General features: G+C 52.0%; 2 protein-coding genes and 1 pseudogene across 3 annotated transcripts; 1 reads left to right on the forward strand and 2 right to left on the reverse strand.

The window, feature by feature from the left end:
• Positions 1 to 2,558: 2,558 nt before the first annotated feature.
• LOC113995315 (class I histocompatibility antigen, F10 alpha chain-like) lies at positions 2,559 to 7,996 on the reverse strand. 2 transcript variants are annotated; one of them, XM_039389220.1, is made up of 8 exons: positions 7,921 to 7,996; positions 6,436 to 6,699; positions 5,891 to 6,166; positions 5,413 to 5,685; positions 4,428 to 4,550; positions 4,294 to 4,329; positions 4,127 to 4,180; positions 2,559 to 3,718 (listed from the first exon to the last, which is right to left on the reverse strand). In XM_039389220.1, exons 1-8 carry the CDS (start codon positions 7,994 to 7,996, stop codon positions 3,672 to 3,674), a joined length of 1,149 nt encoding a protein of 382 aa, XP_039245154.1. In that variant the 3' UTR covers positions 2,559 to 3,671. The 2 variants fall into 2 exon arrangements, with proteins under 2 accessions (XP_039245154.1, XP_027591032.1); XM_027735231.2 differs by having other exon boundaries at positions 2,559 to 4,180.
• A 3,324-nt stretch (positions 7,997 to 11,320) lies between these two features.
• Positions 11,321 to 18,687, reverse strand: LOC113995316 (zinc finger protein 436-like). The gene is made up of 3 exons (XM_039389221.1): positions 18,654 to 18,687; positions 13,704 to 13,787; positions 11,321 to 13,514 (listed from the first exon to the last, which is right to left on the reverse strand). Exons 2-3 carry the CDS (start codon positions 13,753 to 13,755, stop codon positions 12,676 to 12,678), a joined length of 891 nt encoding a protein of 296 aa, XP_039245155.1. The 5' UTR covers positions 13,756 to 13,787; positions 18,654 to 18,687; the 3' UTR covers positions 11,321 to 12,675.
• LOC113995319 lies at positions 18,619 to 31,002 on the forward strand (annotated as a pseudogene).
• The last annotated feature ends 30,090 nt before the right edge of the window (positions 31,003 to 61,092 follow it).

Here is a 61,092-nt window from a genome sequence, read left to right on the forward strand (position 1 = left end):
GGGGGGCTGTTCAGCCTCCTGTCCCTGTCTGCCAGCTCCAGAGGCCCCTTGTCCTGAGGACAACCTGCCTTATTGTTGAAAACTGAGGCCAAGAAGGTGTTAAGTACCTCAGCCTTTTCCTCATCTTTGGTAATTATGTTCCCCCAAACCTCGTGTCCAACAAAGAATGGAGGTTTTCTTTGTCCCTCCTTTTGCTATTGATGTATTTATAAAAACACTTTTATTATCCTTTCCTAATCTTCGTTTGCGAAGCCCAGCCATGATGATGATTTATTATCCTTTACAGAAGTGGCCAGATGGAGTTCAAACTGTGCTTTTGTCTTTCTAATTTCTTTTCTGCAGTTCGTTTCGTTGTTCTTCTGAGTGAACAGAGGGGTTTGATTTTTCTTTTCTCTCGGGTGAGTTATGCTTTACAGTCCTCACCTGCCTTTCAGGAGGTTTTCACAGTTGTTTTCTGGCTCCTTTTCGTATGTTCCACAGCATGATTTTCCCAGCCCTTGTGCCTTGCATGGTTTACCACGTCATGCAAGAGTTCTGCCCACATAGGGACCAGTCTCCTCAGGGCCTGTGGATCTCGCAGAGTTTCATTATGCATTACATCTCTTTTGATTTCATTTCATCACCCCACTAAAAACATTTTCCTTGCATATTTTCCCACTCCTAGCAGTTATCCACAGGCCAACAATCATCTGTGTTAATGTGTGATTGTGCCTCCATAAATATTCTGTTAAGCCTTTTGTGTTTCTCAAAATCATTTGCCATCCTGCTGACTACACCAAATTGTTGTGGGTGGGAGTGGAAGGCTTTGCAACAAAGTTTATTAGAGAAGTTCCTACTGTTGAGTCCCGAGGTGCAGAAAGGACTCCCTGGCTTTCTAAACTCCTGCTCAGACAGGAGCCTGGGGTCAGCTGGATCTAATCTCAGCCTTGGATTACATTAACAAAGGATTTAAGGAAAGACAGACGTGATTGAATCAGCTTTTAATGACAGCAAATCAGATATATTTATATGTATAAAGTTATTTATTATGACAAAGGAACAGACAAGTGAACAGAAGAAAGATCTTAACCAGAATAATTTACTACACAGTATAAACACTAAAAATTTACCAGTAGCATATATGTCATGGTTTGAGATAGCCCCAAAAATCCAATTCCCTAGCTCCATCCCCCCTCCCACATCTCAACCTAATGTGAGAGAGGTTTTTCCAGACAAAACACACCAGACTCCAAAGTGGGGGAAAGGGAAATATATTACAATGACTGTACAAATAAATACTATATCACATTATACACACGATTACAACTATCTCTACCATGACATATAGTATTTACAATGATCAGATCTCTTCTCCCCTCCAAATAAAAGTCCAGGAGGGAAAGAAGGACAGATCCCTTCCAGTCTCTGAACAGCAGCATCTTCTGAGGCAGCAGGTTTCTTCTTCTCATGCATGCAGCAGCTGATAGCTGGATTTCTGCCAGCTCTCATGAGGGAGGTATACAAGCCTCTCTCGGCCCCATCGCCTCACAACCGAGGGGTCTTCCGTGGGCTTCGTAACCCCAGACAAGGTCGTTTCACCACGTCATATCACGAAGACACAGGGGGGTCTTCGTGACGGTCTGGTATCTCTTGCAGGGCCTCTGTGCCCTGTCTCTCAGGCTGCCACCGTGGCAGCAGTGCGAGGGGGGAGCCGAGGTCAACTCCCCCCGCATTCCATCTGGCCGTCCCGGTCCAGCTCCAGGACGCTCTGAGCTTCTCAGCTCCTCTCTCTCTCTGGTGCTGCATGTCCAAAACTGCTCTCCAAAATAGGAGTCCATGTCCCTCTTCTCCAAGAGGGGTCTCAAGGGAGTTTTGGGGATCTGGTATCAGTCTTACCCCCAAGAACTCTGTAGCTCTCAGCTGCTGGCTCTCCTTTCCTCGGCTCTCCTTCCAGGAGTCTTTTCTCTGGTGCTGCATGTTGCTTCTGCTGCTCCTCCAGTTCAGGTCCTTATCTCTGGCTCTCTGCCACCGTTTCTCTGCTCAGTGTCGGCTGCTGCTCTGCGCCCGTGGAGAAAACATCTCCCGGCATAACTACAGGCACCTAGGCCAGCTTTATGCTGTTCCAGGTCCCTGCAGCCCCCCAGCCAGGGGCTGGGAGGGGGCCAGAGGCCCCAAGGGGCTCAGAGCCCCTACCTCGTGGCTCTACAACATGGCCACCTCTCCTACAACCAGGCAAACTACAACTCTTCTTTTCCGGTCTGGTTGTGGTATGTTTACATTTCTGCAGGAGCGCCCATTGGGCAGAACTTCAAAACTTCCAGGGGTTTCCACCCCTTGGGGTCTACCACTTCTCTTAGCCTCTGGGGAAAACAAGGTTCAAACCACTACAATATAATATAGCACAAAATAGTGCCCTGTATCAAAGCAATTCCAGTACAGCAATTGCATCAAATTGTATCAAAGCTGGCAAAAAGAAACAATCATTAGTGGAGGCTGATATAACTCCGTGCAACTCAATGCCACGGCCCGAGGGTAAAAGGAATAGGGACGCGACACTGCACAAGAGGGTTCGGACTCAGTTGAAGGTCAGGGGTGCAATGCCACTTTATTGGGGGAAACAGAGAGTTATATAGGATATGGGTAAGGGGAGGTTCCACAACTGGGGCGGAGCATGGGATTGACAACTCAGGGCAGAATGGGATTGGGGAATAGGAGAAAGATGGGTGGAACTCTGGAGTATCCAGGGGAAAGGACCAATGGGAGCTCACTCTGCACTGCAGCATCCATCAGCCAATCAGTGAGAGATGAGCGGGAAAACCAGGGGAGAACAAGGCAGTAAACAACTTTTGGCGGGAAAAACGTGAGGGCAAGTCCAGGCAAGCCCTGAACAGTATAAACCAAGGGGAATTAACATGGGAGCACATTGAACTTGGTATAAAACTGGTAATAAACTGGGGAATAACAAGTCAGTCCGTGAATTAATAGTCTTCAGGCCCCATACACGTCCCTCCAGGCCTTGAACCGTTCCCAGTCAGATTTGTGATCCTCCTCAACTCAACCCCTCAGTAAACATGAAGAGGCCTCCCTGCTCCATGGGACAAGCTCTACACACTCCAGGAAAGTCTGGAAGAATCTGCCACATGAAAGTTGGACTGAGTTTGACTGCCAGTCCCATTTCTCCAGGCCAGCCAGCAGCTTATCAGTCAAATGCTGCTTCCAAAAGCAGGGTATGTGTTTGCAGTGGGCAAACCAGGCTGGTTTTAGCACAACCCAACACTAAAAGCAGCCCCTTGGCACCAGTGGGAGCTCAGCACAGCCAGCTTGGGTTGTTTGCATTCTCTGACCAGATTTTAGGCTCTATCCAGGAAGAGTGTCCTGCCAGACTCCCCAGCCTCTGTGTCCCCCCCTGTGGTGGTTTGAAACTCCCAAGAATCCAATTTCTAAGTTCAAGCCCCCCTCCCACAATTTGCTCCTGTGAGAGGGTTTAGTGATGGCATGGACTTGATATCTTTCTCACCTCATGTGGAGAGTTTTCAGACAAAACACAACTATTTAGTGTTGGGGGAAGGGGAAAATATTTACAAACGTTTCTTTACATATGTATATAGATTTCCATTAAATTAAATTTCTCTTTTTCTTCAATAAAAGTCCACTCCCGGCACTTCCCGCACGCGGCTCTGTCGGAGCCCATGTCACGACACGTGGAGCCACTGCAACAGGTTCTTTTCCTGAGGGATCCCTTGGGGGGGATGAAAGAGAAACACCCCTGGAGAACCAGAGTGACAACAGGAACAGCTGTTCCTGTTGTCTGCCGGGACAAGAGTGGGGGACAGAGTCACCATGTCCCTGTGCCCATCCCACAGGATGGATCCAGCTGTGGAGCCCATGGAGAGGAGGAACTGCACCAGAATCCTACCCCATCCTGCTCCACCCATCCCATCTGACTCCACTCCATCCATCCCACCCCAATTCTGCTCTGAAATCCCACCCCAATCCCACTCCATCCATCCCAGCTGATCCTGCTTCAGAATTCAGCCCTGATCCCACCCCAGAATTCCACTTGATCCCACTCTGGAATCCTGCCCTGATCTGGAATCCTGTCTCAATCCTGCTCCATCTATCCTGCCCCAATTTCCCTCTGGAATACCACATGGATCCTGCTCCATTCCTGTGAGAGAGCAGTCAGTTCCCATGTCTGTTCCTGTGGAAAGAGAAGATTGACGAGATTCTGGCCTGGATCACACACCTGGACCCATTCCAGGATCCATCACGGGATCCACATGGAGAGGTTCTGGATACGCTGCTGGTACTCACCATTGGCCACAACGTATCTCTTCCTCTCCCTCTTCCCTATGGAAATAAAGTGGGATCAGCACCTGTGGCACAAGATCCCCAAAATGCCACCGGATGGATCTGTGCCTCTTCCCAATCCCTATCCCATGAGTTACCGGATTGGAGCTTCCGGATGCCAAATCTCATGTGGATGAGGCCGATGATGATGATGATGGTGATAGCAGCAATGACGGACACCATGACCACCAATAGGATGAGATTCCAGCCGGATTCCGGCTCTGGAAGGTATGGGATGGTGAGAAGGAGGAGGGTGTCAGAGACTGAAACAGTTAATGATTTATGCATTCCAGGAGTTTGCAGGTTTTGACTTTTGCCCTAAAAACACAAGGAGATACCCCAGGTGGACACTTGAGCCCATCCCCTCAGTGCTAAGCCCTAAAAAGGCAAGGAGATGCCTCAGGTGGGCTAAGCCCTAAAAAGGCAAGGAGTTGCCTCAGAGGGGCTAAAGCCCTAAAAGGCAAGAAGACACCTCAGGTGGCCAATCGGACACATCCCTCCCTCTAGTGCTAAGCCCTAAAAGGTAAACAACCCCTCATGCCAGGGAGGTGCAAAAGCATGCTGAGGGTATATAAACTGACTGGTGACTTTGAGAATTTGGGTTCTCCTTCTCCCCCACCGCCTGCGAATCAAGACCATCGCTCTCAAGCATCACTGGAGACCATCACTCTCAAGCATCGCTGGATCCAGTGGGCAGTGACTATGTCCATTTCTTTTATACTCTCAGCTTCTCTTTTCCCTTACTCTCATCCTGGTTTTCCTCTCCCCTAAACAGTTTCTCCCCCCCCCAAAAAGTTATCTCTGTATTGCACTGTTTTATGACAACACCCAAACTGCTAGCACGCTTGTTGATACAGAATTGTTAAAATAAACCTTGCCAGTATATGTTTTCAGACACCGATTATTCAGTGTCGTTTCACTCTAACCCACCCCAAGGGAATTATTGATAAAAACCTGGGTTACCCCCCTCCCTTTTTCTGGGGCGGGTCGTAACAGGAGGGGAACCCCCATTCCACTGCTCCACATTCCCAAACTCCTCATTCCCAAATTCCCAATTCCCAGATTCCCCGTTCCCAGCCTCACCCCAGGCAAAGATCCCAGGCTCCGGCATTCCGGCGTGCTCCACCCGGCACCGGTACTGCTCCCGCTCCCCCGGCAGCGCCTCGATCCTGGCCCAGCTGTGGAAGGTGCCGTCACTGTTGGGAACGATCCCGCCCCACTCTGTCTCCTGATCCCAGATTTCATCCCCCTTCAGCCAGTTGATCTCGATGACCCCGGGGTAGAATCCGTACGCGCGGCAGGACAATGTCAGGATCCCGTGTTCCACTTTTCCAGACACATGGACATCAGGAGGCTCTGCAATGGGATAATGGTGAGATCTATCCATGGAATTCCCAAGGAAATGGGACAGCAGTAAGATCCGTCCACAGAATTCCCACGGGAACAGGATGAGGGCGAGATGTGTAAACAGAATTCCCATGGGAATTCCTGCATTCTCAAATCCGCCTTCCCAAATCCCATATTCCCCAGTTCCCCATTCCCACGAGAATTCTGCCCCCACCTTTTTTCTCCAGCACCTCCTGCCCATACTGGACATGTTTCTGGAGCACTTCCAGGCAGGTGTGCTCCAGGAAATTTGTCAACCTGTCCACTGTGATCCCATCAGAGTCCCAGTGCCTCTTGATGATCTGGGCAGCGCCGTCGGCTGCCACGAAGCTCCCGGATCCCAACTCGAAGGAAAGGAAATCCCGCCCGTCATAGCCTTCCCGATAGGATCCACGGACGCTCCCGTCGGACAGGAGCTCACAGCCGCAATCCCGCTGCAGCGTGTGGAGACCTGGAGGGGGAGGAATCGGATCCACAGAGACCCATGGAAGTGTCTCCCAGCCCCACAGGGCCCCATTCCAGCCCTATGGACTCCCGTAGTCTGATGGAAGATCCACACATCCCGTCCCAGTCCCTTGGAGTCCCACAGATCCCCTCCAGCCCCACAGATCCACATCCCAGCCCCACAGATCCCCCCCAGCCCCACAGATCCACATCCCAGCCCCACAGATCCACATCCCAGCCCCACAGATCCCACCTTCCCCAGCTCCCCCCACTCACCCCCGCTCTGGTTGTACCGGCCCTGCAGCATCTTCAGGTGGTCGGGGTCCTTTTGCCGGTACCTCCCATTGATCCGGGTCTCGGTGTCCCAATATCCCGGCTCGGCTCCGGCCGCCATCCACAGAGTCTGCGGCTCCAGCCGGCCCCGCTCGCTGTCGTAGCGCACGAAGGGGGTCCCGTCCACGGACGCCACGGCCACGTACCGGGGCAGCCCCGGGCCCGGCTCTGACACCACCACGCGCAGGTAACGCAGGGAGTGCACAACTGGGGGGACACAGAGAGCTGGGGGGGCTGGGGGGGCTCATGGGGAACTGGGAGAGCCGGGAGAGCCAGAAAGGGGGCTTGGGGGTCCCAGGGTCAAGGAAAGAGGGATGCAGGGATGGGGAGAGGTGGGATAGGGAGTTCCAGGGGGTCCCTGTGCCCAGGAAAGGGGGGTCCAAGGGGCCCCAAGTGCTGGGAAAAAAGGGGTCATGGGGTGGGGAAACCTGGGATGGCGAAGAATGGGGGGTCACAGGGGTCCCCTTTGTTCTGGAAAAGAGGGGCCTGGGGCTGTAAAAGGCAGAAATGGGGCTCCAGGGGGTCCCAGAGTCAAGGAAAAGGAGGTGTTTGGAGTCTGGGAGAGGCTGGATGGCCAGGAAGCGGATGCAGGGGGGTACTGGTAAAGGATAAGGGGGAGTAGGGGGGTCCCATTGCACAGGAATAGAGGTTCAGGGGGGTCTTGCTGCCACACAAGGGGGTGTAGAAGGGTCCCTGCACCCAGGAAAGGGGGTGTAGGGGGGTCCCTGCGCCTGGGGAAGGGGGTGTAGGGGGGGTCCCAGTGCCCAATAAGGGCATGGAGAGGGTCCCAGTCCCAATTAAGGGGGTTCAGGGGGATCTGGGTGCTGAATAATGAGGTGCAGGAGAGTCCCCATGCCCAGGAATGGAGGTTTGGAGGGTCCCAGTGTCAAGGAAAGGGGGTGAGGGCACCAGAAGAGGCAGGATGGAGGTTCAGGGGTCCTGTGCCCAGGAAAGGGGGGTACAGTGGTCCCCAGTGTTGAGGAAAGTGGGGAAAGGCAGGAATGAGGGGTCCAGGGGGTCCCAGTATTGAGGAAAGGGGGGTCATGGAATGGGGAGACCCAGGATGGCCGAGAATGGGGATCCCAGGGCTCCTCAGTGTAGAAGAAAGGGGGGTTTGGGGGCTGGGGAAGGCAGGAATGGGGTCAGGGGGTCTTAGGGTCAAGGAAAAGGGGGGTATGGGAGAGGTGGGATGGCCGGGAAAAGGGGTGCAGGGGGGTTCCGGTGCCGGATGAGGGGATACAGGGGGGTCCCTGTGTACAGGAACGGGGGTTTCAGGTGGTCCCGGTGCTGGATAAGGGGATTCAAGGGGGACCCAGTGGCCAGGAATGGGAGTTCAGGGGCGTCCCGGTGCCAGGAATGGGGGTTCAGGGGGGTCCCGTGCCCGGAAGTGGCGGTCCAGGAGCTCCCGGTTCCGAGGGCCCCACTTACCCTCCGTCGCCCCCGCCGGGGTCCTCAGGAGCCCCAAGACCCCCAGGAGCGCCCCCAGCCCCAGTGCCGGAGCCATGTCGCTGCTCCGCTGGCCCCGCCCACAACCCGGGCCCGCCCACAGAGCCGCTTTCGGCCCCGCGATTGGCGCCGCTATTTCCTGATCGCCAATGGCAGCTCGATCTGCTCGGGACGTCACCGGTCGCCAAGCAGATCCCGGTGGGGAAGGTTGTGAGGCGGAAGTGACCGAGGGAGCGCGGGGGGGGGCGGGGACGGGGGAATTCCTGGGAATTCACCTGGATCCCCTTTGGGACCCCTCTGGGCACCCCCTGGGCCTCCCTGCGACCCTCCTCGGCCACGTATTGCGGGACCCCCGGGCCGGGTTGAGCTGAACTCCCGGGCCCTGCGGTTAAACGCGGCCTTAAACCCGCTGGTCTGGGGCCAAAGCGGGGGAAGCGCCGGGATCTGCGGATCCCGCGGGGGGGGGGGGGGGGGGGGCGTCTCCCTGTGCCAGTGCCCTCCCCGCGCAGCCCCCACTGCCCCCCGCAGACCCTCCTCATCCCTCCTGGATACTGCCTTCTAGAGCTTCCCAGGGAAGTTCTTATCTCCCTTTCCTCGGGGTGATCCTAAATGCCAGAGGGGCTGGAGAACCCCTTTCCCAGTCACGCGTTTCCCAGGGAAGTGGGTGCAGGGGTATCCCAGTGTCCAGGAATGGGGGTTCAGAGGGGTCCCAGGGTCAAGGAACGGGGAGGCTGGGGGCTGGGAGAGGTGAGATGGCTGGGAAAGGGGTTGCAGGAGGTCCCAGAGCCAGATAACGGGGTGCAGGGGGGTCCTGGATCTGGGGAAGGAGCTGCAGGGGCGTCTCAGTGACCAGGAATGGGGATTCAAGGGGGTCCCAGGGGTCAGGAAATGGGGGGGCTCCCAAAAGCCCTCCCTGGGAGGAGCAGGAGCTGGGTCAGGAGCTCTGTGGGGAGAGAAAAGAGGGTGACACCAGGATGGGGGGCGGTGTCCGGCGGCAGCTCTGGGTCGGGGGGGGGGTGAGGGGGGGCAGGATCCGGGAAACAGCGGTGGCTGCTGGGAAGGGATCAGGATGGATTGGGACAGGATGGGATGGACTGGGGTGGACTGGGATACCGGGATACACTGGGACCAGGACTAGGACCCAGCAGGACCAGAACTGAGGCAACAGGGATCATACTGGGAGCAACTGGGACTAGACTGAGGCTGACTCGGCTTCTACTGGGATCATACTGGCAGTGCCTAAGAGCATGCTGCAGGTAATTGGGATCATGCTGGGGCAACTGGGATATTCTGGGAGCGAGTGGGATCATGCCAGAGGTGACTGGGAGCAACTAGGACCACTCTGGAGGTGATGGGGGGTGGCTGTGACCAACTGGGATCATGCTGAAAGCTGCTGGGAGCAACTGGGAGAGACCGGGAGTGACTGGGATCATACTGGGATATACTGGGAGCATTCTGGGGATGCCTGGGATATACTGGGAGAGACTGGGAGTGACAGGATTCATACTGGAAGTGACTGGGACCATATATGGAGCATTTGACATCATACTGGAATCATTCTGGGAGGGACTGGAAGCGACTAAAGCCATACTGGGGGTGACTTGGAGTAACTGGGACCATGCTGGCGGTCATTGGGTTCTTACTGGGATGATATTGGGGGTGACTAAAACCATACTACGAGTGGGTGGAACCATACTGGGAGTGAATGGAAGCAACTGGGACCATGCTGGTATCTTACTGGTATCTTCCTGGGAGTGACTGGAATCATACTGGGCGTGACTGAAAGTGACTGATATCAGACAGGGAGTGACTGGGCCCATACTGGGGGTCACTGGGAGCCCCTGGACCCAGCTGGGAGTGACACGGGCCCGCACTGGGCGGAACTGGGCAGCTCTGCCCCAGCTGGCCAGACATCGCCATGACGTCATTGGGAGAGGCCATTATGTGCCGGGTGCAAAAACCCAACGCCTCGCTCCGATTGGCTCTTTCCTACGTCACTCCTCGTCGTCGCACGCTGATTGGTCGAGCGGGACCCGCGGCGGGACCCGGAGCGCGCTGGGCTCGGACCCGGGACCGGGCGGGGGGAGGCGGGCGGAGGGGGCGGGAGGCGCCGCGGGAAGCGGGGTCTGGCGGGCTCGGCCTGCCCGGGCGGGGCGGTGTCGGCGGCCCTGGGGAGCGGGGTCTGGCGGGCTCGGCCCGCCGTGTCCCCCCGTGTCCCCTCCCCAGGGGCCGCTGAGGGAGCGGCTGCCCGCGGGCTCCTCCTTCCCGCTGAGCCTCGGCGGGCTCGGAACGGGTTTGTGCCTCGGCCTTGGCCGCAAACATCGCATTCGTTCCCTGGGCTGCGACAAGCCGATAATGACACACTCGAGAGACACATTGAGTCGTTATTGTTTCAGAGTTGGCTGCCCGGGGCTGTTTCACAAGTCAAGCACAACTCGCAAAGCTTTTTACGATTTCCACATGTTAGCAAACAAAGCAAAACAAGCTTGCAAGCAGCTACGAGACATTAGAGCTGGAGAGAACACTTGCTGGTTTAGACTCAGCTGCTTTCCCTCCTGCAGGTTCTTGGAGAGACGGGGGGTGGCCTCAGGTGGGTCTGAAGGGCCGTCCAGCACCTTGGGGGGTGACCGGGGGTGGGTCTGGGACTGAAAACACCTCCCAGTTGTGCAAGTCCTTGGGATGACACCTTTCCAGGTGTGGTGGTGCATCCCCACCCCCCCAGGCCTCCCTGTGATCTGAGAAATGCTCCTTAGGCCTCAGCCTTGATGAACAGCCCTGGGCTGAGCTGCTCTTGAGCTGCTCAGAAACACTCTGCTGCCAGGAACTGGTGCTGTCTAACCAGCTCCTGCAGTTTAACCAACAGCCTGGGAAACTTCTTATTTTTCTTGCCTGAAGAACAACCCAAGTAGAATCCTATTTTTGTTCTCCAACTTTCAGAGAAAGTCACGGACCTGACTTGGGGCCGGGATGGACAATTCCTGTGGGGGCCCCATAACCAGCGGTGCTGAGTGAGACCCTTTGAGGTCTCTGGGGCCGCAGCAGCTGCAGGGACTCTGCTCCAGCACGGGCTGCCCACGGGCTCACATCCTTCTTTTTGGACATCCCCCTGCTCTGTGGGCTCCTCCTTGGGCTGCAGGGGAATCTCAGCCCTGGTGCCTGGAGCACCTCCTGCCCCTCCTTCTGCACTGCCCTGGGGGTCTGCAGAGCTGTTCCTCTCCCCTGTTCCCACTCTGCTCTTCTCTGCACCCAATTCCATCTGCACAAGGACTTTTTCCTCCTTCAGTACTGTGGGGGTTCGACCTCCACATAAATCCAATCTTCAAGTTCCCCTCACAATTTGCCTCAACACCGAAGAGAAATTTTCAGACAGGCACACAGTATGTGGGAAGGGAATTACATACAATTTATTACTACCCAATAAATACTATACAAACTAAAAAGCAATTATATATAATATTAACACAGCTCCCCTTGAACCCTCCCACATCAGTTCAGAAGTCGTCTTCAGGGTAATAGTGAAAAAGTCTCTCTCTCATTGGGGTATCAGGGAAAGGGGTTCTCTTGCACCCCCACCAGCCCTCAGCTCCTGCTGAGGTCTCATCCTGGGCTGCCAGGGAAACACTCACTTCACCAGGTCTTCATCACAAAAAGGTCCAGGGAGTCAGCTCTGAGTCCTTCCTCCTTGGTTTCGTGAAGGTTTCCTCCTAGGGAGTAAGATGTTCCATTTCTCACTCTCCAGGTTGCAGGCTCTGGGTCTCTGCTCAGTCCTTTTTTACCCCAAATAGTTTTCATCAAAAAGTCCTTGCCCAGAAAAACCTGCTGGTTTGGCTCTCTCACTCTTCCTTAGCTGCTGCAGTTTTCAATTTCAGTAGCCCAGGTCCAAACCCAACGTATGGCACCTCCGAGGCCCTCTGGCCCGTCTCCAATTCCTTCAGCCTGCAGTTCTTCCAGCTTTTCCATATATCCCAGCCACTTCTCCAGGCTCTGGACCCCTCTAGCTCCAATGCCGAGCATGCCTTGAATCCACACCACCGCCTTCCCAGGTGAAGAAAAAGAAAGCTCCCTCGCCTTGGCCACAGGGTACTCAGTCCAGTTCACACTGTCCCAAGCCCTGCAGTCTAGCTGGGGGGGGAAGAGGGAGTCTCCCTCACAACACACACATACTCCTACACACTGCCTCCAGCCCTGGCTGAGCCAGGGCCGTGGGGGCACAGGGGCCCCCCCTGGGTTATGGGGGGCCCCCGTCCACCCCTCCGGCTTCTCTCTCTCACACACACGCTCTCACACACAACTAAAACTGCCAACGATTTCCGGCTGTTGTGAATATCTAATTTCAAAAGAGCAAAAAAGAACAGCTGTGATTGGTCCCTCAGCGGGAAACTCTCCAGGGACCAACCACCCCAGCTCCCAGCCCTGGGGGGAGCAGCTAAAACTAAGACAAATACATTCTCCCCAAGGCGTCACTGTCATCTCTGAGATGGAGCCAGCTGGAATTGGCTCTGCTGGACATGGGGGAAGTTTCTGGCAGCTGCTCACTAAACCCAGCCCTGGAGTCCCCCTGCTACCAAAACCTGGCAAACCCAATGCACTGCCCAGCATGGATCATCTGGAACATGAGTCAACAGATCTGTGCCCAATGTGGGTCACTGTGGAACCAATGTGGGTCCTCCGATGGGTGATGGAGTTGGAGCAGCAGATGAAGCTCTTCCCGCAGTTGAGGTGCTCACAGGGCTTCGCTTACTGGTGGGTCCGTTGGTGTGAGGTCAAGGCAGAGCTCTGGCTGAAGCTCTTCCCACACTCGTCACACTTGTAGGGCCTCTCTCCAGTGTGGATGCGCCGGTGCAGGACAAGGTGGGAGTTGCGGTTGAAGCTCTTCCCACAGTCGGTGCAGAGGAAGGGCCTCTCATCTGTGTGCGTCCGCTGATGCAGGAGGAGATGTGAGCTGGTCTTAAACCTCTTCCCACACTCAGGACACTTGTAGGGCCGTTCCCCACTGTGGATCTTCTGGTGGCGGATAAGGTCGGAGCTCAGGCAGAAGCTCTTCCCACATTCCAAGCACTTGTAGGGCCGTTTCCTGGAGTGCAGGCGCTGGTGGGTGATGAGGTTGGAGCGGTCATTGAAGCTTTTCCCACATTCCCCACACTGGTAGGGTTGTTCTCCGGTGTGAACGATCTGGTGGCGGATCAGGCAGAAGCGCCGGCTGAAGCTGCTCCCACACTCCGAGCACTTGTAGGGCCTTTCCCCAGTGTGGATGCGCTGGTGGCGGATCAGGTGGTATCTCTTGCTAAACCTCTTCCCACATTCCAAGCACTTGAACGGCCTTTTCCCAGCACGGAGCTGCTCATGGACCTCCAGGTCAGAGCTCTCGCTCAAGCTCTCGTCACCTTCCCGGCACAGGGTGGGTCTTTCCTCCTCAGAGCACCCTGGGCTGGCTTTGGAGACCCTCCTCCTGGGGTACCTTCGTGGTTTTTCCTCCCCGCTGCCTTCCTGCGCCGTGGAGCCCTTCAAAACGGCCTCTCCCACCAGGCTCTGCCGGGGGGATTTGTCCTCCGGGCTCTCCGTCCTCAGCTCGGGGCCTGGGGCAGGAGGGAAGAAGGACAGGGAGGGGATTTGCCTCCGGCCCAGAGGGAAGGCCAAGGACATCCCCCCAACTCCGGCCCCGGCAGGACGGCGGCGGCAGCGGGGTTGTCCTGCAGCCGGGGGCGATGCTCGGCTGGGAGATACAGGACAAGACAGGGGCAAAGGGGCACTGACTTCCTCCTCACCTGCCTGGGGGTCCTGGGGCATCTTCCTCTTCCTCGCAGACTCCTCCTCCATCTGGCCAAGCTTTGTGAAGGAGAAATGCTGGTCTGGGGGGGAAAACAAGGGGTGAGTGTGTTGGGTTGGCGGTTCCTCCTGCCCAAGTCCATCTCTAGATGTTACTGGGTGGCTTCTGGCCAAGAAAACCTCCGAAACACCAAGATTCAGCCCAAAAAACCCTCCCAGTAGTCCCCCTCTCTGGTCTCTGTACTTTGGGGTTCTGGGGATTCCCTGGTCAAGGCTGCTGGGCGTCCCACATGTACTGGGAGTACTCCCTCTCAAGACTCCCCCTTCTCCAGGCTCCCCTTTCTCCAGGGTCCCCCCTGTCTGCACTGTTGGGGGTCCAAGGGCTCCCCCCTTTCTGGGCTCCCACTTCAGTGTTTCAGGGGTCCCAAGGGTAGCCCCTCTCCAGGCCCCTGTTTCAGGGTTTAGGCGTCCCCCAGTTCTAGCATCACTTCTCTTTGCTCTCCCCACTCTGAAGGTCCTCTTCCTTCCCCTCCTCCTCCTCCATCCCTTCTCCTCCTCCCCCCAGGACCAGCATCCACCCTTGGCCCCCATTCCCCCCAAACCCATCACATCCCGCGGGAGGAGCAGGGATGGAGCTGGGGCAGGTCAGGATGGGGCAGCACTGGGCTCTTGTCTGCTCCCACCCCCTGGGGGGATCCCAGGAAGGGCAAAAGAACAGCAAAAGAGGGAAAAGGCATGGCTGGAGATAAAAATTCAGGGCTTGTGGCAGCCCTTTGGGTTCATCTCAGGAGCCTGCAGATCTTGGAGGGGGAATGCAGAGATGGATGATGGGGAATCCCGAGGGATTTTGGGGGCAGTGTGAGGGGTTGTGGGAGCCCCTTGTTGGGGGATCAGGCTGGAGACCCCCCGGTGCTCCCGGGACCCTGGGCTGGAGAGTTGTCACCACCTTCTCCTGCCTGGGGGGGCTCTGGGGGGACCTCGGCTCCTGGGGGCTCTTCTGCAGCTGCAGAACCTGGAGGGACCCTCCTCTGGGTGGGTCCTCCAGGTGTTCCAGGAGCTTTGGGCTCATCCTGGGAGCAACTGGGCTACACTGGGATCATCCTGAGATCATCCTGGGAGTGACTGGGCTACACTGGGATCATCCTGAGATCATATTGGGAGTGACTGGGCTACACTAGGATCATCCTGAGATCATATTGGGAGAGACTGGGCTACACTGGGATCATCCTGAGATCGTACTGGGAGAGACTGGGCTACACTGGGATCATACAGGGAGTGTCTGTAACCACACTGAGGGTGACTGGGACCACCCTGGGGGCAACTGGGACTATGCTGGGAGACACTGGGGTCATACTGGGAGTGACTGGGATTATACTAGGAGCACCTGGGTGCAACTGGGATCACAGTGGGAGGAAAAGGGAGACACTGGAACCATGCTGGGAGCAGCTGGGATCATACTGGGATCACACTGCGAGCAGCTGGGCCCGTCCTGGGGAGACTGGGATCACAGTGAGTGGGACTGGGATCATACTGGGAGTGAGTGACAAGGAGCATGCTGGGGGCAACTGGGACCATGTTGGAACCATGCTGGGGGGACTGGAACCACAACTGGGGCAACAGGGACCACACTTTGGGCTACTGGGAGCAACTGACAGAAACTGGGATCATGCTGGAAGCAACTGGGAGTCACTGGGAAGGACTGGGTGCGTGCTGCAGGCAACTGGGATATCTTGGGGCTGTCTGTAACCATACTGGGGATGACTGGGACCATGCTGGGGACAACTGGGAGCAAGAGGCAGTGACTGGGTCTATACTGGGGGTGACTGGGAACCTGCTGGGACAGACTGGGATGATACTGGCAGTGACTGGGACTATGCTAGGGGCAACTAGGACTACACTGAGACAAACAGGGAGCAAATGGGACCATGATGGTGGCAACTGGGATCATACTGAGAGTGACTGGGATCGTACTGGCAGGGGCAAAGAGCATGCTGGGGGCAATTGGGACCTTGGTGGGGGCAACTGGAATATACTGGGAGCAACTGAAACAATGCTCAAGGTGACTGGGTCAAACTGGGAGCGACTGGGACCACACTGAGGGTGACTGGGAGTGGCTGTGAGCATGGCTGGGATCATGCTGGAAGTAACTGGGAGGAACTGGGAGTGACTGGGATATACTGGGGGTGACAGGAACCAGTGCCTGGAATAATACCAGCAGTATCTGGGAGTGACTGACATCATACTGGGGTTGAGTGGGAGCAACTGGGGCCATGTAAATGGCATTATACTGGAAGTGACTGGTTTCACAAGGGGAGCAAATGGAAGCTTGCTGGAGGGAACTGGGATCATACTGGGAATGACTGGAAGGAACTGCCATGATACTGGGTTCATATTGGCAGTGGCCGGAAGGAACTGGGATCATACTGGAGGTGACTGGGACCATACTGGGAGCAACTGGGATTACAGTGGGTGTGAATGGAACCTTACTGGGGGTTACTGGGAGCTTCTTGGTCCATGCTGGCAGCAAGTGGGATCAACTGGAAGATACTGGAACCATGCTGGGGGGACTGGAACCACAGCTGGGGCAGCTGGAATCATACTGGGAGAAACTGGGCTCACACTGGGATCATACTGGGAGTGACTGGCACTATGCTGGGGCCAATTGGGACCATGTTGTGGGCAAGTAGGATATAGCGGGAGCAACTGGGCTCATACTGGGAGTGACTGGGCTCTGGAAAGCGCAGGAGGGAGAGGGCAAACCCCTTCCTGCTGCTCTGCATTCCCAAAATCCTTGTTCCCAGTTCCCACTCTGGCCCTGACCAGCAGATCCACTCAGGGATCCCTTTCCCTGGGGACACTTCCCTGCCCTCTCCCCGCCTTCCTGCCCCTGGAAATCAGCACTTAGGAGCCTCATCCCATTGTTCCCTCCTTCTCTTCCCTATTATTACCAGGATCCCCCTGCACCCCCTTTTCCTGGGCACTGGGACCCCCTGCCTGGCCATTCCCAGTTTTCCAGCCCCCAGACCTCCCTTTCTTTGATTCTGGGACCCCCCCTGCCCTCTCTTTCCTGGTCATCCTGCCTCTCCTAGCCCTTGGATCCCCCTTTTCCTTAGCCCCCATTCCCGGCCACCCCAGGTCACCTCACCCCCAGCCCCCCTTTCCTTCACCCCAGCAGCCCCTGCAGCCCCTTGCCAGCTCTCCCAGTTCCCCCCTTTCCTTGACCTTGGGATAACCCCAACACCCAAATCTTCGTGTCTCCCCAGTTCCCCACTCCCAGTGCTTCCTGCAGGGGGGTCCTGGGGTGTCCCAGGGGGTCCCTGAACCCCCCATTTCTGTGCACTGAGACCCCCCGTGCAGCCCCTTATCTGGGACCGGGACCCCCTGCACCCACTTCCCGGCCACCTCACCTCTCCCAGACTCCACACTCCCTTTTCCTTGACCCTGTGACTCTCTGGACCCCCACTGCTGTGAATCAGGACCCCCCTGCACCCCAATTTCCTGGCCATCCCACCCCTCCCAGACTCCATACTCCCTTTTCCTCGACCCTGGCACCCCCTGGACCCCCATTCCTGCCTCTTCCAGCCCACAACCCTCCCTTTCCTAACACCCAGGACCCTCTGAACCACCTTCTGGGACATCCCAGCTGTCCCCACCCAATGAACCACCTTTCCCTGACACTGGAGGCCCCTGGACCCCCCTTTCCTGGGCACAGGGACCCTCTAGACCCACTCTAGTGCCAGTCCCTACATTCTCACTTTCTCCTTGATTCTGGGACCCCCCTTGAGCCCCCATTCCTGGGCTCAGGAACCCCCCTTAACCCACTTATCCTGCACCAATAACCCCCTGCACCCCCTTTCCCTGCCATCCCGCCTCTCCCAGCCCCCAGGTCTCCCTTTTCCTTGACCCTGGGACCCCCTGGACTCCCGTTCCTGCCTTTCTGAAACCCCAGACCCCTGTGTTTTGAACACTGAGGAACCCCCTGAACCCCTTTTCCTGTCATTCTGTGTCCCCCTACCCTGTGACTCCCCCTTTCCCTGACACCGAGGACCCCTGGACCCCCACTGACATCCCATCCCACCTCTCCAATCTCTGCACCCCCCTTTCCGTGGCCCTGGGACCCCCGGGAACCCCCTTCCCCAGCACTGTGTCCCCCCTGCACCCCCAAGACTCAGCCCAAAATAACCCTCCCAGCACTTCCCCCTCTCTGCTCTCTCCACTTTGGGGGCCCGAGGGTCCCCCCTCTCCCGGATCCCCCTCTCGGGCTACCAGGGCTCCCCCCTCTCCGTGCTCCGGGCTGGCAACCAAGGGCCTGACCCAGCAACACCGACCCCACCGCGGGGGGGACCCGCATCCCCCCACCTACCGCCGGGAACCCACACCGGGACCCCCAAAAACACCTCCCGGGGACCCCCGATAGCCCCCCAAGGCGCATTTGCGGCTCAGCTTTGGGGTCCTGCAACATCCAAACATCCTCTCCCTCAAAACCCCACAAACCCAGAGCCCCCCCAGACATTCGGGGCTCGGCTCTGGAGTCCCGCAGCACTTTCTCTCTCCTCTTGCCCGGCCCTGTTTCCCAGCTCCGGCCCAGCCCCGCGGCAGCACCAACGCGGCATCCAAGCCCCGGGGCCATTCCTGCTTCCCTTCCCGGCCTTTCCCGGGCCCAGCCCGGCTCTCCTGTTCTATCCCACCCCCGCACCGAGCTTTGGGGGGCACGGCGGGGATTGGGGGGCTCTGCTGGGCCACGAAGGGACCCCAAGGGAAGCCCTTTCCCGCCGTCCCACCTCCCCTTATTCCCCCTCTCCCACCCCTTTCCCACCGTCCCCCCAAACCCCGGCTCCTTCCCAGCTCCCTTTGGGGGTGACCCACCGCCCCTCGCGCTCAGTTTGGGGGTCCCATCCCCTCTTTTCCCCCTCTCTTCCCCCCTTTCCCACCGTGTCCCCCCCGCTCACCCGAGAGCTCCGCGGCCGCAGGGACGGAACAGGAAAAGGCGGAGCGGGAGGAACGGGAGGGGATAAAGGAGGAAAAGGAAACGAGAGAGGATCGCCCCGCCCCGTCCCGCACGTTCCTGGGAAGAAGGAGCTCGTCCCAAAAATCTTGGTTGGTTGGTTCGTTGATTTTTGTTCATGGCGGGCAGGGGGGGTGAATGTTTGGATCTTGCAGGACCCCAAAGCTGAGCCCCAAATGCCCCTTGGGGGGATATCGAGGATCCCCGGGAGGTGTTTTTGGGGGTCCCGGTGTGGGTTCCCGGCGCTGGGCGGGGGGATGCGGGTCCCCCCCCGCGGTGGGGGTCGGTGATCCCGGGTCAGGCCCCGCCGCCTCCGCTGTCCCCCGGTACCGGCGGGGGGGGGGCTGGGCCGGGGGGGACGGACGGACACGACCCAGCGGGTTTGGGGACCCCTCGGGAGAGCCGGGGGTGGGGGGGGAGGAACCCTGGAGTGGGGAGAGCGGAGCGGGGCGAGAGCGGAGCTGGGGGACCCCCGGCAGCCTGGAGGGGGAGCACGTGGGGGGGACCCCGGGAGCCTGAAAGTGGAGCCCAAGGAAGGTGGGACCCAGGAGAGGGGGGACCTTGGGAACCCGGTACCTCCAAGCAGAGAGAGAGGGGAGAAGGGACCCCTGGGACCTCCAAACTTCCCTGTATCCCTGAGCAGCACCGTGGAGAGGGGGGAAAGCCCAGGGACCCAAAGTGAGGAGACAGGAGAGGGGGCGATCCTGGGATTCCTGGGACCCCCAGAAGCCCGGAGAGGGTAGTGACTCTGGACAGGGGGTACCCTCAATGTGCATGGGACCACCAGGAGCCTGGACAGGGGGGAACCCCAGAACGCCAAAGTTGAGACACTGGAGAAGGGAAACTCCTGGGAGGGTTTTTTAAGGCAGAGTCTTCATGGGTTTGTGTTTTTATGGGATGAATCTTGGTCTTTTGGAGGTTTTTACAGACACAAGATGCTCGGTGCTTCTAGAGATGGACTTTGGTAGGAGGAACCCCCAACCCAACGCACTCACACCTTGTTTTCCCCCCCAGACCAGCATTTCTCCTTCCCAAACTTTGGCTGGATGGAGGAGAAGGCTACGAGGAAGAGGAAGATGCCCCGGGACCCCCAGGCAGGTGAGGAGGAAGTCAGTGCCCCTTTGCCCCTGTCTTGTCCTGTATCTCCCAGCCGAGCATCGCCCCCGGCTGCAGGACAACCCCGCTGCCGCCGCCGTCCTGCCGGGGCCGGAGTTGGGGGGATGTCCTTGGCCTTCCCTCTGGGCCGGAGGCAAATCCCCTCCCTGTCCTTCTTCCCTCCTGCCCCAGGCCCCGAGCTGAGGACGGAGAGCCCGGAGGACAAATCCCCCCGGCAGAGCCTGGTGGGAGAGGCCGTTTTGAAGGGCTCCACGGCGCAGGAAGGCAGCGGGGAGGGAAAGCCACGGAGATCTCCCAGGAGGAGGGTCTCCAAAGGCAGCCCAGGGAACTCTGAGGAGGAAAGACCCACCCTGCGCCGGGAAGGCGGACGGACCTTCATCCAGAGCCCTGACCTGATGGTCCACGTTCAGTTTCACCCCAGAGAGAAGCCTTACAGGTGCTTGGAGTGTCGGAAGAGCTTCGCCCAGATCTCTCACCTCTTCTACCACCAACAGGTACACACTGAGGAGGGACCGGTGTGATTGAAATTGTGGAAGAGCTTCAAGCAGAGCTCCAAGCTTTGCGCCCACCAATCCCTGCACACTGAGGAACAGCCCTACAAGTGCTTGGAATGTGGAAGAGCTTCAGTTGGAACTCCTGCCTCATCACCCACCAGCATCTGCACACGGGGGAGAAGCCCTACAAGTGTCAGAAATGTGGGGAGAGCTTCAGCTTGGGCTCGCACCTGATCCACCACCAGATGATCCACATGGGGGAACGGCCCTACACGTGTGGGGAATGTGGGAAGAGCTTCAGTGACTGCTTCTACCTCATCACCCACCAGCACCGACCCTATAAGTGCCTGGAGTGTGGGAAGAGCTTCAGCGTCAGGTCCAACCTGATCTGCCACCAGAAGATCCACACCGGGGAACGGCCCTACAAGTGTCTCAAGTGTGGGAAGAGGTTCCAGACCAGCTCCCGTCTCCTCGTCCATCAGCAGATGCACACGGGGGAATGGCCCTGCAAGTGTCCCGAGTGTGGGAAGAGGTTTTGGAGCAGTTCATGTCTTTTCCTGCATGAGCAAGGGCACGCAGGGGAACAGTGCTGATCCCGTTGGGATCTGGTCACCAGTGGTGTCCCCTAGGGATCAGTGTTGGGCCCAGTTCTATTTAATATCTTTATCGATAATTTAGATGAGGGAATTGAGTCCACCATCAGCAAATTTGCAGATGACACTAAGTTGGGGGGGGAATGTTGATCTGCTGGAAGGCAGGAGGGCTCTGCAGAGGGACCTGGACATGCTGGAGAGTTGGGCTGATTCTGACGGGATGAGGTTCAACCAGGCCAAATGCCAGGACCTGCCCTTTGGACACAAGAAGCCCCGGCAGCTCCGGGCTGGGACAGAGTGGCTGGAGAGCAGCCAGGCAGAAAGGGAGCTGGGAGTGTGGATAGACAGGAAGCTGAACAGGAGACAGAGTGTGCCTGGGTGGCGAAGAAGACCAATGGATCCTGGCCTGGCTCAGGAAGAGTGTGGCAGCAGGAGCAGGGAAGTGATTCTTCCCCTGGACTCAGCGCTGGTGAGGCCACCCCTGGAGTGCTGTGTCCAGTTCTGGGCCCTCAGCTCAGGAAGGCCCTGGAGGGGCTGGAGCAGGTGCAGAGAAGAGCAACGAGGCTGGGGAAGGAACTGGAGCACAAGTGCTGTGAGGAGAGGCTGAGGGAGCTGGAGAAGAGGATGCTCAGGGGAGACCTCCTCACTCTCTACAACTCCCTGACAGGAGGGTGTAGCCAGGTGGGCGTCCGTGACATCTCAGGCAGAGATGCCATGAGGTGTAATGGAATCCTTTATTACAGTTCTTTCACAGTTTATATACCCCGTTACAGCAGCAGTAAATTCCTGTTAGTAACTCTTCTCTAGATCTACTTTTTAGTTAAGCATTCACTGCCCATGAGAAAAATACTCCCAAGCACTTTTCCCCACACAAAGACACATCTCACTACGTCCGCTTTTATCTTGCCAAGTTCCCCTTAAGTTTCTCCCAGGGTCCTGTAATCTTGGTTCCCTACATCTCCCTCTTCTTTATTTTCTAAGGCACTTAAGTTAAAGCTGTATGGACTTGTACCACCAAGGCTTGAAATCTTTTTCACCCATGGCCCCAATCCCAAAGTCCAATCCCATCCTTCAAAGGGGTTCCATCTGTTGTTCACCGTCAGTTTCTTTGTTAGGTCCTGTAACTGTTGTAAAGCTTTTGTGAATGGAGGTTGATTTGTCACTCAAGTTCATGCAACACATTCCATCAAATCCTTCCCATTCATGTCCCTGTGCTAAAAGCAAAAAGTCAATAGCAGCTCTATTTTTCAAAGTAACATGTCTTACTGACTGAGCACTGGTCAATAAATCTGCAATAGCCTGACTAGTAGCATTTGTCTGTTTTGCTAACCAACATCCTAATCTATCCAAAACTAAGGGCCATGTTTATATAAACAAAGTGCTCTTGGCAGCTTTCCCGGTAATGTTCCCAAACATTCCCAGACACTGTACCAAAATAAACCGAGATAACCCGAAGTTTCCCAGCCAATGTCCCCGAACTACAGCAAACGTCTCCCCCCCCCCACAATGGGTAAAGGAGACAGAAGGGAAAAGGGAAAAAAAACCCAAAGGACTCAAACTGAACTAAAGCAATATTTATATATTTACACTGAATTGCAGTTACAAAAACCTATACACATAGAAGAAAAGAGAACCCCCAAAAAAATGAAAAACAGATATACCCAAATATACATGGCTAATAGAGAGCCAGCAAGCAAAAAGAATCTTAATACTTCCCTTGAGAAAGCAGAACTGTGCCAACAGACTTCCCCTACGAGTCGGGACGAAGCAACCACCTCCCGAGGTCTGCGAGGCCCCACAGCCCTTCACAGGAGCTCAGCGAAGCTGCCCCTTCTCTCCAACCCAGCCAGAAGACATCTGGCCAGCCAATTTCCTCCCCCTTGTATTAATACCTCTGCTTACGTAAGGAATAGAATGGAATTCTGGGAACACAGGGCACTTCCCTGGTTTCGAGCTGGTTGCCAGGAAGGGATCAGACCCAGCCAGCACAGGTTTAGGAGGGGCAGGTCCTGTCTGATCAACCTGATCTCCTTTTATGACGAAGTGACCCACTTGGTGGATGAGGGGAAGGCTGTGGATGTGTCTACGTGGACTGCAGCACAGCCTTGGACACTGTTTCCTATGGCACACTCCTGGAAAAGCTGCAGCCAAGGCTTGGACAGGGGCACTCTGCTGGGTTAAGGGCCCAGGGAGTGGTGGGGATGGAGCTGCATCCAGTTGGGATCCGGTCACCAGTGGTGTCCCCAGGGATCAGCGCTGGGCCCAGTTCTATTTAATATCTTTATTGATGATTTAGATGAAGGGATTGAGTCCACCATCAGCAAATTTGCAGATGACACCAAGCTGGGGGGTGTGTTGATGTGCTGGAAGGCAGGAGGGCTCTGCAGAGGGACCTGGACAAGCTGGAGAGTTGGGCTGATTCTGACGGGATGAGGTTCAACCAGGCCAAGTGCCGGGTCTTGTCCTTTGGCCACAACAACCCCCGGCAGCCCCCCGGGCTGGGGACAGAGTGGCTGGAGAGCAGCCAGGCAGGAAGGGAGCTGGGAGTGTGGATTGACAGCAGCTGAACATGAGCCAGAGTGTGCCCAGGTGGCCAAGAGGGCCAATGGATCCTGGCCTGGCTCAGGAAGAGTGTGGCAGCAGGAGCAGGGAAGTGATTCTTCCCCTGGACTCAGCGCTGGTGAGGCCACCCCTGGAGTGCTGTGTCCAGCTCTGGGCCCTCAGCTCAGGAAGGACATGGAGGGGCTGGAGCAGGTGCAGAGAAGAGCAACGAGGCTGGGGAAGGGACTGGAGCACAAGTGCTGTGAGGAGAGGCTGAGGGAGCTGGGGGGGCTCAGCCTGGAGAAGAGGAGGCTCAGGGGAGACCTCCTCACTCTCTGCAACTCCCTGACAGGAGGGGGGAGCCAGGTGGGGGTTGGTCTCTTCTCCCAGGCAGCTATTAGTAAGATAAGAGGGCATGGTCTTAAGCTGTGCCAGGGGAGGTTTAGGTTGGATATTAGGAAGAAATTCTTTCCAGAGAGGGTGATCAGACATTGGAATGGGCTGCCCAGGGAAGTGGTGGATTCTCCGTCCCTGGAGGTGTTTAAGATAAGACTGGATGTGGCATCAGTGCCATGGTCTGGGAACCATGGCAGGGTTGGATCAAGGGTTGGACTTGATGATCTCAGAGGTCCCTTCCAACCCAGCTGATTCTATGATTCCATGATTTTATACTAAAACTGCTACACCCACACACAGGGACACATCTCACCATGTCCGCGTTTATCCTGCCAAGTTCCCCTTCTAAGTTTCTCCTAGGGTCATAATCTCAGTTCCCTACACCCACTGTGTGGGCATAGGTTCACCTCAGCCCCTGAGAATGAGGAGGGGGAACCCCAAAAGACGTTTCTAGCCCCCAAAATCGGCGGCAAGCAGCAGGATCATCTCCATAACAGGCTTCTTGTGTCCCTCCTTATGGTGCCCAACTCCAAGTGCTGGAGCCATGTGTTCCCACCCAAATCTCCCAGTACTCCTCTCAGGATTGGGGGCACCCCAAAAACTCCCTCAGTACTAGAGGGTATCCCAAAACTTCCTCAGGAAGGAGTGATACCCCAAAATCCCTTCAGGAAAGAGGTCCCTCCTGGCCTCATCATCCCCAACATTCAGCTCGTTTTGCCACTGGGGACGAGGATCAGCACAAGAAACACAGACACCAACTTTAAAGAATAAGTCTATAAATGTACTATAGTGCAAAACAGCAAAGAATTACAAAAGAAGCCAAGAATTATAAAAAGATAAGCTTAGCAATGCACCTAATCATTGCTACAAAGAGTGTCTATAGTGATTAAGAAAGATACATCAGCAGTTACCCCATTTAATGCATTACCATCAGCTGGGGAGCCCCGGTCACAGTGAAGGGCCAGAGAACCAGCCTGGGAACTGGGAAATCCTACGCAGTGCATCCACTCCCAGGTGGATGCCTTTGTCCTCGCTGTGAGAGGGTCCAGCTTTTATATTGTCAAACAAACAAGTTTACATCATGGCTTAGTGTGGAAAATGTCTGGCTTTCTTCTCTCCTTAGTTTTCACCCAAAGCCTGGCCAGGACTCAGGAAAATCGAGGGAGTCAGTTTGGACCAACTACTGTCCAATAAGGCCAGTTATCTACTTCCATGGCCTTGACCAGTCTCTAAATACAGAAAGATAGATACATTAATAAAAAATACAAATCTTCACTAATTAAGTAGATACCAATATATCTTACTGTCATGTTTAGTATTACGTATTTTACTAAGGATTACATAGAATTTTGGCTAATAAGCAGATACATGACTATATATAACAGTAGGTCGGAAGGTTCATCTAGAGATCAGCTCTGGCTCAGGGCCTGTTGTTCAGGCCTCAGAACTTCAGAGGGATACCCTGAAACCCCCTCAGGAACGGGGTCCCCCCCCGGCCTCTTCATCCCCAACCTGTCTCCTACCAGACCCCATCCCAGCTTTCCCAATCCCCATCTCACACCTCCCAGTTGCCATCCCACCCTCCCAGGGGTTTAGAGGCAGCTGTGGGACCAAGTACTTTTAGGGTGGGATTCAGTCATTTTGAGGTGGGGGTCAAGATATTCTGAGGTGGGATTGAGGCAATTTCAGTGGCATTGAGTCATTTTGTGGCAACAGATCGATCCCTCTCAACTTCTGGGAGCAAAAGGATGGAGAAAACTCCCCCAAACCCTCTCAGAACCACAAAATCCTCCTGAATATTCCCCCAAACCCCAAATCCCTGTAAAGTGGTGGGGGTTTACATGTCTTTATTCAATTTCTTTATGTTTATCCCAATTCCAGGTGTTTCCAACTCACCTTTTTTCCTCTCTCCTCACCCTTTCCCATCATCCCCTTAATCCCCAGCTTCCCCCCAGCTTGGTTTAGGGGTATTTTCCCCTCCTCCTGCTCTGCTCAGTTGCAGGGTTTCAGCCCCCTTCCCGCTCAGTTTAGGAATCCCATCACCCCTTTCCCACCCCCCATCCCTTTTCCATCATCCCCCCGGCCCAGCCTACGCCTGATTTGCAGGTCCCAGATTCTCCCACAAACTCTCCTGTTTTGTTTGGGGGTCCCAGCTGCCCCTATTTCCCCCACTCCCACCATTTTTCCCATTGTCCCCCAATCCTCAGCTCCCCCCACATTCAGCTTGGGGGTCCCACTCCCCTTTTACCCCCTCCCCGCCTCCTTCTCCTTTCTCATTGCCCCCCAATCTTCAGCACCCTCCGCGCTTGGTTTCGGGGGTCCCAGTCTGCTCTCCCACTCACTTTGGGGGGTCCCACCCCTGCTTTTTTCCCCCTCCCCCCTCCTTTCCAACAGCCCTCCCCCACTTCCAGCACACGCTCTGCCCCACACTCCCCTCTCCACTTCACGGGGAATGGGATCGAGAGCTCGTAGTTGTGCCCAAAAGGACCAGGGCTGGAGACTGGAATGGATGTGCCTCACGTTGCTGTGAGCCATGATTTGAGCTGTGTGCGACAGGAATCGCTGTCACAGGAACCACCCGAACCAGCGCAGGAGGAGCCTCACAAGCAGCAGTTTCAGGGCAGCGGGGACCCGACCTGAGCTGCCTTTGGTGCCCAAAACTGCCCACACAGCCCCTCTCCTGCCCCGAGGGACTGTCTCCCGTGCCAAGTACCCCACGCTGGACGGAGCAGACACGGACTCCTCTCCCTGAGCTGGAAGCAGCGGTGGGACCCCCATCCCCCTGTGCCGCGGAGCGGAGGGAGGGAATAGGGGATAAAGTGAAGTCTGTGAAGGAGGGAGGGGTGGGGGAAGGTGTTTTATTAGGATTCGTTTGACTTCTCATCCTCCTGCTCGGATCTGAGCCGTTCCCAATCCCATCAATGTCCCCCAGCCGGGTCTTTGCGCCGGGGCGGCGATCGGGCAATGCCCTGTTCCTGCCCCCCGGCCCGGGCCGCGCCACAAAATGGCGGCGGCAGAGCTCGAGTCCCGTCATGATTGGCTGCTTCTCCCGTCACTTCTCGCCCTCGCGCGCTGATTGGTCGGATCGGGCAGGCACTGCTCCCTCCCTTCGTCTGCCGGGCCGGGGCAGCGGCAGCAGCGCTTGGATGGCGCTGAGGCGGCGGCGGAGCTCGGAGGCGGCCCCGGCGCAGGTGGGACCCGCGCTCGGTCCTGCCGGGGCTCGGGGCTCGCTGCGGGCGGAGGGGGCGGGAGGCGCCGCGGGAAGCGGGGTCTGGCGGGCTCGGCCTGCCCGGGCGGGGCGGTGTCGGCGGCCCTGGGGAGCGGGGTCTGGCGGGCTCGGCCCGCCGTGTCCCCCCGTGTCCCCTCCCCAGGGGCCGCTGAGGGAGCGGCTGCCCGCGGGCTCCTCCTTCCCGCTGAGCCTCGGCGGGCTCGGAACGGGTTTGTGCCTCGGCCTTGGCCGCAAACATCGCATTCGTTCCCTGGGCTGCGACAAGCCGATAATGACACACTCGAGAGACACATTGAGTCGTTATTGTTTCAGAGTTGGCTGCCCGGGGCTGTTTCACAAGTCAAGCACAACTCGCAAAGCTTTTTACGATTTCCACGTTAGCAAACAAAGCAAAACCAGCTTGCAAGCAGCTACGAGACATTAGAGCTGGAGAGAACACTTGCTGGTTTAGACTCAGCTGCTTTCCCTCCTGCAGGTTCTTGGAGAGACGGGGGGTGGCCTCAGGTGGGTCTGAAGGGCCGTCCAGCACCTTGGGGGGGTGACCGGGGGGGCCTGGGACTGAAAACACCTCCCAGCTGTGCAAGTCCTTGGGATGACACCTTTCCAGGTGTGGTGGTGCATCCCCACCCCCCCAGGCCTCCCTGTGATCTGAGAAATGCTCCTTAGGCCTCAGCCTTGATGAACAGCCCTGGGCTGAGCTGCTCTTGAGCTGCTCAGAAACTCTCTGCTGCCAGGAACTGGTGCTGTCTAACCAGCTCCTGCAGTTTAACCAACAGCCTGGGAAACTTCTTATTTTTCTTGCCTGAAGAACAACCCAAGTAGAATCCTATTTTTGTTCTCCAACTTTCAGAGAAAGTCACGGACCTGACTTGGGGCCAGGATGGACAATTCCTGTGGGGGCCCCATAACCAGCACTGCTGAGTGAGACCCTTTGAGGTCTCTGGGGCCGCAGCAGCTGCAGGGACTCTGCTCCAGCACGGGCTGCCCACGGGCTCACATCCTTCTTTTTGGACATCCCCCTGCTCTGTGGGCTCCTCCTTGGGCTGCAGGGGAATCTCAGCCCTGGTGCCTGGAGCACCTCCTGCCCTTCCTTCTGCACTGCCCTGGGGGTCTGCAGAACTGTTCCTCTCCCCTGTTCCCACTCTGCTCTTCTCTGCACCCAATTCCATCTGCACAAAGACTTTTTCCTCCTTCAGTACGTTCTCCCTGAGGTGTCACTGCCATCTCTGATGGGCTCAGCCTTGGCCAGCGGTGGGTCTGTCCTGGAGCCAGCTGGAATTGGCTCTGCTGGACATGGGGGAAGTTTCTGGCAGCTGCTCACAGAACCCAGCCCTGGAATCCCCCTACTACCAAAACCTGACAAACCCAAGGCACTACCAGCATGGATCACCTGGAATGTGGGTCAGCAGGTCTGTGCCCAACATGGTTTGCAGTTGGGTCACTCATATTATGGACACAGAACTCCTAGTGACTTCTAGAGATGGCCTTGGGCAGGAGGAACCCCCAAGCCAATGCACTCACACTTTGTTTTTCCCCCCCCAGCAGGATTTCTCCTTCCCAAAGCTTGGCCGAATGGAGGAGGAGGCTGCGAGGAAGAGGAAGATGCCCCAGGACCCCCAGGCAGGTGAGGAGGAAGTCAGTGCCCCTTTGCCCCTGTCTTGTCCTGTATCTCCCAGCCGAGCATCACCCCCAGCTGCAGGACAACCCCGCTGCCGCCGCCGTCCTGCCGGGGCCGGAGTTGGGGGGATGTCCTTGGCCTTCCCTCTGGGCTGGGGGCAAATCCCCTCCCTGTGTTTCCTTCCTGCCCCAGGCCCCGAGCTGAGGACGGAGAGCCCGGAGGACAAATCCCCCCAGCAGAGCCTGGTGGGAGAGGCCGTTTTGAAGGGCTCCACGGCGCAGGAAGGCAGCGGGGAGGGAAAGCCACGAAGGTACCCCAGGAGGAGGGTCTCCAAAGCCAGCCCAGAGTGCTCTGAGGAGGAAAGACCCACCCTGTGCCGGGAAGGTGGCCGGAACTTGAGCCAGAGCTGCGACCAGGAGGTCCTTGAGCAACCTCCCACCAGGGAGAAGCCCTACAAATGCTTGGAATGTGGGAAGACCTACAACCGGAGCTCCATGCTCCTCACCCACCAGCACACCCACACGGGAGAACAGCCATACACGTGTGGGGAATGTGGGAAGAGCTTCAGTCATAGGTCCAGCCTGATCCGCCACCGGAACATCCACACCCACGAGCATCTCTACACATGCTTGGAATGTGGGCAGATCTTCAGCCGGAGATCCCACCTGATCGGACACCAGATCATCCACACTGGGGAACGGCCCCACAAGTGCTTGGAATGTGGGAAGAGCTTCAGGCGGAGCTCTCACTTGATCGGCCACCAGCGCAGCCACACGGGGGAACGACCCCACAAGTGCTTGGAATGTGGGAAGAGCTTCAGCGACAGCTCCACCCTCCACAACCACCAGCGCATTCACACTGGGGAACGACCCTACAAGTGCTTGGAATGTGGGAAGAGCTTCAGCTGCATCTCCCACTTGAGCTTGCACCAGAAGACTCACACTGGGGAACGGCCCTACAAGTGCTTGGAATGTGGGAAGAGGTTTCTGACCAGCTCACATCTCCTCAGGCATCAGCAAATGCACAGGGAGGAGAGGCCCTTCCGCTGCACCGACTGTAGGAAGAGCTTCAAGGACAACTCCATGCTTGTCACCCACCAACGCATCCACACTGGGGAGAGGCCCTACCAGTGTGAGGAGTGTGGGAAGAGTTTCATCAGCAGCTCCCACCTTGTCAGGCACAGGCGCATCCACAGCGGGGAGAGGCCCTACAAGTGTCACAAGTGTGGGAAGAGCTTCAATCAGAGCTCTAACTTGACCACACACCAACGGACCCACCCGTAAGAGAAGCCCTGTGAGCGCCTTGACTGCGGGAAGAGCTTCATCTGCTGCTCCAACTCCATCACCCATTCATTGGAGGACCCGCATTGGATGATCCACAGTGACCCACACTGGGCACAGACCTGGTGACTCACATTTCAGATGATACACATTGGGAAGACATCTGGCAGGTGGTCTCCATCCTCCTGGTTCCCTGTAGGCATCTGGATGAAGGCAGGGGGAGGAACATTCATCAGAACACAGACTAAGATTGGAAATTCATTGGGAAGACCAATTTTTTTGACTTTAGACCTCTGGCAGGACATCTCCCCTGGAATGTCCAAGCAAACTATGCCACGGCCCGGTGGCGTAAGGAATAGGGACGTAACACTGCATAGAAGGTTCCGACAAGATAGAAGGTTGGGGTGCAATGGCCACTTTATTAAGGGAGGATTGGGACTTATCTAGGGTTTGGCTGAGGGAAGTTCGGTAACCGGGGCAGAGCATGAGACAGACAGCTCAGGGAACAAAGGGAAAGGAGAGAGGAACTTGGGAGGAGTTGGGAGTCAAGGACCAACGGGAGCTCACTCCGCACTGCGGCACTTCTCAACCAGTCAGCGTGGGATGAGCGGGAAAGCAGGGGAGAGCAAGGGAGTAAACAACTTTTGGCAGGAAAAACTGTGGGCAAGTCCAGGCAAGTTCTGGGTAATACATTTCAAGGGGATTAATACAGAGATATATGGGGAAATACATTAAATGGGGTTCAGAACGAGGATATAAACGTGAAAGTCCATAGGCTGTCATCTCTTCAAGCACCATACAGGTCCCTCCATGCCTGGAAGCATTGCCATTCCGATTCTTTTTCCTCCACATCTCCCCCTTTTTTGTTTTCTTGAGGGATTGACAGAAATACAGTCTTTGGTATAAGTCTTTTACATGTAGCTATAACACAGCAAATGGTTAATAATAATGTAAGGGGGGTACTTTTGAATTAGATGATCAATGGAGCATAGAGGCGTGAGAAAGGCATCATATTAGGATGTGAAACCAGCTAGAGTATGGTACAATGGAACTTCATGGCACAAGCTAATTGTAAGGTCCATTGTGCTTTTTAGCAAGTCAGCTTGATATCCCCTATTATCAGAGCTGAGTTCTTCCTTGGTTTTGCTACATATTGCAAGATAGATACATCTACCCTTGAAACACAATGGTAGAGGTCATCCATAGGGGTGAGAAAGATGATGATGGGAGGAAGATGATGTGGGCAGGGGTCGCTGGCCCCTTGCCCTACAAGTAGGGCATGCGCAGACTGTTGCCATTAGGTAATGATTAGGCGGGGTTTGGCTGCCATTCAGGCATCACCTTATACTACGTACTGGCCCTACGTAGTGTAATGTGGAACTGATAAAAATGGGGTGTCGGAGCTGCTGAGTCGAGCGATGCTCATTCTACCACCGAGACTGTGTTGCTCCGCGGGGACGCCCGCTAAGCACGGGCACCGACCAGCTGCTGCAGATCCTGACAGCCCTGGCCTGTCTGTGTGGGTAAGCACAGTTTGATAGGAAGCAACTGAGAGAATAAACTTTCTAATATCCTTTTAGTGTTCCTTTATTTCCCCTTTTATGTTTATAGTATTTTTCCTTTAGTTTCCCTTTTTACTAACCAATATCGTGTTATCCATAATATTGTGTTAAGATCCTTTTTTGGTATCCCTTTTTCACTAGTTAATACTGTATTAAATGCTGTTCATAGTATTTGTTTTAATGCCACCCGATAAGGTAGTTATTTTGTATCCTTTTTTAGTTTTTCATTCCTCTTGCTAAGTTTATTACTATTATTATTATTCTCACTGTAATAAAAGATATTTTGTGTGTTTGAATATTCTGACACTTGTCTTTATTCCGGACATGTATCCAAATGAACCGTTACATAAATTGGCGTAGTCGGCACAATACATGGAGGAATAAACAGTGCTGTCCAGGGAAATTTGTTGGTGGAGTGCTCAGCCAACGTGTCCCTGTGTATTGGTGGGGAGATCTTCCGGTGGAGTGCACAGCCTGGAGAGCCGCGTCCCCGTGTGTGTTGTGTAAAAGGGAGATTCTCAGGTGGAGAGCATAGCCTGGGAAGCCGCGTCCCTGTGTGAGTGGTGAACTCTGTGTAGTGTCTGGGTTCATATCTTCTGCTTGTTTTACTTTGTTTTGAACTGGTTTTTGTTTTCTTGTTGATTAAGTTACTATATGGGTGGCAGTGCTTGTGTTTTATATGCTTTGTTTGTTTTTTGCATATGGGAGGTAGTTCTGAGTAATTAATTGTGAGTATACCACACTTCTTGAGACCTAGAATTAAGATTTGTCCTTTTTGCAACTGTTGTTTATATGTACGACTTTGTTGTATTAATTGTAATAAATATATCCTGGGACCTAGAGGCAGCCAGGAGATAAGGCTAGATCGGACTTTAAATTTTTATTGTATTCGGTGTGGAGCGAATCAGAGCTTAGAAGATACTCAGTGGATTGGGTTTTATTGTTGTTTCACTCATAGATATGTCTTTCTGAGGATTCATTCAGAGTTACTGTAGAGTGTGTATTTTGTGGTTGGTATATAGAGATTTTAGATTTGATGTGTATGTGTAGTTAGGCTTGTTAGTGATGTAAGAGCCATAGTTTGTGGATTGGTGTGTCTCATTGTGTTTAGCTTGAAAACTGAGAATCTTTTGTCATTGTTTTGTTAGTGAGAACACTAGTAGATTAAGATGAAGAAGTGGTTAGGAGGGTCGGCCGCAAATGGCAATGAACCCAAGAAAGCTCCTCCCTGTGAATTAATAGAACTGGGGCAGGAGCCATAGATTACTTTGTAGAATAAGTGGGAAGCATGTACAAAGAATCCTCTTGAGTATTGGGGGCAGCAGACCCCGATGGAGGTATTGCAACACTGGGAGCAGTTTACCCCTACGACTAAATCAAGCAGTCGTCTGGAACCGACTGGACAAATGGGGGGTGCACTGCTTACTGCATACAAGTTAACTGTGGAAAAATGCAAAAAACTGCAGGAGCAGCTGAATGCTGTAAGAGCCACACAGTTGGTACAACGCCAGGCTTTACTTGACCTTCAGGCTGAAAAGAACAGGGTAGAAGATAAATGTGTTACTTTAGCTGAGAAATATGCTGTGAGAACTGTTCGGTGCAGACAAAGGAAAATAAACTAAAGTGATCAGGGGCCACGGGTGCGAGCTATAGTCACTTCCCCTGATTGGGTCCAGAGAAGTGGGATAGTAACATATAGAGTAGTAGTGATGATTCTGATGAGGACAATTTTATAGAAAATTCAGAGGAGTTATCAAAAACTGGAAAAGCTGGTAGCCCATGGCTTGGACAAGTGTATCCTCTCCTGGATTAGGAGCTGGCTGGAGGGTCGGGCCCAGAGAGTGCTGGTGAATGGAGCTGCATCCAGCTGGCGGCCGGTCACCAGTGGTGTTCCCCAGGGGTCTGTGTTGGGTCCAGTCCTGTTTAACATCTTTATTGATGATTTAGATGAGGGGATTGAGTCCATCATCAGCAAATTTGCTGATGACACCAAATTGGGAGGGAGTGTCGACCTGCTGGAAGGCAGGAGGGCTCTGCAGAGGGATCTGGATAGACTGGAGAGATGGGCTGATTCCAATGGGATGAAGTTCAATAAAGCCAAGTGCCGGGTCCTGCACTTTGGCCACAACAACCCCCTGCAGCGCTACAGGCTGGGCACAGAGTGGCTGGAAAGCAGCCAGGCAGAAAGGGACCTGGGGGTACTAATTGACGGGAAGCTCAACATGAGCCAACAGTGTGCCCAGGTGGCCAAGAAGGCCGATGGGATCTTGTCCTGTATCAAAAATAGCGTGGCCAGCAGGAGCAGGGAAGTGATCCTTCCCCTGTACTCTGCGTTGGTGAGGCCACACCTTGAGTATTGTGTTCAGTTCTGGGCCCCTCAGTTCAGAAAGGATATTGAGGGGCTGGAGCGGGTCCAGAGAAGAGCAACGAGGCTGGTGAAGGGACTGGAGCATAAGTCCTATGTGGGAGAGGCTGAGGGAGCTGGGGTTGTTTAGCCTGGAGAAGAGGAGGCTCAGAGGTGACCTCATCACCGTCTATAACTACCTGAAGGGAAGTTCTAGCCAGGTGGGGGTTGGTCTCTTCTCTCAGGCACTCAGCAATAGGACAAGGGGGCACGGGCTTAAGCTCCGCCAGGGGAAATTTAAGTTGGATATCAGGAGAAAATTCGTTACAGAGAGAGTGATCAGGCATTGGAATGGGCTGCCCAGAGAGGTGGTGGATTCACCATGCCTGGAGATTTTTAAACGCAGATTGGACGTGGCACTGAGTGCCATGATCTAGTAAATGGACTGGATTTGGACCAAGGGTTGGACTCGATGATCTCGGAGGTCTTTTCCAACCCAATCGATTCTATGATTCTATGATTCTATGATCAGATGAGTTGGCACACAGAGCAAGGGGCTGACTCTGTGATAATAGATGAAGTTGATGCCACGAGGTTTTTAGGGTTAACTAATGATGTATATGTGCAAAATGCCCTTCGGCGTTTAAGACGAACACCGGGAGTTGATAGAACTTTGGTTTCAGTTATTGCTGAAGGTCTTAGTGACCGTTTTACTAATGATGGATCATGGCAGGATGGAAGTTCATCCTGGGTAACTTTTCATCAAGTAATCAAAATATTAAAGGGGGAAGGGATGAAAGTAGCTATTGAGTTGCAGAGCCCTGAACTTTACATGCAACAACCTTTAATTCCAGTAATGCGAAACAAACTGTTAGAAGGCTGTCCTGTACCCTGGAAACCATACATTATTCCACTGCTAGTGTCTAACTTGGGGGCACCCATAGAAGAGATCATAGAGAGGTTGCAGCAACTTGGTGACCTTCCAGGCCTCCCACCCACAGAACAAAATCTTAACTTGATACAATTATACTGTTGTAATGAGGAGGGGTAATATGACACCTCAAGTAAATATTAAGTTGTTAGTATTTGGAAGGGGGGAGTTGTTTGTGTTTTGCCTCCCACAGGACCCTGCTGGCTTCCAGCATGTTTGATGAAACCTTTTCATGAGCAGCAAGAATTCTGGACAGAGATCAGTGAATGCTGAGCAGCACAAGACCAGCCTGAATATCACATGGAAGAAAAACATATCCTAAATATAATTAATTGTGTCTACTAACTTTTGCTAACTGGTGTAATGACTCAGTTATCGTGTACCTGTCTCTCATGTGTCTTGTCCACATCTGATGTTGTGATGTAATGAACAATGTCCTGGCCAGGGGCTGGGAGGATATAGCTACCATAGCCATGACTACTCTTGCATTAACCTACTCGGTGCAGGTCATGTATCTTGAATAACAAGATGGATTGGTTATTCTTTTCTGCATAGCAGGTCTTGTGTCCTAATGGATCCCTGGATCTACTGCTCCAGAGATAAGAAGGTCTATATTTCTTAGATGAGTTGCACCAACAATCTGTATGCTTTGTTTGGTATTACTGGTAAGCAACAATCAGAATTGGAATATTATTCCTGAACTGTGTGCTGCCAAGTTGTTCTGGCAGCAGTGTTAAAGGTAAAGGCTAAAGCTAAGCCCTGGCTTCAAGAAGTGAAGGACATATGTGATGCTGTGTGCAGAGGGACTGCAATTGTGCTTGGTTTTGTCTCCTGGGATGGGGCAGACATGCCACTAAGGGGGGAAAGAAGACAATGGAAAACTATAAAACTTGTAACATCCTGAAGCCTAATGGTCATCACTGTACAGAATGATCCGTTTCTGTGCTATTCATGTCACACCAGTGATGTTTGTGAAGATCAGGCAGAACGGTGTCGTTTGGGAATTCTAAATCAGACACTGGTTGTTTTGCAGTGCTCATATTTGCATGTGTTTCATCCCGGTAGTGTTACAGCAGGTGACCAGAATTATTTGGAATCAACAAATGACAGAAACCTTCTGGCTTACGAGTCTGTACAAGAATATATGTGATTGTGAAATGACCATGTGTGAGGTGCTGGGCCTCACAGAAGAAAAGCTTATGTTGAAAAGCTGGTTGGCAAGACTGCAAATGAAGGACTGATGTTTGTGGACCTCCCTATGGGCTCTGGCTTGCATCATGTTTACAATTTTCTTATGATGAACTGGTAATATTCTAGTTAAGTGCAGAAATGATTTCACACTCAATGGTATAGTTAAAGTGGATAAAATTCTTTTATAGCATGGAGGCAAGAGATAACCTGTACTATCACTCCATGAGGTGAAGGGGGATTGACTGCAGTCAGGGGTAAACTGGGGCAGGACAGTTTTCCCCCGATGAGGCCTGGAATCTGTACAGAGAGTGCAAGCTTTCTGTGGGAGCGGTTGGTGAGACCAGGATGTTGTCTGGTGTTGCATCAAACTCCAGATATACGTTGTCTGTGATGGCTCCTAACAGGCCTATAAATGTGTGATTGGCAGTCAACCACTTCATACTATAAAAGATGAATCCAGACTATAAAATTCTGAAATGAGAAGTTCTGTTGTACTAGACTTTATATTTTGCAGAAATTCCTGAGATTCATTGCATTGTCTGAGCCCATACGATTGGACACATCTGTTCACCTGTCCAAACTTGGGAACTAGGTCTGCCAGCCGGGAAAAGATTATCTCAAGTACTGTTGACTCCAAGTAAATGACCACTGTAATCCACTTAGATCTCCTCACTGGGGATGGACATGATTATATTATTGTCTGTATTTTTGCTGTTACTCAGTTGTTATGTTGTTTACATTTTTAGAAATGACACTTCATCAATACACTGTTTGAGTCATTCACCAGTGTCATGGTCCAACCATGGACCACGCGGTGGGATGGAATCCAGCAGCCCCCAGGAGCTGGTTTCTCCCCTGAGGGTGCAGAGCAGCAGGGCCTCTTCCAGACCCAACTGTACCTTCCAGAAAGATATCAGCTATACTTTGCTTCTTTGCTGACTTCTGTTTTAGATGTCAATGTGTGGACCACCCTGGCCAACATGACAAAGACGGACGTGATATGTGTGTCCATGGTAACTCCCACGAGTCCTTTTCGCACCTGTCTGGTTGGAGTACCCATTGATAACTACTGGTGGGGAACTCTATATAATGAGACCGTGTTAGTAAACTGCACTTATCCGGGAACTCAACCACCTCTTTGGTGATTAGAAATGGGGATGGCCCTGGTTACGAAAAAGCACTGATAAGCTTGTCAGTAGTTGAATGTATAATAACGTGCATATTGTGTATAATTCCCTGTGTACTAACATGTGTACGTCAAATGATAAACACCAGGCTAAATGCGTTGCAATCTTGGGTAGTTCGTTATCACCCTCTTGCTACCATTGATCACGCGGTGGCATGTAGGGGGGGTACTTTTGAATTAGATGATCAATGGAGCATAGAGGCGTGAGAAAGGCATCATATTAGGATGTGAAACCAGCTAGAGTATGGTACAATGGAACTTCATGGCACAAGCTAATTGTAAGGTCCATTGTGCTTTTTAGCAAGTCAGCTTGATATCCCCTATTATCAGAGCTGAGTTCTTCCTTGGTTTTGCTACATATTGCAAGATAGATACATCTACCCTTGAAACACAATGGTAGAGGTCATCCATAGGGGTGAGAAAGATGATGATGGGAGGAAGATGATGTGGGCAGGGGTCGCTGGCCCCTTGCCCTACAAGCAGGGCATGCGCAGGCTGTTGCCATTAGGTAATGATTAGGCGGGGTTTGGCTGCCATTCAGGCCTCACCTTATACTGGGTACTGGCCCTACGTAGTGTAATGTGGAACTGATAAAAATGGGGTGTCGGGACTGCTGAGTCGAGCGATGCTCATCCTACCACCGAGACTGTGTTGCTCCGCGGGGACGCCCGCTAAGCACGGGCACCGACCAGCTGCTGCAGATCCTGACAGCCCTGGCCTGTCTGTGTGGGTAAGCACAGGTTATTGATAGGAAGCAACTGAGAGAACAAACTTTTTAATACCTTTTTAGTGTTCCCTTAATTCCCCTTTTATGTTTATAGTATTTTTTCCTTTTAATTTCCCTTTTTACTAACCAATATCGTGTTATCCATAATACTGTGTTAAGATCCTTTTTTGGTATCCCCTTTTTCACTAGTTAATACTGTATTAAATGCTGTTCGTAGTATTTGTTTTAATGCCACCCGATAAGGTAGTTATTTTGTATCCTTTTTTAGTTTTTCATTCCTCTTGCTAAGTTTATTACTATTATTATTATTCTCACTGTAATAAAAGATATTTTGTGTGTTTGAGTATTTCTGGCACTTGTCTTTATTCTGGACATGTATCCAAACGAACTGTTGCAAATAACACAAAGAGAGTAAACAAAACTCCAAAACGTATTAAAATAATCTGTTTAACCCAGTTGGGTAAATTGGGTGAGCCTAGTTTGTTGAATAAATCGTCAGTAAATACTTTAGGGGAAAATTTAATGTCATTAATCAGAGCATGCAATGTGTTAATACTTTGGAATACCGATTCAGAATGATCAGAAAAATTCAAACAACACATTCCCTCAACGTCTTGACATCCATGGCCATGCATTAATAATAGGAAATCTGTTGTGGCCCTGTTTTGAAGGGACACCTCTTTTAATTTTTGTGTGTCTCTAACTAAGCCTTCTAGGGCGATGCTGGTCATGTTGGCCTCTTTTGAGAGCCAACATCCCATGTGTATCAAGGTACTGAGGGCGTGTGAAGTACCTATTCCTGCGATTATAAAGGAACTAAAATAATTGCCAGTAGTAGACCAAAGGTCGATATTGGGGTCGCAATCTTCAGGAATTTTTGGGATAGGGAGGACTCCTGCTGGAGGGTACAAGGCTCCAGGGGGAATTAGAGGGATTTTTGATGAGGTTGAAGAACCTTCTTTTGCCCATTTAAGGGGAGACTGGGGGGTAGGATAATTGAGAGAGTCTTTCCCGTAGGTCTCAATGGCCTGGCCATGGGCTAGTCTCCAGTCACTTTTCAGAGGGGGGCGAGTTGTGGTAAGTTTTTAGTGGTAACAACTGGTTTCTTAGGAGTGGTATATAGACTTGGTGGTCGGGGGGTGAGAGGCTTCACCTCCAGCCCTACTGCAGGGTATTTCGCTTTCAGAATATCTTTGAGAATAGGGTTCTGCATTTTTATCAATTCAAAGTCCCGTTTCTGCCGAATCAGGGTAGCGGGTTTTTCATTAATTAATTTAAATTTGAGAGGATGGAACAAGGTAATTTGACCTGTGGTGCAGGGCCCTCCAATGGGGTATGAAGAGACTCCGATCCACGCTGTTTCTCCACATATTAAGAACTTTCCCTAGGCTTAGAGCCCACTGATTCCGTAGTGATTATCTCTGGTACAGTGTTGTTGCACCACAGGGAAGTATCTCTGTATAATTCTTTAAAAGGGGTAACATCATTTTTCTCGATTCGGGAAGTGGACCGGGACACAAATTTGAAGCATTGATTTGTAATTACTGATCCTAGGGTCTCAAATTCGACAGGCTCTTCTTCAGTATATGAGGGAGACTCAAAATAATTTTTAAAATTATCGTTGAGGGGAAGACCAACCAAACACGTTTGGAACAAGTTATTGACATTGTTAACAGAGAGACATGTAACACCCATTATTGGTTTTCCACGCCAGTTTCACCCAGATGTTCTCGGATTGCTGGTATGCCCAAACTGGAACGGCTGGTGTGGGTTCCGGTGCTGTGAGGAATATTCCGATACCAAGGGAGATGACGTATGTGGTCCACATGTTGTTCCTTGAAAGATTTTCACTTGTCTTGCTGGGACCCACCTGGGTCCAGTATCTGCGGAAATGCAGGCATACCCTTTCCCCCAGGTAATCAGGGGAAAGAGGCCTGTCCACTTGTCAGTCAAAGGATCTTTATAAAGTATTTTTGCTTTTTTCGGGCCTTGTGCATTCTCTGTATTAAAATGTCTTTCTACAGGACTTCTGCTTATGGGCATGTCAGATTTCTCCAAAATGTTTAAAAAATTTAGGACGTACATAATTTTCTCCAGTCTTTCCTGAGGAGCCATACCCATACTCCCCCTTTTTTGTTTTCTTAATAAATTTTTTTATATTTTGGTGGGCACGCTCTACAATACCTTGCCCTGTGGAGTTTTGAGGAATCCCTGTGGTATGGGGAATACCCCAATCACTAAAAAACTTTTTGGTTTCTGTAGACGTATAGGAAGGGCCATTATCCGTCTTTATTTGCTTTGGGACCCCCGTTCTCACAGATGCGGATAGGAAATGTTTCTTAACGTCTTTACTCTTTTCACCGGAATGTGCGGTGGCCACGATCATTTTTGAAAATGTGTCAATGGACACATGTACATATTTTAGTCTCCCGAGTTCTAGCACATGCGTAACATCCAATTGCCAAATTTCCCGCAGCTCCAGCCCTCTGGGATTGGTTCCTTCTGAGGTGAGTGGAGCAACCGTTTGACAGTCCGAGCATGCCTTTAAGATTTCTTTCGCTTGATTTAACTTTAAACCGAATTGTTTCTGTAGCGATCGCTCATTCTGGTGTAAAAATTCATGAGAGATTTTTGCCTGTTGATACAAATTTGGTATTGCAGCCATACCTGCCAGTTGATCGGCAATTTGATTCTCCTCCACCACAGGGCCTGGTAGTCCAGTGTGAGACCGGGTATGTGCAATGTAGTATTCGAATCTTCTACTGTGGATCAAGGATAATAATTCATTTAGTACTTCAAACAAACGTCTGTTTGAAACTTCTTTCAGGTAAGAGTTTTCAGTTCTTTTCACAATGCCCACAATATAGGCCGAATCAGACACAATGTTGATTGCTTCATTTTGGAAGATTTTAAAAGCACGCACAACTGCTGAAAGCTCCACAATTTGTGGTGAACCTTGTACCTTGTGGATGTCTTGCTGCGAATGGTCATTCTCCAGCCAAACAATGACCACATTTCTGGACCCATCGGTGAAAAGTCCCCTTATGGGAATGTCTGATTGAACAATCTTTAATTTCAATGGGATTTGTATTAATCTTTGGATAAATTGACACACCGGGAGGTGAAATTTTATCTCTCCCGGGTATCCACCGATGGCAATTTGGAAATCTATGGAGGTTTGCAGCAGTTGTTCGAACTGCTCAGAGGTCAATGGGAGGTAGACACAATCTGGTTCACTTCCACTGACCTCTAAGCTTCTCATGCGCCCTTTGAAAATCATCTTGCTTGCCAATCATCTCTGCTACAGTCACAATAGTCTTTTGAAACTAGTGTGGGAGGAATATCCATTCCCATAAGTAGAAGTCCCTGTCATTAGCCGAGAACTGGCCTAAGATGGCCAGCGGCTGCTGGGTCTCTCTGATGATTACTAAAGAAAAAGTCCTTCCATCTTCCTGTTTGCTTGGTGTCTAGATATTTTTTCCTCAGCTATGGAAAGGGCTTCTTCTGCTTCCAAAGTCAAGGATCTAGGGGAGAACAGATCTGCATCTCCTTTTAATAACTCAAACAGGGGGTGTAAATCACTGGTTGTGACTCCCAGCACAGGACGCATCCAGTGAATTGCTCCCAACAGTTTCTGGAGATCATTTAGGTTTTGAATTTTTTTGTCAATTGCAACTGATTGTGGTCTGATAGATTTTGCATTAATTTGGAGTCCAGGATATCTCCAGGGTGCCTCTCTTCGCACCTTCTCAGGGGATATTTCTAATCCGTGTAAATTCAGAGCCGAAAGTGTGGAATTTAAGGTTTTTTCGACTGCCAGTTCTGTTTTTGCACAGATCAAAACGTCATCTATATAATAGAAGATGATTGATTGCAGAAATTTTCACCTGATTGGAGCTAGAATTTTTGCAACAAACATCTGACAGTGTCGGTGAATTTCTCATCCCCTGAGGGAGTACCTTCCACTGGAACCTGCGGTGGGGTTCACAAGCATTGATTGCCGGGACCGAAAATGCAAATTTGGCTGAATCAACCAGATTAAGAAAAATATGAAAGAAACAGTCCTTAATATCTGTCACCACCAGGGGCCATTCAGCAGGGAGCATGGATGGAGATGGCATTCCCTGCTGGAGGGTTCCCATAGGTTCTAGGACTTCGTTAACTTTGCGCAGGTCCTGGAGAAATCTCCAGAAACCTGAGGATTTTTGTATGACAAACACTGGAGTGTTCCAGGAACTGGTGGAAGGCTCCAGGCGTCCTTTAGCCAATTCCTGATCTACTAATTGATTTAAAATTTGCAACTTTTGTTTGGGCAAGGGCCACTGATTTACCCAAACTGGAATTTCCATTTTCCAGATGAGTCTGGGCAGCTGCATCTGTTCAGTGGCCCCCCAAAAAATTGTCTCAAGACCCAAATGCCATTGTTCCATGGCATCCCGCCCCCACAGTGTTACTGGTATATTAAGAATGTAAAGTCAGAGAGATGCAGGTCTGCCCTCCGGTCCGTATATATTGACAACTTCCTGACTTCGGACTGGCTGCTGGGAGCCACCCACTCCACTGACTCGCGTGTCCGTGGAGTGAGCTGGCCAGTTGGACGGCCAGTCCCGGGAGGTGATGATTGTTACATCTGCCCCCGTGTCCAGCAAGCCCACCACCTTTACCTTTTGGGGATTCCACGGCTCTGAAAAGTAAATGAGACATGTTAGAAAAGGTCTGGAAGATTTCACGGCAGTTGCCCAGTTTGCCTGTGCCAAGCTCTCACTTCTTGCTTCCTCATCTTCCGACATGATGCTTATCAGAGCATCTGTAGATATCATCTTTCCTACTGGGAAGCGATCCTCGAGCTGCACAGACGGAAAGGCAACAGACAAACAAACAGCTATGTTATCACAGGTGAGCCTGGTTAGTAAGGTGGGAATTACTTCCACTCCTTTTTCCATCACCACATAGTGTGAAACAATTAAGTATATTTGTTCTGTATATACTTTGGTGACCGGGCGAACTCTAGCAAGCTGTTCAGAAGATCTGAGTTGAAGCAAGGGAGAGGTGACTGTTAGTATAATCCAGTCCAAGGGTACACACTGTTCTTTGATCTGAATGGGTGGATGCTCCTGAACTACGGGGTAGATGGGCGAGATGGGTCGCGCAGGATGGAGCGCAGCTGAGGGGATGCTTGTATCGTCGCGCCCCCCTGAGCACTTTGCTCCCCATTTCCTGAATGATCACATGCACATGGACGAAGGTCTGGCAGGGAGCTGAAAGTCACCCTCTGACATGCCCTGAAGGGAAAGGGAATTGGGACGCGACACTGCACAAAAGGGTTCTGACACAGTAAAAGGTCAGGGTGCAATGGCCAATTTATTAAGGAGAACAGGGACTTATAGAAGGTTTGGGTAGGGGGAGGTCTGATAACGGAGGTGGAGCATGGGATTGACACCTCAGGGTAGAACAGGATTGGGGAACACAGAAAAGATGGGTGGAATTTAGGAGTATCTAGGCAAGGGGACCAATGAGAGCTCACTCTGCATGGCTGTTCCTATACCCGGAATCGGGAATAATACCCAGAAGTTTTTCATTCTGGACCAGATATGAATTTCGGAATCACAGTCCGCAGGGAACAGCAGAGGTGGTGGTGGTGTGGCAAATATCTGTCTGTGGTGTGGTAAGGATATTTGCTTGGGGTATAGGAGGGTTTGTGGTCTTTGGTTTGGGGGCAGGTGTTTTGGGGTTTTTTGGCTTGGGGAGTCTGAGCGGTGCGCCCATGGCAAAGGATAAGGATCTTTTAGCATGGCTTTTGGGGGTAAACGATTGATCCAGCAATCTAAATTTGGCCGGGTTAAAAAGTGCCAACTTCCCTACTGTGCAGGGACCTCCTTCTGGATAAGCAGGGATGCCCTGCCAACCTCCATCCCCACACAGAAGGAAAAACCCTTTAGGGAGCTTCATGTTTCTTGGCACGTGTTCTGTAGCCACAGTAGTGGCAATTGATTTGTTGCACCACAGCAAGGAAGTTCCCTGGTAAATGGGCTTGCTGGCGGATACATTGTGGGGTGTAAATAATTTTGGTTCCGTGTATCTATGGAAAACAACACAGTAGCTGGTGGGGAGGGAGCCGAGGAGATCAGTCTCCTGAGGTGGATCGGGAGTGAACACCTGGTACCGGATGGCTTGTGACAGTGTAGCTGAGTTCAGTGGGAGGTAGCCTGAGATCCGGCTTTGAAGTACAAACATGTTCCAGACCTCGCCTGGGGTGACAGGGATACCTACTAGGCAGGTTTGGAAGGGATTTCCAGCACTGGACAAGGCTAGGCACAAGGTGTCTGTGCCCATGGCTTTGGCCAACGTTACCCACAGATTTTCAGCAGGCTGTTTCTTCCGGTCTCTGATCGGTGATGAAGTAGCAGTGGTGGTAATCATTTTTATGATGATGGTGGTGACCGCGCAGGTGCGGACGGTCCACATGCTGTATTTGTGTTCCTGAAGATTGGCACTCTTCTTGCCGGGACCCACTTAGGTCCTGTGTCTCCTGAAATACAAGTGTACCCTTTCCCCCATGTGATAAGGGGAAAGGGGCCTGTCCAATTCTCTGTTAATGGATCTTTATACATCACCTTCGCTTTTTTTACATCCTGTGTTGTACCTGAGTTAAAGTGCTTATCAGTTGGACTTCTGTTTGTGTGAGTTTCTGATTCCTCCAACAAATTTAAAAAGTTTAAAACATACATTACTTTTTCCAATCTTTCTTGGGGGGTCATACCTGTACTCCCCCTTTTCTGTTTCTTTAGTAAATTTTTTATATTTTGGTGGGCTCTTTCTACTATACCTTGTCCTGTGGGGTTATGTGGGACCCCAGTGGTATGGTGTACACCCCATTCCTCAAAAAACTTTTTTGTATCTGCAGAGACATAGGAAGGCCCGTTGTCCGTTTTAATTTGTTTCGGGACTCCCATTCTGGCAAATGCTGATAAAAAATGTCTCTTCACATCTCTGCTTTTTTCACCAGAATGTGCGGTGGCCACAATCATCTTCAAAAATGTGTCAATGGACACATGTACATATTTCTATTTTCCGAATTCAGGTATGTGCGTGACATCCGACTGCCAAATCTCTAACAACGTCAATCCTCTAGGATTAGTTCCCTCTGGAACTAACGGGGCAACCATTTGACAGTCAGGGCACGCTTTTAGAATCTCTTTTGCCTGTGCTAATTTCAGGCCAAATTGTTTTTGCAGTGACCGTGCATTTTGGTGAAAAAATTCGTGGGAAATTTTAGCCCGTTGGTACAAATTAGGGGTAACAACCATACCTGCCAGATGATCAGCAGTCTGGTTTCCCTCCTCCACAGGGCCTGATAGAGTAGTGTGAGATCTTGTGTGGACAATGTAATATTCAAAATTTCTGTCATGAATTAGAAACAAGTTTTTTAGCAGACCAAATAGCTTTTCATTTGAAACTTCTTTCAAATACGAGTTTTCAATTCTTTTCACAACGCCCACAACATAAGCTGAATCTGATATAATATTGATCGCTTCATCTTTGAAGATTTCGAAGGCGCGAACAACTGCTGACAACTCCATAATTTGGGGAGAACCTTGGGCTTTATAAATATCTTGTTACCAATTACTGTTTTCTTGCCACACAATTACAGCGTTCCTGGTTCTCCCAGACCCATCGGTAAACAACGTTTTGGCACCTTTTATTGGCATTTCTGATTGCATAATTTTCAGTTTCACCGGGATCAGAATTAACCTCTGTAAAAATTGGCACGCTGGGAGGTGAAATTTAATTTCTCCCGGGTAGCCTCCGATGGCAATCTGGAAATCGATGGAATTCCGCAGCAGTTGTTCCAGCTGCTCAGAAGTCAGTGGGAGGTCTATGCAACTTGGCTCCTCTCCACTGAGTTCCAAACACTTGGTGCATCCCTTGAAACCCAATTTTCCAATCATTTCCGCTAGGGTAACAATTGTTTTTGGGAATTGGTGTGGGAGGAATATCCACTCCCACAAACAGAAGTCTTTAGTGTCCTTTGAGAATTGGCCTAATATGGCCAGTGGCTGTTTGTGCTCTCTGATAATAATTAAAGAGGATGGCAGTCCCTCCATCTTTCTGCCTATTTGTCTCTCTGATATTTTCTTCTCGACCGTGGAAAGGGCTTTTTCTGTGTCAGGAGTTAAAGTTCTGGGGGAGGACAAGTCTGCATCTCCTTTTAGCAATTTGAATAGGGGGTACAAATCACCAGTTGTGATCCCCAATACTGGTCGGATCCAATTGATCGCTCCCAATAGTTTTTGGAGGTCATTTAAATTTCAGACTTCCTTCTCAATCATAACCGATTGAGGTTTGATAGATTTAGAGGTGATTTGGAGTCCGAGGTAGCTCCAGGGTGCTTCCCTCTGCACTTTTTCAGGGGATACTTCCAATCCTCGGGAATTTAGAGCCGAAATCATCAAATTTAGAGTCTTTTCGACTGCCGATTCTGTTTTGGCACAGATCAGTACCTCATCCTTATAATGGAAGATGATTGACTGTGGAAATTTTTGTCTAATGGGTTCTAACACTTTTACCACAAACATCTGGCATAGTGTCGGGGAATTTTTCATCCCCTGGGGAAGCACTCTCCATTGGAACCTGCAATGGGGTTCACAAGCGTTGATTGGCTGGGACTGAGAACGCAAATTTGATCGAATCAGCCAGATTGAGGTAGATATGAAAGAAACAGTCCTTTATATCAATTACCACTAGGGGCCATTCAGCAGGGAGCATGGATGGAGAAGGCATTCCCTGCTGGAGGGCTCCCATTGGTTCTAGGACTTCATTCACTTTGCGCAGGTCCTGGAGAAATCTCCAGGAACCTGAGGATTTTTGTATTACAAACACTGGAGTGTTCCAGGGACTGGTGGAAGGCTCCAAGTGTCCTTTAGCCAATTCTTGATTAACTAGTTCATTTAAAATTTGCAGCTTCATTTTGGGTAGGGGCCACTGATCCACCCAAACAGGGGTTTCAGTTTTCCAGTTAAGTCTGGGCAGCTGCACCTGCTCAGTGACCCCTCCTAAAAATTTGCCTTTGTCCTCAAGCTCAGCTGCCATTGTTCCATGGCGTCCCGTCCCCACAATGTTATTGGAATATTAAGGACATACAGTTGAAGGGATGCAGGCCTGCCCTCTGGCCCACATAATGTCAGTATTTCTAGGCTTCTGACTGGATGCTGCAAACCTCCTACACCACTCACACAAGTGTCAGTGGACTGGGCCAGCTAGCCAAATGGCCAGTCCCGCGCTGCCAGAATAGTCACGTGTCCAATAGCCCTTCCACCTTAATTTTCTGCCGATGTCTCAGTGCTGAAAAATAAATAAGATGTCAAGAGAGGTCGACAGGTTGCCCAGTCGGCCTCCTTCAGTGCCTCACTCCTCTCTTCCTCATCCTTAGACATCACACAAGTCAGGGCATCTGTAGAGATCATCTTGGCGACAGGGAACCGATCTTCTAGCTGCATGGGTGGGAGCACAGCAATATTGTCTTTGGTAAGACCTGTTAGGAGAGTTGGAACTACCATCACGCCCCTTTCCATTGCCGAGAAGTGAGAGACTAAGTACGTTTGTTCTGGGTATACGTTTGCAGATGACCTAACTCTGGCCAACTGTTCGTATGAACTGAGATGGGTTGAGGGGTGAATGACAGGTAGAGTAATCCACTCCAACAGGGTGTATTGCTGCCTAACTGGGACCAGAACCAGTGCGGGCTCCCACACTACGGGGTAACTGGGCGCAGTGTCGGGCGCAGGATGGAGTGCAACTGAGGGGATGCTTGTGTCTTCGCACCCCCCTAAGTGCTCTGCCCCCTGTTTCCCAAGAGCTCACAAGAGCACAGACGAAGGTCTTGTAGCGAACTAAAAGTCACTTTCCTTTTAAGTCCTGGGGATTTCCTTGGGGGAAGAGGCTCGCCATTAATATTGGTTAGGGACCTACAACTGGCGGACCAATGGCGGCCCTTCCCACACCTCCTGCAAAGTCTTTGGGGCATTAGGTTCTGTCATCGACTCCGGGCAATGTTTTTTGAAATGACCTTTTTGACCACAGTTAAAACAGGACTGGGATCCGGTGAGAGAGGCATCTAATAGGCATGCTTTATGGGACCCAGAGCCAATGTTCTTACAGGCCTCTATCATCTCAAGTAGTGAGGGGTTTTTCAACATTTTGAGAGCTTTTTGACAATCCTCATTTGCTTTTTCAATTACCAATTTGTTAAAGAGGATGTCTTGACTTTCCTTTTGTTGTACTTGTCAACTAATAGCCTCTTTTAATCTAGTAATGAAGTCCGCAAAAGGTTCTTTTGGACCTTCGTTAATTGGCGTAAATGAGGGAGTCTGAACATATGCATCTACTACCCTTTTAACTGCTTCCATAGCCAATTCTTTTGATACATCCAAATATTTCAAATCAATTCTGGACTAATCGTCCCTACTTGAGTAATGCCCTTCACCATAAAGCATGTCTATAACCTGTCTCACCTCTATTCCCCTCCGCTCCATCTTTTCATTGACATAAGTAGTGATTAATTTCTTCCTCTCCATCTCAAAGATGGATGATTGTACAGTGGAAAATAGTCCATTTACAACTGCACGAATATCGTATGGGACTAGTCTATATGCTAAAAAGAGTGATTCCAAAAGGCCAACCGTGAAGGGTGCTCCTAGCCCCTACTGAATGATAGCTTTTTTAATGTCCTTCAGCATTGGGTAAGAGATAGGCTTCCACTCCAGGGCCTTGTCCTCCTCTAAATAAATTGGAAAGGCCTTAAGGAAGTCCACGTTGCTGGCTTAAGCAGCCTCTTCCCTGAAAGACTTCCAGATGTTCGGATGATTTGCCTGCCTCTCAGGGGAGTGCTGCTAATAGTCAGTGTCTTGTGACTGGTAGGTGGGGTTGGGCTCAGTGGAATGGGCCCTATGGGTGCGGCCATGTTTTCAGAAACTTGACCTGACCTTTGACCTGGCCCCACCCCTAACTTCCCATCTGTCCCTGGAGGGGGTTCTTTCCAGGGAGGAGGCGGAACTGGGCGTACGTGTGGGCGTGTTGGGGGAGGAGTCCCTGATGTATGCAGGCGGAGGTGGTCTAGGATGTGGTGCTGAGGGAACCTGCCCCCTTCTTTCCCACACTGGCGTTTCCCGTGGCAACTTTTCCCACCTTCGCTCCTCGTGCGTCTCGCCTCCCTCCTTCCCGATGCCATTTTGTCTGTGCCGTGACGCAGTTTCTCTCTCCCCCCCACCGTCTTGTGACCGGTGAAGTTTGTGTGCCAAGGTAGTTGTTGTTTTGTCAGATAGCAGTTTCGTATGTGATTTCTTGGGTTTCGTGGAGACCACCGTCCAGGTTCATCATCTGGTGCTGTAGCACCATCAGAACTAGTCTCCAGGTAATCAGTGCTTCTTTTGCAGTCCGGTCCCCCCTATCATTAGCTCGCCACATATCATAGCCTATCAACTGCCACTGGTCCACAGAGGTGTTTTCTGCAAGTATGTGACCCTTGTGGTCCAGCCACTTGGCAAGCACTTTAGTGTATTTTTTATCCAGGGGGTGACCGTGTTCAATGATAAAGTCTTTGAGTTGTCGGTAGACGAACTTTTGGGAGGTGGACAACGAGAGTCCCATGGTGACTACAACGACTTCAACAATTGTCCGTGATGTTATTAATCCTCCCTTTTGTGGGTTTGGGTGTCGGGGTGGGAAGTGGAATGTCCCCAGCTGCTCACCTTCTCCGGTGCGTTGACTTGTGCGACCCAATGGTCCACAGTTGTCCGTCCAGCTGAAGAGGACTGGCAGGGTGGACACCGCTCCTGGTGTCACCTGAGCCCCAGCAAGCACACAGGAGTTCTCTCAATGTGAGAGACTTTCTACTGTGCCTTGCAGTTGGGGGCCATCTGCCATGGCCCGAGGGAAAAGGGAATAGGGACGTGACACTGCACAAAAGGGTTCTGACACAGTAGAAGATCAGGGTGCAATGACCAAATTATTAAGGAGAACAGGGACTTATAGAAGGTTTAGGTAAGGGGAGGTCTGATAATGGGGGTGGAGCATGGGATTGACACCTCAGGGTAGAACAGGATTGGGGAACACGGAAAAGATGGGTAGAACTTAGGAGTATCTAGGCAAGGGGACCAATGAGAGCTCACTCTGCACTGCGGCACCTGCCAGCCGATCAGTGAGAGATGAGTGGGAAAACTAGGGGAGAGTAAGGGAGTAAACAACTTTTGGTGGGAAAACGTGAGGGCAAGTCCAGACAAACCCTGAACAATATAAACCAAGGGGATTAACATAGGAATAGCTGTAGGGGTGCATTGAACATGCGGATCTCGCGCGGCCGCGGGGTCGCTCCCGCAGATCTCACGTGGGGCCGCCCCGGGGTCCCGCGCGGGGCCGCCTCCGGTCCCCTCCCCCCCAGCGGGAAAGGAGAGAGGGAGCTTCGCCGGCATGGCCTTGTGCCCTCGTGAGAAAGGAGAGAGAGGAGAATTGAAGCCTCGGAGTACACAGAGGTTTGCCGGTCTGGTTTGGGGAGGGGGGGGGGTACCAGGCAGGCTGTGGGGGTCCTCAGACTGGAGGGTGGTCAGGTAAGTAGTGTGTGGGAAGATATGAGGAAACACGGTGGGGGGAGGACAAGATCAGGGTGGATAATAGTTTCCTCTGGGGCTTGGAGATCTTGGTCGGGCTGGGGCCTAGAGAGGTCCTCGAGCCCTAGGTGGGTACGGTGGCCAGAACAGCTTCGCTCGTTTGTTTGTTTTTGGTTCACCCGTGGCTACTGCCCATGTATGATATGTCCTGGATTTATTTGTTACATCCTGTAAGGTTGGTCAGGACAAAGGGCTGTTCCTGGGTGCTTCCCTGGGATTGAATATAGACAGGTGGCAGAAAACTAGGCAGTGTAAGACTTGGCCTAATCGTTTTTAACAGTAAGAATGCAGCCTGTATACCCCTATGTGGTTGCGAGCTACGCTGGCGATGGTACATGCCTTCGGTAGGGTCGCCCATGCCAGACAGGTCAAAACTATAGGGTCGGATACAATAAATCTGTGGGCAGGATGAGCTCATTACCCTTCTGGCAGTCATCCTAGGAGAAGGTCAACTCTAATCCCAAACCCGGGCAGATGGAGCTCACTTAGCCCTGTAAGGCCATCCATCTAAGAGAAGGTCACTCTAATCAAACCTACGTCCTGAGGATCTCACTGCCACCGTCCAAGCTCGCTCGGCCCTGGCAGATGAACCTCAGGATTAAAGGGTGGGTTCAGTTCCGCGCATACTGCATCTCACCTAAAAAATCCATTGCGCAGGCTTGAAGGCTTTACCCACATGCAAAAAGTCCTGTAGCGACGGGCGAGGGTCGAAACGGCAGGTGAAAGGTGCACTGGGAGCCGCAGACTCAACCCTGCATGCAGGCGGTTCAGGATATTGGTCATTTGAGACTGACCGGAGATGACAGTCTCTTGAGGCAGCACCCTGAACGACCAAGCAGCCTTTCCAAGGACAGCACTGCTTGCTCCACTCGGAGAGGGGCCTAGAAAAGGTGGCCTAAACAAAGCTCATCTCCACTTTCACCCGGTTGGTTAACCGCAGACCAACGGGCATCTTCCTCCAATGCGGTCGCACAAAGATCAAAAGACAAAGGCACGCACCTGCCTCCAAAGGTGTACCTAAATTAACTCTAGCATGTTGGAACATCAGAACCATGCTCGATTCTGCAGATAGCGGACGTCCTGAGCGTCGGTCTGCCCTAATTGCTCATGAGCTGGCTCGTCTCAACATCGACATTGCCGCTCTCAGTGAAGTTCGCCTTCATGAAGAAGGCAACCTCAGAGAACATGGTGCCGGTTACACACTCTTTTGGTCAGGCAAGCCCAGAACCAAAAAACACCTCTCAGGAGTCGGCTTCATGATCAAAAACTCCATTGTTCCTAAACTCGAAAATCTGCCGACAGGTCACTCTGACCGCATTATCTCCCTACGCCTTCCACTAAACAACAAGCAACACGTTGTCATCTTTAGTATATATGCCCCAACTCTCCAAGCTGACCCTGCTGAAAAAGATAAATTTTACACTGACCTGCGCCTCCTTACCCAAAAGGTTCCTGCAGACGATAAGATCATTATCCTTGGTGATTTCAACGCCAGAGTAGGCAAGAATTTTGAAGCTTGGAAAGGTGTATTAGGCAAGCATGGTGTTGGAAACTGCAGTGATAATGGTCGACTCCTGCTAGAATTCTGTGCAGAGCAACAACTCACCATCACTAATACTATCTTTCAGCAGAAAGATAGTCTGAAGACAACCTGGATGCACCCCCGTTCTAAGCATTGGCACCTCATCGATTATGTCCTGGTGCGACGGAGAGATGTCCGCGATGTCCACCATACCCGCGTGATGCCCAGCGCAGAATGCCAAACAGACCATCGGCTGGTGCGCTGTAAACTCAATTTCAAGATCAAATTCAAACCAAAAAGGGGCAGCATCCCAAGGAGAAGACTCCAAGTTAACAATCTCCAATCAACCACAGTAAGAGACAGTTTCCAGGCAAACCTTCAAACTAAGCTCGATAACATTCCCACAGTTTCTGCAGATTCCTCTCCTGAAACAATCTGGCACCATATTAAAAACAGCATCCTGCAATCCTCTGAAGAATCCTTAGGGTTCTCCCTCAAGAAGAACAAGGACTGGTTTGACGAAAACAACCAAGAAATCCAAGACTTGTTGAGGAAGAAGAGAACCGCCCACCAAGCACACCTTGCACTGCCATCCTGTCACGCAAGAAAAACAGCCTTTCGTCTTGCATGCAGCAAGCTCCAACAGAAACTCCGTGACATCCAGAACAAATGGTGGATCAATCTAGCTGAAAAAACTCAATTATGCGCAGATACAGGTGATCACAAAGGTTTCTATGAGGCCTTGAAAACAGCATACGGGCCTACATACCAGGTACAAAGCCCTCTACTCAGCGCTGATGGTCAAACACTTCTGACAGATAAAACCTCCATTCTGAATCGATGGTCTGAACACTTTCAGACTCTTTTCAGTACCAACCGCACAGTCCAAGACTCAGCAATTCAGTCCATCACACAACAACCAGTAAAGTATGAACTTTAGGAGAAACCCTCAAGGCCATACAGCAGGTGAAAATCGGCAAGGCAGCTGGGATTGATGGAATTCCACCTGAAATCTGGAAACATGGGGGCCTTGCACTCCACACCAAATTTCATGAGTTCGTGGTGCGCTGTTGGGAACTCGGCAAACTACCATCTGACCTTCGTGATGCTGTCATCATCACCTTGTATAAAAAGAAAGGAATTAAATCTGACTGCTCAAACTATCGTGGTATTACTCTGCTCTCCATTGCTGGCAAAATCCTGGCAAGAATACTCTTGAACAGACTAATACCCACTATAGCAGAAGGAATCCTTCCTGAAAGTCAGTGTGGTTTCAGAGCCAACAGACATGGTATTTGTCCTCAGACAACTGCAAGAGAAGTGTAGGGAACAGAACAAAGGTCTCTATGTAACCTTTGTCGACCTCACCAAGGCTTTTGACACTGTGAGCAGAAAAGGTCTGTGGCAGATTTTGGAACGTTTAGGTTGTCCCCCCAAGTTTCTTAAAATGATCATCTCACTCCATGAGGATCAACACGGCCAAGTCAGATATGGCAACACACTTTCTGAGCCCTTTTTAATTAAGAATGGTGTGAAACAAGGCTGCGTTCTCGCTCCTACCCTATTCACCGTCTTCTTTAGCATGATGCTCCAAAGGGCCACAGCAGACCTCAATGATCAGGACGGTATCTACATTCGATACCGTACTGATGGAAGTCTATTCAATCTAAGGCGACTGAAGGCCCACACCAAGACCTTAAACCATCTTGTCCGGGAGCTACTTTATGCTGATGACGCCGCCCTTGTTGCCCACACAGAAGCAGCCCTGCAGCGTTTAACATCCTGCTTTGTTGAGGCTGCTGAGCTCTTTGGGCTGGAAGTCAGCTTAAAGAAGACAGAGATCCTCCATCAGCCTGCACCTCAGGAAGTCCCCCATCATCCCCACATCACCATTGGCCAATCAGAGCTCAAATCAGTCCAACAGTTTAATTACCTCGGTAGCCTCATCTCCTCAGATGGTAAGATCGACGGAGAGATAGACAACAGATTAGCAAAGGCATATAGTGCTTTTGGAAAACTCCATAAAAGAGTATGGCGTAACAAACACTTGAAGAAAAGTACCAAGATCAGTGTTTACAAAGCCATAGTGTTGTCTACTCTCTTATATGGATCTGAATCATGGGTCATCTACCGCCACCACCTGCGTCTCTTAGAACGCTTCCATCAACGCTGCCTCCGAACAATCCTAAACATCCACTGGTCAGATTATGTGACCAATACATCTGTTCTAGAGCAAGCAGCTATCACAAGTATCGAGGCCATGCTGATGAGAACACAGCTGCGTTGGGCAGGGCACGTCTCCAGGATGAAGGACCACCGCCTTCCCAAGATCTTGCTTTACGGTGAACTTGCCACTGGCTGCCGCATGAGAGGAGCCCCGAAGAAAAGATACAAGGACTCCCTGAAACAACACCTCAGCCTTGGTCATATTGATCTTCATCACTGGTCTACTCTGGCCTCAAATCGGGAGGCCTGGAGACACACCATCTATAACGCAGCTGTCTCCTTTGAGAACACAGGCAGGATCACCCTTGAGGAAAAAAGGCAACGCAGAAAGAACCGTGTATTGCAGAATACACCATCTAAGGAATCTTTCTGCTGTGCCTTTTGTAATCGGATATGTCTGTCACGTATTGGCCTCATAAGCCACCAGCGTGCCTGCAGCAAATGTGGATAGAGCCTTCCCAAATCTTCGTTCGCGAAGCCCAGCCATGAGATGAGAGATGAATGAGCATTGAACATAGTAATAAACTGGGGAATAGTGTGAAAGTCCGTGAATTATTAAGTCGTTCAGGCTCCGTACAATTCCCTCCAGGCCTTGAATCTCTCCCAGTCGCTTTGCTGTTCCTCCTCAATCTTCCTCTTTAGATGGGGTGATTTTCTTGGAGAAGGAGTTCGCCGTTAATGTTTGTAAGGGATCTACAATGAGAGGACCAATGGCGGCCCTTCCCACATCTCCTACAAAGTGTCTTGGGGCATCGGATGCTGTTGTTAGCTTAGGGCAATGTTTTTTCATTGTCCCTTTTGTCCGCAGTTGAAACAAGATTGGGACCCAGTCAAGGTGGCAGCAAGCAAGCGGGCCTTGTGTGACCCTGACCCTACATTCTTGCATGCTTCTATCATTTCAAATAGGGTAGGGTTTTTTAACATTTTTAGAGCCTTCTGGCAGTCTTCATTAGCTTTCTTGTACACTAATTTATTAAATAGGATATCCTGGCTCTCTTTTTTTGAACTTGATGAGTTATCGCCTCTTTTAGCCTTGTTATAAAATCAACAGAAGGTTCTTTCGGGCCCTGATTGATGAGGGTGAACGGTGGTGTTTGGACATAAGCGTCCACCACCCTCTTTAGGGCCTCAACTGCCAGCTCTTCGGTAACATCTAGATACTTTAAGTCTATTCTCTATTGATTGTCCCTGCTCACATAGTTTCCTTCTCCGTATAACATATCTACTGCCTGTCTAACTGGAATCCCTCTTCTCTCCATCTTTTCATTTATGTATGTAGTAATTAGTTTTTTCCACTCATTTTCAAAAACTGAGGACTGCACCGTGGACAGCAAGCCATTGATTACTGCCCTGATGTCATAGGGGATTAATCGGTATGCCAGGAAAAAAGACTCCGGGAGTCCCACGGTGAATGGGGCTCCAAGGCCGCACTGTATGATGGCCTTTTTTATATCCTTTAACATTGGATAGGATATGGGCCTCCATTCAGGGGCACGGACTTCCTCTAAGTAAATGGGGAAAGCCTTCAGGAATTCCACATCATTGGCTTGGGCCGCTTCATCCCTGAAGGCTTTCCAAATGTTCAGATGTTTAGTGTGTCTCTCCAGTGAATGATGTGAGTAATGTGTGTCTATGTCCTGAGTGTAATGAGTGTCATAAGCCTGGGTGGAATAGGCCTCATGGGCGTGGCCATGTTGCCGGAAGTTTGCCCCAGAACTAGGCCTGACCCTGCCCCTTTCTCCCCTTCTACTCCGGAAGGGGGATGGGTCTGGTGAGGAGGCAGAGCTGGAGGGAGAGGGTGTGAGTGAAGGCGTGTCAGAGGGGAAGTCTGTGACGTATGCAGGTGGAGGTGGGGGTGGCCTAGGAGGTGGTGCTGAAGTGACCTGCCTACTCTTTTCCCGCTCTGCTCTTTCCTGCCTTCACCCTTCACGTGCTTTTTCTCCCTCATCCCCGATGCCATTTTGTGAAGGTTGACGAGACGTTGTGCCTTCTCTGTCCCTCCCGCCATTTTGGGACTTTCGGGGTCCATCTTTCGCAGAGGTTCGGGACTTAGCAGATAGTTGTTTGGCATTGGTCTTTCTAGATTTAGTGGTATTTTCATGGAGGTTGTCATTCGTGTTCATCATCTAGTGCTGTAGCACCATCAGAACAAGCCTTCAGGCAATTAAGGCTTCCTTTGCATTTCGTTCCCCATTTCATTTGCTCACCAAATTTCATAACCGATCGTTTGCCAGTCATCTACAGATGTGTCTTCCAAGAGCACACGACCTTTATGATCTAACCAATGGCGAGTGCTTTAGCCGACTTTTTGTCCAGGGGGTGACCGTGCTCAAAGATAAAAACCTTGAGCCTTCTGTATACAAATTTCTGGGAAGTTGATAACCAGAGTCCCATGATGATGTTAACTCGACTTCTGGAAAACTGTCCTCACCATAGCGATTCTTCCCTTTTAGGGGTTGGAGTTGGGGGTAGGAGTAGGGGTGTCCCTGGCTGCTCACCTGTCCGGTGTGAAGACCCGCGCGACCCGACAGTCCGCAGTCTGCTGTCCAGCTGAGGAGGACCGGCGGGGTGGTCACCTGAGCCTCGGTGAGCACAAGGGAGTTCCTTTAATGTAAAGGACCTTCTACCTTGCCTCACGTCCTGGGCGCCATCTGCCACGGCCCGGTGGGGATGGAGATAGGAACATGACACTGCACAGAAGGGTCCGACAAGATAGAAGGTTGGGGTGCAATGGCCACTTTATTAAGGGAGGACTGGGACTTATCTAGGGTTCGGCTGAGGGAAGTTCAGTAACCAATGGGAGCTCACTCCGCACTGCGGCACTTCTCAGCCAGTCAGCGTGGGATGAGCGGGAAAGCAGGGGAGAGCAAGGGAGTAAACAACTTTTGGCAGGAAAAACTGTGGGCAAGTCCAGGCAAGTTCTGGGTAATACATTTCAAGGGGATTAATACAGAGATATATGGGGAAATACATTAAATGGGGTTCAGAACGGGGATAGTGAAAGTCCATAGGCTGTCATCTCTTCAAGCACCATACAGGTCCCTCCATGCCTGGAAGCGTTGCCATCCCGATTCTTGTTCCTCCACAGCAAACAATGCCCTATTTGCAAATGTATCAGTGCTGGGCTAAGAGGGGCTCCTGCTGGGAACCAGTCTGGGCTCAACCCAGAATTAACATCCTGATGGTGAGGCAACCCCTGGAGTCCAAGGACTGTCAGTCCATCACTTTATAGAATAAAGTTCCAGTCCCCTTTCACAGGGGCAGGTTCTTCCAACATAACCCTTCTTGGGGTGTATGTTTGGAGATTCCTCCCTTGGCTGAGGACCCCCCCAAGGTCACTCCTTGAGAGTGAGAGCAGAGATCTCCCCACAAGCGTTGGTCTGGGTGAGTCACATCCATCTCTAATTAATAACTATTGCTTTTTTGCCAGCTTTAGTATAATTGCTTCAACAATTGCTTTAGTGTAGTGCACTGTCCTATCTTATGCTATACTACTGGTAGTTTTAGTATTTGTATTGTGTAGTAAATTATTCTGATTAAAATCTTTTGTCTGATTGTCTGTGATAATGAATAGTTCATTTTATATCGATATATCTGATTTTCCATCATTAAAACCTGCAGGACAAAAGTGGTTCAATCACAGCTCTGTAATTCCTTAAATTCCAACCCTTGGCATAATCCGGGGCTGAGATTGGATCCAGCCGCCCCCAGGCTCCTCTCTGAGCAGGAGTTTAGAAGGTCGGGGAGTCCTTTCTGCACCTCGGGACTCAAGGGCAGGACTTCTTTAATGAACTTTAAGCCTTCCACTCCCCTCCACCACAGGTGCCCCCCCCAACCCCAGCAGCCCGCAACACCCCAGAGGAGGTTGGGAGCTCAAAGAGCCACCCCAGACTCCCCTTTCCCAACCTCCCTGTGCCCAAAGACCCCCATGGGACTGTCCATCCTACCAGCCAACCCCTGCTTTTCCCCTCTTCTGCCTATTCCCCCCCTTTCCCATCATCTCCTGAGTCCCCAGCCCCCCGCCAATCAGTTTGGGGGTCACAGTCCTCACTGTACCTCCTCTCCCACCCCTTACACATCAGCCTCCCAGTCCCCAGCCACCTCCTGATCACTTCTGGGGGGTCCCACCCTCCCCTTTTCCCCACTCTTCTGACCTCTCCCACTCATTTCCCATTGTCCCTCAATCCTTGTGGTCCCCTCTCCCACTCCATTTTTGGGGGGTCCCACTTCCCTCCCACTCAGTGTGGGGGTCCCACTACCCCTTTTATCCCCTTTCCCACCATCTCCCCCTCTTCTTGCCCCCCCCCCGAGCTGAGAGCTCCTCACCCACAGTCAGGGGTCCCAGCACCACCAGTGCCCCTAAAGGTCCCCCCAAATAAGGGTTTGAGGGGGTCCTGGGTGAGCTCTGAATGGGTTTGGGGGGTCTTTGCGGAGCTGTGGGGTGTTTTAGAGGGGGTCTCGACACCTTTCAGGGTGTGCTGGGTGCTGTGTTGGGGTGCAGGTGCCACCCAGAATCCCCCTAGAGCAGGTTGACATGGGGGGGACACAGGGGGCTCCCCATTCCTGATCCATCCTGGGGCCAGTTCTGCCCCCCAAGACGCCCCCACTGCCCCCCACTAACTGGGACTGTTTTTGGAGGAAGATGGAGAACTGGGAAGCTTTATTGGGGTCGCTGGGAGCAGACGGGTGATGTTGGAATAAAAGCAGGGATGGGGGGGACCCGTGACACCCTCAAATTCAGCACAGGGACTGCTGGGGGGGTCCTGGCCAGGTCCAAGCCCACGGGGAGGGGCTGTGGCTGCCGGTGGCTCAGGAGCTCTGTGGGGAGAAAAGGGGGTGCAGGGGGGGCACAGACGCTCTGGGGACCCCCCTCACCTTGGTAGAAGCCAAGCCCCAGCACCAGGACAACAAAGCCCAACATGAAGCCCCCCCCTCAACCCCTACTTAGAAGCAAGTTCTTAGGCTAATTAACCACTGATTCATTAGTCCCTGAGCTGCTTTGTTCCTCTGCCAGGCACAGGCCAGCATGGGCTCTGCAGGCTGCAGGGCTGCTCTGTCCTGCCAGGACTCAACACATTGGTTTTATTTGCCCCCAAAAGGGAAAAAGGCCCCAAATCCCTTTGGCCGAGCACAGGAGGGGACAGATTTCTGACAGAAAACTCCAGCAAATGGTTTTGCCCATCTTGGGAAGCACAAACCAAACCCAACTGAGGTGAGACCCCTGCAGCAGCACTTGTGTGCCATCCCCATCTGAAAACCTCCCTGAGGTGCTCGAGGGTGGCTGGGCAGACTGGGAGCACTGGAAAGGGGCCCCGGCTCAGGGCTCAGCTCCTGGGGCAGGCCCACATCACCCCCGGGAGCTCCAGGGCTCCATATGCGCGGGAGGAGCAGGGGAAGGGGGGACGGGGCTGCCGGTGCTGTCTGGAAGGGCTGGCAGCAGGAGGACTTCATCAGGATTTGCATCAAGAAATAGTAAAAACAGGAAAGAGAAGCAGAGCAGCAGCACTGGCACCGTAACACCGATGGGTGTCCTATAAGGACATTGCACATTCATAAGGCAGCACACGCTTGAGGCTTTGTACACGGTATTATATCTATATATATATATACACACACATACAAGGTTGGTGTATAAACATGTGGTGTTAGTTCTGAGATGGTCCTAGAAGGACAAAGAAACCCACAGCCCTATTGGTGGAGAGGCATGGACAGGCTGTTCACAGAACAATTTGATCGGCAAAATGTCGGCTTTATTAGAAGAAAGACACACTTTATATACTGCTTATTACACCCAGACGCGTGATTCTTCTTCACACAGCATTGGATACATAAGGAAAACATACTTTGTTGTCCACTGCTAATTGGACCACAGCAGGTGTCCATATGAGCTGAGGGCACATGTTCACCCTCTTGAAACTCCACCTTAACCTTGGCAGGGAGCCTTCTTTGTCCTAACTTCAAAGGTTGTAGTCACATTAGCTATGCAGTTCTTTTACTGTCTGCACCCAGTCATGCCAAGGCAAGGCTCACAGAAATGCAAAGGAAATTGTTCACGCACAATCTCTATTCTCCCAACACAGCCCCAGTCCAAGCAGGCACACATCAGTTGCCCCATCATCTCCCCCTCCTGCAGGTTGATCTCCTTGAGACCAGGCACTGAGGTGATCCTGAGACCTGTCACTGAGGTATTCATGAGACAAAGGCACTGAGGTGATCCTGAGACCTGTCACTGAGGTATTCATGAGACAAAGGCACTGAGGTGACCCTGAGAATAAGTGCAAGGCAGAGGTGCTGCTGAGGAAGGACAGCCCCGTGGTGGGGAAGAGGCCAAGCTGTGAGTGCCCAGCCCCAAGAAGGTGCTGTGTCCATCCCCTGTGTGCCAGGTGAGCTGGGGCTTTGCTGCAGAGCTGCGGGCGCTGATTTGAGCGGCTCCAAGTGCTGAGATGGTGGGCACCCAGGAACACAAACTGTGCCTGGCCACGGAGCCTGCAAGGAGGAGCAGAGACAGCCCTGGCACTGTGGGGGGACAGGTTGTCCCTGTGCCTTCCCCTGCAGGCCCTGGCTGTCCCTGCTGGGCCCCTGTCCATCCCCATCCTGTCCATCCCCATCAGGTCCCCGCCCGTCCCCCCGGGCTGAGCTCCCCCCAGGAAGTGCCGTGGAGCTGAAGCTGCTGCCATCCCCCCCCTGCAGCCGCTGCCCCAGCCAAGGGAGCAGCAAAGGCAGGGCCAGGAGCAGAGGCAGCAGCAGGGGAGCCCTGGGGGGGCC

Source organism: Pipra filicauda, unplaced genomic scaffold (genome assembly GCF_003945595.2).
Source record: "Pipra filicauda isolate LSUMZ 115617 unplaced genomic scaffold, ASM394559v2 scaffold718_size133179_pilon, whole genome shotgun sequence".
Taxonomy (NCBI): Eukaryota; Metazoa; Chordata; class Aves; order Passeriformes; family Pipridae; genus Pipra; species Pipra filicauda.

Coding starts and splice junctions, on each gene's coding strand:
- LOC113995315 (XM_027735231.2), bottom strand. CDS start 7,996: ATGGCTCCGGCACTGGGGCTGGGGGCGCTCCTGGGGGTCTTGGGGCTC. Junction 5,686..5,890: donor GGAGGTGCTGGAGAAAAAAG/GTGGGGGCAGAA, acceptor ATCCCATTGCAG/AGCCTCCTGATGTCCATGTG. Junction 4,330..4,427: donor CATCCGGAAGCTCCAATCCG/GTAACTCATGGG, acceptor TTATTTCCATAG/GGAAGAGGGAGAGGAAGAGA.
- LOC113995316 (XM_039389221.1), bottom strand. CDS start 13,755: ATGGAGGAGGAGTCTGCGAGGAAGAGGAAGATGCCCCAGGACCCCCAG. Junction 13,515..13,703: donor GCCCCAGGACCCCCAGGCAG/GTGAGGAGGAAG, acceptor CTCCTGCCCCAG/GCCCCGAGCTGAGGACGGAG.